Source organism: Eulemur rufifrons, chromosome 25 (genome assembly GCF_041146395.1).
Source record: "Eulemur rufifrons isolate Redbay chromosome 25, OSU_ERuf_1, whole genome shotgun sequence".
NCBI classification, from domain to species: domain Eukaryota; kingdom Metazoa; phylum Chordata; class Mammalia; order Primates; family Lemuridae; genus Eulemur; species Eulemur rufifrons.
In genome coordinates this window covers 11016350-11077297 of record NC_091007.1, presented here as the reverse complement: position 1 = coordinate 11077297, position 60948 = coordinate 11016350, and the positions used below count along the sequence as shown (strand labels likewise).

General features: G+C 40.6%; 2 protein-coding genes across 4 annotated transcripts; one reads left to right on the top strand and one right to left on the bottom strand.

Annotated features, from left to right (window-relative positions):
• Positions 1-608: 608 nt before the first annotated feature.
• Positions 609-7170, top strand: C1QL3 (complement C1q like 3). The gene is made up of 2 exons (XM_069458884.1): positions 609-1196; positions 6886-7170. Exons 1-2 carry the CDS (start codon positions 609-611, stop codon positions 7063-7065), a joined length of 768 nt encoding a protein of 255 aa, XP_069314985.1. The 3' UTR covers positions 7066-7170.
• A 2553-nt stretch (positions 7171-9723) lies between these two features.
• Positions 9724-59637, bottom strand: PTER (phosphotriesterase related). 3 transcript variants are annotated; one of them, XM_069458684.1, is made up of 6 exons: positions 59533-59637; positions 31861-31917; positions 30727-31200; positions 29361-29626; positions 15667-15807; positions 9724-10555 (listed from the first exon to the last, which is right to left on the bottom strand). In XM_069458684.1, the coding sequence occupies exons 3-6, from the start codon at positions 31156-31158 to the stop codon at positions 10345-10347; spliced, it is 1050 nt and encodes a 349-aa protein (XP_069314785.1). In that variant the 5' UTR covers positions 31159-31200; positions 31861-31917; positions 59533-59637; the 3' UTR covers positions 9724-10344. The 3 variants fall into 3 exon arrangements, with proteins under 3 accessions (XP_069314785.1, XP_069314786.1, XP_069314784.1); XM_069458685.1 differs by lacking the exon at positions 59533-59637 and adding an exon at positions 34143-34162; XM_069458683.1 differs by lacking the exon at positions 31861-31917.
• Positions 59638-60948: the final 1311 nt, after the last annotated feature.

Sequence of the window (60948 nt, the reverse complement as noted above, 5' to 3'; positions counted from 1 at the left end):
GGAAGGGAAACACACACACACACACACACACACACACATACACCCGCGCGCGCACACACACCACCACCGGCAGCGGACGGGCGAACTGAGCGAGCGAAAGAAGAGGAGGAGGCAGAAAAAGGCAACTTCAGACGGAAAGTTGGTGCGAACTGGCGCAGTCTGCAAAAACGGAAAAGTCGATCGCGGGCGGCGGCGGCATAAAAGTGTGAGCGGCCCCGGCGAGCGCGAGCGGCGGCGGCTGGCTCTGCCCTCCGGGTGGCCGCGCCCGCGGCAGCCACAGGTGCGAAGGGGCTTGCGGGAGGCGCCAGGGCGCCCTGCGCACCCTCCCCCGCCCCCACCCCCGGCTCGGGACTTCAGCTCAAGTCACTTGGCGCCCTCGCTCCCTCCCCAGCCGCAGCCGCAGCGGGGGGAGCCGAAGCGGGCAGGAGCGGCTGGTGCGCGCCCGCCCAGGGGAGTTGGGGTTCGCAGGGGGTTGTTTTCGGCTCTGAAGAGGTCCCCGCCCAACCTTCAAAATTTTGTCCAAAAGCAGACAAGAGGATCGCCCCGCGCTGAGCCGGCTCGTGGGCAGCAGGAGGCGCCTGATCGCCGCCGGGGCGCTGGGGGTGGTGATGGTGCTTCTGCTGGTCATCCTCATCCCGGTGCTGGTGAGCTCGGCCGGCACGTCGGCGCACTACGAGATGCTGGGCACCTGCCGCATGGTCTGCGACCCCTACGGGGGCACCAGGGCGCCCAGCACGGCCGCCACGCCGGACCGCGGCCTCATGCAGTCCCTGCCCACCTTCATCCAGGGCCCCAAAGGCGAGGCCGGCCGGCCGGGGAAGGCGGGCCCGCGCGGGCCCCCCGGTGAGCCCGGGCCGCCGGGTCCCGCGGGGCCCCCGGGCGAGAAGGGCGAGCCGGGCCGCCAAGGCCTGCCGGGCCCGCCCGGGGCGCCCGGCCTGAACGCCGCCGGGGCCATCAGCGCCGCCACCTACAGCACGGTGCCCAAGATCGCCTTCTACGCCGGCCTCAAGCGGCAGCACGAAGGCTACGAGGTGCTCAAGTTCGACGACGTGGTCACCAACCTCGGGAACCACTACGACCCGACCACCGGCAAGTTCACCTGCTCCATCCCGGGCATCTACTTCTTCACCTACCACGTCCTGATGCGGGGAGGGGACGGCACCAGTATGTGGGCTGATCTCTGCAAAAACAACCAGGTGAGCGCGGGCAGGCGGCGGGGAGGGCGGGGAGGGAGCGCGGGAAGGTGCGGGGGAGAGGGAGGAGACCCCGGAAATGGGGGTGGGAGCCTGCGGAGGAAGGGCGCGGCAGCCGGGTTCCCGGGAGCAACCACGGGCGAGGGGGGACGCCGTTCCACCCTGGAGAGGCGGGGATCGCACGCGGAGGAGGGTGCCCCGCGGCCTGGAGAGGGTGATTCCGAAGTTTGGGACCCTCTCCCGGTGCGCGCGCGTGTGAGCGCGACCCTCGAGGGCCGGGAAGCCGGGAGCTGGGTCCCCGGGACGGCTCGTGCACTGGAGGAGTCCTGCAGCAGGAAGCGACCCCTGGCCATGGGGTCCTCAGCATCGTAGGGTCGCTTACAGGCTTTCCCGGGAACGGAGAGGGCTGGGGGAGCCAGGAATGGGCGTGCCAGGGTGGCCAACTCGGGGGAGATAGACAAGGGCCCGAGGGAGAAAGAAGGGCCCCAAAGGACTGAGTCCAGGCGGGTCGCATCCAGGACGGAGGCGGGACCGAGGGGCCAGCGGTCACAGAGCCCTAGCGGCGTCCCAGGCTGTGAAACTCACATACAGTCAATTTCAAGCCGCAAACTCCGGTCGAGTTTTGAGCTGTGGAAGGGGAGAGGCAAGGAGTGCCGACAACAAAAGGAAAAGTTGAGATTCAGGGGTTTACGCAGCCAAATACAGAATCCAAACACTCCACTAGATTGCGGGGCAGGAGGACTCACAGGCAGGTGGCCCGGGGTGGGGGGGGTGACGACCAGTCGGAGCCCAGCCTGGGGGCTGGGGGCCTCCCCGCCAGCCGCTGGCCACCGGGACTTGCTCCCCTGAGCTGGGCGGCGCTGACACGAGGGCCACTGCGGTGTTCTGCCGGGGCCACTTTACCGTGGAGAAATTCGCGGTCATTGCGAAACCGATCTTAGAGGAGGAAAATAATATTCGTAACTACCTAAAAGTGTAGTCAGACCTTCTGTACCCGCTGAATCAGCAGCCACTGGGGCGAGGCCTTGCAGCGTCGCAGCCTGTGGCTGTTTCTGGGCTTTAACTTTGCTTCCTGAGTGGCACAAGGAGGGGAGCGCGACCCCTCGTTCGCCCTCCGCAGGCCTCCTCTCCCGCAGCAACTTTGACTTAACAAGGGCTATTGGGCTTCAGGTGACTCGCCCCCCGGGAAATTCAGACCCTCTCAGCTGTAACCCAGGTCTCTCTGTTAAGCACCATAAAAGTAGGATTTCCTCCAAAGACCTAATTGAGTGTCAGAATTCTTTCCAAGTGAGAGACTGTTGTCCTAAATGTGAGACAGAGAGAGAGAGAGACTGTCTCGATCCTTTCCTACAAACAGCTTAAAGGACCCTCAGGACACATAGAACAAAACGAGGAAAAATGGCCACCAGGAGGCACTGACAGAGTTGTTTATTATAGTTGTTATGCACGAAAATAATATTAAGATAAATAAAAATTATTCGCGGAGCAGTGGGCTAGTTTAGGCAAATGGCTAAAAAGGGCATGACTCATTGTACCAGAACAGAGCTGCCGTATCACCCTAACAAAATGAGGCACCTCTTTATTTACAAATTGGCTCTCTTCTGACTCAAAAGGTTAGATCTGGAAAATACCATCAGGCTCAAGAGATTATTTTTAGCAGCATCAACTAATATGAAATAAGATCCCAGTTTTCTCAGCAAATATATAAAAATGCTCACCTCTTTAAATATATGAAAATTGCAACTGCAGGAAAAACCAGGGATTAATACCTTTAAATTCGTTTAAATGTTGATGTCTAGACTGCTGAGTCTGTGTATTTAATACTGATTCCAAAAAAATCATTCCATAGAGGTGTTCTATGTGCATTTCGTTTTTTGAAATGATTTCATTGTTTGGGGTATAAAATGCTCCTTTGTGTCATCCTAGCCCACACATTTCATGAGGCTCAAGAAAAATAATAAGGTAAAACAGCTGACCTTATAACGTATAGTGCTTTCCATTGGCAATATTAAACTGCTACTTCTGCAAAAGTGTGCAACAGGTAATTCAGAAAAATAAATATATAGTGGTAAATAACGTATTTTTGAGTTCAGTGTGGACTCTTTTAAAAAATGGTTATTAACTGTTACTGTTAAGGAATTTTATCTCTAGAACTATTTTGTTAAGTCTGGTCTGCAGGCAGTTACAAATGAGAAACCTTGTCAAATCTTTTTATTAATTTTAAATAAATACTTTATCCTTGATTTTCAATTACACTCTTGTCTGATCACTTCTTAGCGTGGCAGTTTCCCCCTCTGAGCTGACCTAATTTGTTTTCATAAAACAGAAACTCAGAGATCCATGTCAGTGTAATGTTCTATGGATTAAGTGGATTTTGAGAAGCATAAAAATTAAACTAAAAGAAGCAGTTCATTTTAGGAGAGAGCAATGCCTCTGGACCGTAACCATATGAGAGCCATTTTATTTATGCTTTGTGTTGAATGTAGGATCACAGATGGAAACATCAAAGACCAGGAAATTAACGTGATATGCCACACTTAACCTTTTGTTTATGATTCCACAGAAGTACAATGAAAATGCAATTATGAGAACATCAGTAGCAATTAATTAAATTAGCAAATGTTACCATCAATATTGTCTCTAATGATAAACTCTCACTAATAAGATAATGCTAAAGCTACAACCTATTAGGTTCTCACAAACACACCACTAAAAGGACCACAGGTCTCATATTCCCCGTGAAACCATCAACCTAAATTTAATCGTACCATTTGTTGAGAGCCCATGACAGTGCATATTAAAGGTAAAAGTTGAGCTCGAATAGCTTTACATAAGATACAGGAAAATATTTTGAATGTTTGTATACTTTTAGCAGAAAACCTGCAAAAAATATTGCTATTTGGGTGCCAGCACTATAGTACCACCATAACAAAACACTCTAATAAAAACTAAAACTGGATCAGGATTAAAACTATAAAATGATTAAAGACCAAATTTTACTCTTCAGAATTTATTAGTTATGGCACCAATGAACATAAAATATACTAACAAGAATGGATAGTTTGTGGGCTGATATTCATTTATTAGAGAGATTAATGACATGTCAAATTAATTATCTTTTTAGGGGCAGTGAGGCATTCTGTTTTAGGATAAAACAGAATCTAAATAGTTAACTTATAAGAAGAAACGATATGAGAATAAATTTAGGTAGAAATGGGTATATTGGGCTGAGAAAAGGATGCATGATATTCCCAGACAAAATGCTGAAATCGGTGTACAATTAGGAACCTGAAAATAGCCCCCGGGGTGAACCCATTCCTTTCCTCAATAGTTTGATGGCTTGAAAGAAGCATTGTTGAAGTCACAGAGCTGGATACTAGAGCCTGACATTTCAAGTCCTAATATACTTTTAGAGTACGATCAGGTGAATAGGCAGACTAAAATCATGTAACGTGCACTGGAGCGTGGCAATTATTTAACTGAGAAAGCCTTATGCTACTGTATAGGTTAAAATCTTAGAGAATTACTTTCATTAAAAAGCAAGCACACTGACTGGCTTTATCCAACAGAGGTGGTGAAAACCGTAAGGGTAACCCTTCAGTCCGGGGAATCATTCTAATGCTTTCCCAGCCTTTGTGGTTAGTCCTGCTGAATAAAAATGGTAACTAACATTCACTTGGTTTTGTGGTTACACCCTAGAGAATAAAAACTGCATTCTATTTTTTAAAGACTATTATCTCTAAATCAAGTGATTTTATTGTGTCCTGGTTCCAAAATGCTTTCGTGTAGAAAACAATGTGAAAGCACAATACCCATAGAACATATACTAAATACCCAGAGCACTGACTCAAACGTGTCTGGTTATTAGTAATAGCAGAGAGGTATATTAAGGATTGATAATTAATATATAATCAATTAATACATTACTAATATAGCTAATCAAGATTTTATATTTTAATATTTTCACCCATTAAAAACCCACATATTAAAGAAAAAGTCATAATAGCGATATCCTCTTTGTATTAATAGATTCCCCCCCCCCGGGAATTAATGACTAGATGAAATTAATGAAACAAAGCATTCAACTCCTACAAACTGATGATTAATTCCTAGGAAATATTATGAAATTCAATTCTGTTATTATTTAATGGTCAAAATGAATCACTTCATTAAATTGGTGTATACATTGGAGTCAATGCTTCGAAGCATAATTACATGCTATATTGCTTTCATTCTGTTAGTGCCAGTTAGCACAGTGTTAAGCAATTCTAAATCCTTTAAGCCTTTTTCTTCTTTTGCAATATGATACCCAGAAAGAAAATTTTTAAAATACTACTCAAATGACTTTACAAGTTCAGCAGTGTCAAAAAGCCTTCTCCTTTTTTAACGTTTCAGCATTAATGTGAGACCATATCACATGAAAATTTAATTTAAAAACCTATCATTTAAAATTTGAAAGAAATGCATGGAAATTCTTGACTTATGTCTCATTTCTCTCATATTGCCAAGTGATAAAAATCCAGCATATTGTACCCCAAGTCATGCATTATTACATAGTGCAGGTTTACAAAACCACTAAATCACTTGCTGTGTTATTCAGGAAAATATCATTATAGTGGAATAGAAACCGGCCACAAAGTAGGAGATGTTTTACTGAAATAAATCAAATGCAAGACTGCCTATGGAAAGATTTTCCAAGGCAGAATCAAAATAGAGCTAAATGAATATGAAGCCTAATTTGAGCTGAGAATCTGACAGAATGTCCACGTAACATGATATGATCGGCAATTTGATTGTTTGCAAATGTCTGTCAACTCCCTAATGAGATCACAGCTCACCATGAGCAGATTATAAGCAACCTCCATCCTCAAAGCAAACCACACATTTAGCATTGTGTAAATATAAAAGGACATTCAATGAGATCATTCCAAATTCTTGAAATTTGAGAGGTCTCAAATCATGAAAATTTTGTTTCTTCTTTAACGTTTAGATATATTGAGATTACATTGTTGATCTTAAGTGCATGTATCATAATTAAGTGACCAAAAAGGCACAAATAGAAAAAAGAACTCTGAAAAGTTGGGTGATACAAACAAAGATGTTTAAACGAGTTAAACTTCTGAAAGTAGCCTGGTAAAAGGGGCTTTACTAGAATTAGATTTTTAAAACCCTAAGTCAAAAGGCTTTCTTCCTTTTTTTCTTTCTATGTTAGCAGAGTATTTGCTCTTTCCCTGGGTTTTTACCTACTATATAGATCTCAATTTTCTAATAATCGTGGTGACCAACTGAAGTTAGACTTGAACTTCTGCACTCATCCACTGCTGGTTAGAATATTGCTAGTTTACTTAAATTAAAATGCAAAACAAATTATGTAAATTTCAAAAAGTGATGAGCATAAGGATTCAAGCAATTAGAAAAATGAGTGATTTAGGAAGAGAATAGAGTGTATGCATTGTTTACAATGTATAGTTAGAAAAGACTGCTGGAATGTCTCCTTCGCTTTCCTCTTTCTCACTGACGTCATTGAAACTTACAGAGATGTCCTCCTAAAACTCAGAGGTCAAGGTGGACCTCCCATGCTCCATTTTGTGCTACGGCAGCAAGTTCAGCTTGGGATGCTGTGTGAAAGGCAAAAAACAGAAAACTTGAGAATTCTCTTTTGTGAATTCTAATTCTTGTCTGTTTCACGCAGGTGCGTGCTAGTGCGATTGCCCAAGATGCTGATCAGAATTACGACTACGCCAGCAACAGCGTGGTTCTTCATTTGGAGCCAGGAGACGAAGTCTATATCAAATTAGATGGCGGGAAAGCCCACGGAGGAAACAACAACAAATACAGCACGTTTTCTGGATTTATTATTTATGCAGACTGATAATGCCGAAATCAAGCTTGAGATTCTGAGTTTGAACGCTGGATTCGTGTGGCTAACGTCAGTGAATCAAGGATCCCAGGGGATGCCAGATGCAGGGCGCCTCAGTTGTGTATATGTGGGGAAATCAAATGCTACCTGACTCACATCTGTACCGCTCAGAAACATTATGTAAAAAAATATATATATATATAAAAACAAGATAAACAGATGTGTGATCCACTACCGCCAAAGCAAATACTCCTATTGTTAGTGTCCATGTGAATGAAGTCCTATATAGATCACAAATTTTTATAGAAAAATCTAAGACACTGAATTATTTCTTCAATATATATAATACTTTGGTGTACTGTGATCTTGCTGCTTTTATCCATATGTCAGCTTTGGTTCTTGTGAGTTTACCTGCTAATTAGGATACGTGGAGTCCGTTCATAGTGTGGGGAAGAATGAATTTACCCTGCAGGAGAAGGTCTGATTGAAATAATGCTGCTTGTCCCCAAAGAAATTGTTTGCCTTGTTACTTTCGTGACCTTTAGAGCTAGACCTGGGAAGGATTCAACTTCAAGCCTTAACCTGGAATTTTCTGGATTTGAGGGAATTCCCAAGCCTGTGGTCATTTTCACATTTCCTTTTTCTTAGGAGTTTTCCTTTTCTCTCTTTTCTAGTGGTAGTCTGTAAAAATAGAGATTGACCTTGTATCATAGGATTACCCTCTAAGTGTGAAAATGTGTAATCACGTGTGGTATTTAGGAAATCCCTTATGTGTCCGTTTTGTCGACCAAATACATTTAGATTTACTTGGAAAGTCAGAGAAATTGATTCTTTAGTGTTCAATCAAACTGAGGTCTCTCCCTTCTTTGGAACAAAAGATTATTCATCACCCAATGCACAAAGGTTTAATTTGAGCTACTGCACGTGTCACCAAAGGGACACTGGGTAAGGCCTTCGAATAGTTACTGCAAGTCTATGGCCTGAGGTTATTTCAAAATTAACAATTTCACATATAACCAATATAACAAAGTATTTATATTTTATACAAATACCTGCCACACACACACACATGTTAAATGAAATATTTTATATATATATGAAAATATATATATGGCTTTAGTTCCATAAGGCACAGTGGCTATATAGTCTCAAAATTTTAATTTAAAAAAGTATATGCATATATACAGTCACACACACACAAACATGCATAAATTATTTGACTTATTTTGGATCGAAATATATTCTCAATGACAAATATATATGGAATAGCAAAATAAGGAAAATGACTTCCCTTTAAGAATTATCCAGAAAATTAAATTTTATTAGAGTGACATGCTCTATACTTCACATGTCTGTAAGTTAAGGCTACGGTTGCTCTATCACCATATGCCAATCAATATTTTAACTGCATTCTGTGGCAGACTGTTAATATGAGGACTACGTAAACCAAGTGGCTTTCCTTCGCAACATTTATGAATTAGGTGCATTTGAGTAATCAGTTTTTTCTTTTTTCTCAGGTGGATTGAGGCTGACAGTACAGTAGACTTTGAGAGTAATGCAAATCCTTTCTCTCGGGTTAAAACACACTGCCAAAAGCCATCTCTTTAATCTAAGGAAAAGATTAAAAATGCATGTTGCTATCTCCTAACTATCACACAACTTCTACTATTACAATGAAAAATCTGTTCCCCTTTCAGTTGCCTCTGAAGACTCTTTTGACAAGTAGATTTCAAAAGGAGAGATTGAAAAATCTGCTTGTTTTAGTCATGAAGGAGATTTGCATTTTTTTCATTTAAAGGAATTAGTTTGTTCTCCTGGCTCGTTCCTCTTTGGTACTTTCTGTTCTAATACACAGAAACCTTGATCATCTATGATCAGCAGAAATATCTTTTATTTAGCAAAGCTCAACTTTCCAAGAGTTACGCAGGGCATTCCCATCTGAAGGTGTTCTTTGCTCTGTTTAAATGTTTTGGTCCCTGCAACTGTCATGATTTATATGATTAAAAACAGCCATTTAAAAAAAATAAAACCCAGCCATTCATCAAGAATAATGACTAATTCTATCTGGCCTTTCTAATATATAAGATAACTCATAAATGAATTGCAATGGATTTTATTTCTATTTAACAATATCTATGTATCAAAGAGGAATTGGTAGCAAGGGTTTAGAGAAGTTTTTTAGGTCCCAAATAACATGATGAGGATTCAACCAAAAGATTAATTTATAAACAGCAGTATACATCAACTAAGTGTTTTAACCAAGAGTTTTAAGAAAGGCTTTCTTTACACAAAATATCAGGGTTGGATATCTTTTAAAGAGTAGGCTCTAGAATCAGGCTGTCATTTCCAATAGATCTGACCTTTTCTTCAGATAAAGAAGCATTATTTTTCTCTGTTTAGGCCCAAGGAAAAACAAAAGGTAAAGTTAGATATAAAGGGAATATATATAAGGCAAACATTTCTCTTTTTTTGCATTATATCTTATCAATTAAATTGTGGCCTTTGTTATTATAAATGTAATGATTCATTAAACTATATTATGTAATATATTTTGACTTTTATGATTGAATTTTTATAATTCAGTACTGTTACATGTTCTTATACAAACTTTGCAAAACACAACAAAATTTATGGCAAAAATATGGATACAGAAAGCCAAAGGCATCAAAACTGATTTATTATAAGAATATAGAAATAGGTGGGCAGCAAAACATTAACCTTTCAAAATATTTTTATCATTGTGATTTGGTAATTGTATTACAGTATCCTTTGGGAGGAAAAAAAGGCTCAAAATTTAACTTCCCTTGCTGCAGAAGCTATTTTAAAGTGCCATATTATTCATCAAGCATTAATTAAAGAACAGCAGGATAATTAGTAGGATCATCAATATTACAAGAAGCATTAGATTGCTCGAGAAGGGAATAATTTAACTAGAAACATTTTAAATTTTCTGAAGTACTGCAGCTGATAGATAAAAAAAAAAAAAAACACCCAAACCAACGCCACTTAAGGGATATAGACTTTAAATCATTGCTTAGAAATAGGTACTTCTGTATTTATTTTGTTAAGGCAAAATAACAGGGCTCAGTTAGGCTCAGTAACTCCCTAGAGGTGCAGATGTATAGTAACAGTCAGCAGGTTTTGGAGAAGGCAAACTCTCTTATTCTCATAAGAAGGAAATGATCAGTTATTTGTCCTAGGTAACTGATTAATAGCCCACCGTGAGTTTAAAATCACTAAGTGTTCTCTGCAAGTTTTATACCCGGAGGTATGAACTCATAAGCCACCATCCTATTTGAAAGTTAGCCATTGCTTGGGGTTTTCTATAAGAATCTTATGAAGTGCGCTCTCAGTTATACCTCTAAGTAACATTTTAGGAACAATATTGGTGAATATATGGGAATAGCCGTGACCTCCGTATTTCATCAGCCGATGCTTCGTATGTATGTCATGGGCCATCAGGATTCGATCTTCGTAGCCCTCATCCACCAGGAGACGTACCCTGTGAAAAACGGTGACTCGTTAGGTGTCATTTGTCTCACTTTTTAGCTTTTCAGGGTGTTTTTCAACTTTTCACTCGGCAACCTATTATGCTTGTCATAAAGATTCTGTCTTCCACTGTGGCATGTGTACTGAGAGACCTTTAATAAACATTGTGTGGTGATGATAAAGATATTGCTGCATCCTAGTAGGAACATGATCCTTCCTCCGTGCACATGGAAATTTCTAGGCTGTGATATTTATGACAACGCTCGGTAATATTGCGTTAAAGATAGCTCCTGATAGGACGTGCCAGTTTGAATGAATGACCACTTTAGCGTTTCACTAAATAACATTTTCCTGGGTTTCTCTTTAGCATTTGTGTTCCCCTCCCTAAAATGCCTCTCTTAGTGGGCCCATTTTTCAGATCTCATCCCCGTTCCCTGCTTTTATCTAGGAAATAAAATTAATGGGTATCTGTGATTAAACAGGAATGCAAAAGGAATCTTTGTACAAGTAAAACATTCTATGAGTAAAATTAGCTGGTTTGCAAGTGATAGGCATGTGATAAGTTATGCACTCGGAAAAAAAATAATGTTGGCAAAGGTAGCTCAGTATTTTGAGCACTTGTCCCTTTGAAGTCTATGGGAATTTTGTCTCTGAGCATTGAGTTAAATTGATCAATAAAAATGTATTCTATCTTCCTTCCATGTCAACAACATTGCTAAAATAAGAAGCTGTTCCTTTAAATTTATAGTCAGTTGACTGAAGAACAGCTTCCTGACTATGGTCTAAAAATGCAACCCTCTTTGCTTTGTTAAACGCTCTAATCTGTAGTGTGAGTCACCTCCTGACAGCCACCATCTGTATGTGTCTGGACTCTGGGCAGTGTCTGCCATGACTTCCAGGGGTCTCTGATGGCAGAAGATGCAATTTGCAGACAATGGCTCTTTTCTGTGATTCTCGGTATAGTCTTGTGTGTGTCTGGATTCCAAAGTGGATCTCGGTGGATGGACGGCGCGCGCCTTCCTCCAGAGGCTGATTATTTGAAAGGTATCCTTTCTGTTTCCATAGCATTTCTTGGGCTTCTAGTGGATGAGTCATATTTAATACCTACTACAGTAAGCAAAATGTAGGGCACTATACAAAACAAAAAATCCCTCATGCACAAAGCCCTACCCTCTGAGAAGATACATTTTAAGATAAATTGTAACTGAAGATTAGACCTTGTATCTGCAGGTCAAAGGAATGCAAGTGCCACAGTGGAAGAGCCAACTTGGGTGTTTTGTCCAGAAATCAGTGTGCATGTCACATGTACTCTATGCCTGTCCTTAAGTGTATATAATGCCATCTGTGTCACTAAGTTTTTTTTTTTCCTTGTTGACATGTGTGTAATGTCCTAGAGTTCTGACAAGCAGTTACTGTTAGAACAAACCCTATTTAAGGGAATTATCTAAGACAGTTATATGATCACTCATTAAAAAGAGAGAAAGATTTGACAGAATGGATACACGATGCTGAACCTTATTGCAGTAAACCTTGCTCCAAAACTGCAAAAGGGCACCAGAGCACAAGACCTTTTAGGTGACACTTTCTCCCTGATATTTTCTGAGTATTTCCCACAGTTTTTCCATCTTTTTATTAACCGAGAAATATGCTATCTCATGCTACAAAGGCGTAGCCTATGGATAAACAAATTCATGTGAGATGTCATGTGTCGTCTCTTGAAACACAAAGTTATCGAATTGTAAAGTATTAATAGTAAAGAAAGAATGTAGTGGACGAGATAACCCTCATTTGAAAATGGGAACCCTTAGAACTCATTACAAATCTGGAGACTGGTTGTCTCATGGGAAAGATAATGTTATGGCTCTAGAAACATAATTATATTCTGATTATCAAGGAGACCTGCCTGGGCTTTAAGCTAAGAGATCGTCCCTCGTGTTGTGCCGCTGTATGGAAGAACAGGAGCCACAGAGATGCTGCTAGAAGGGAGGAACCGCTACAGATGAGAAGACAAAAAATCACAGTAATTATAGAAATACAAATGAGTTAGTGTTTTGCAAACAAATATTAGAGAGAGACTACAAAGTGTGAAAAGGCAGAGATATAATAAGATTCGAGAAATGGAGCAGAAGATTGAAAACAGGTGTTAGACGCAGAATTTCTGGTGCTGAAAACCAGAGGTAGGCAGAAGCGTGTTTCTGTGTTCTTGTTCGTCAGAGGTTTAAGATGGCTCAGAAAAGGACCGCAGATGAATGATGAAACCAAGTGCACAAGATGGTGGGGGACAGTGGGGCCCTGGAGGACACGCACACTCCAAAAGGTCATTCGGTACTTAACGTGAGCTGTCCTTGGGTCAAGTGACCTAATGCATGGTTTTAATTTAAGGAAGATTAAGCACACATACACACACATATAGGTATGTATAGAATAGTACATATATATCATGTATACACACACTCTTACACATATAATATACATTATACATATATAATTTTTAATGTATTTCATACATCCAGAATGTTCTACATTTGGCACAAAAGATAACCAAATAGTCAAAAGGAGCTGAGAAGGAATACTTGGGAGGCAGTGGTTACCCTTCCCTCCTATGTCCTCCATAGATTCCCCTATACAGATCTCCTCTCTCTTTTCTAGAAGGTCTGGGAGCCTCACGAAAGGCATAGGGGTGCAGAAGATACCCCTCACCGCCATGAAAAAGCTTAGGAAAAGAAAGCAGATCCAGAGTGCAAACTTCCCATTTCCAAGAGGAGTCATAAAATTTGTTGACATTGATCAATTCTAATCATGTTACCTCTTCTACTATATAAATATATATCTGCCCACTTCATCAAAGTCCCTCCTTTGTTTCCCCCGGCTATAAATCTCATCTTTCAGACAGAATCCCAACCCTCAATCTCTTAACTGATCTCATGTTCTGCATCTACCTTCTACAAAGGTTCTCTGGTTCTACCACCAAAACACGAAATATCGTTTTGGAAAATAATCACCCAATGACGTGCATTGAGGCCAATATGCAATCATGATTTCCAGCCTCATCTGGGACTTACGCACAACACGTCCTTGTCTGTGTCTCTCTCGTTCACCCAACAGCCATTCTTAGCCTCGCCCTCCTCTACATGGTCTTGCCCTAAATCCACTCCTTGTTTCTCCAGCGATGGCCACGTCAACCTCACAGGGACGCTAGAGGACACATGGCCGTGTGTGTCCTCAGTTTCCTGTTCCCCTCACTAAGACATTTATTCAAATTCACACGAATGCTTGCTTTGTGCTCTGTCATTTCCGTGGAGAAAGTATCTATTCAACCAACTTTCTATTTTTTCCCCGGATACCCTCTATTTATCTCCTTGTTGTATATTGCTGCATATTTCTTATCTATTCAGTTTTTTTTTAAAATCAACATCTATTGAACACTTCCATATTCTGCACCAGCCACTCTGATAAAAGACGTGGCATACTTTATTTCCTATAAATTCCATAGCAACCCTGTGGCATGGGCACTATTTCCTGGATTCATTCTCTCTGTGTCTGCCCTTGCTCTTAGCTACATAAACATTGCGGAACTTACCAGAAGCCTCCCTTGATCCTGGGTTGTATTCTAGCTTCAGCCCCACCTCTCTGCTTCCCTCCACTGCCACGATTCTTGAAAGAGTCACCTCCACATTCTCTCTCCTCTTCCTCACTGCCTGCTCATCCTTCCAGCCTTTTCTACTGAGACCGTGCTTACCGATTATAAGATGCAAGCGTCTTAATTGTGTGATCCAATGATGCTCTTCCGTCTTCATCTCCCTTGCTACCTGCCACCTATTACAGGTGTCCGAGGCCTTCTGCCATGAGCATTCCTCTCCACTGACTTCCGTAACAGCATATTTCCTTGATATTATCACTTTGAAAATTTCTTCCTGACCTGTCCTTGAGTGACAGTTCTGACTCCATCCCTTAACGTCTCTGTCCTCGTCCTCTCCTCTGAGTGATCTCATTTATTCCCATGGTTCAAACTATCACATGCAAACCAATGTGTAGATTTCTATCTCAGCCCAAATCCCTGCCCTGGGCTTCACATCCTTATCTTAGGGCCCCACTGGACAGCAACACATAGATACTCTCGAACTAAAGTCTTCCTTGTCAATCCCAAATCTATTTCTCCTCCCAGATTTTCTTTCTTTTCTTTTTAAGAGACAGGGTCTCACTTTGTCATCCAGGCTGGAGTGCGGTGGTGTGATCATAGCTCACAGGAATCTCAAATTCCTGGGCTCAAGCGATTCCCCTGCCTCAGCCTCCTGAGTAGCTGGGACTACAGGTGTGCATCACCACGCCAGGCTGACTTTTTATTTTTGTAGAGACAGGGTCTTGCTATGTTGCCCAGGCTGGTCTCAAACTTCTGGCCTCAAGGGAACCTCCTGCCTCAGCCTCCCAAAGTGCTGGGATTATGGGTGTGAACCACCCGACCCACCCTCATCCCAGATTTTCTAACTTGGTCCATTCAATCTTCATACACCATGTGACCAAGACCAAACCCAAACCAGGTAACTATGCTTTCCACTCCTCATATTCTCCACTTGATTGCAAAGAATGACTCTACAATGGTTAGCTTTCATCACACATTGGACAATTTGAGGAGGTTGCATGTTATATGATGTTTGATCTTCAGACATAATACTTTTAGCATTTAAATTGCAATCACCCCTTCAATGAATACTTTTAATAAAGCATTTCAAATATTAATTGTAGAAAGTTATGACTTTAGCGTGGTCAACCTGGGAAAGAAACAGCTTATTTTACTAGGGGCAAAAGAAGGAAAACGTCTTTTGTTCTCTGATTGCCATGGCAGGGGTTGGATATTATCTGTGTTTCTGTGTTTCCTGTTAGCTGCCCATCTGCACCGAACTTCTAAGGCTCTGCTAAGCTTTAGCCTACTTAGGATGACTCATTTTTCTCCTTGAAATAATATATAGAGATTTTCTCCCCGAAACAGCACAGATATATTTTTCTCTGCGAGTCTGTGGTTTAGCCTGCTTACTGTTTTCTGAATCTTTGCTAATACTCACCCACATATGACAATCAAAAAGGGCTAGTAAAAGGAAATGCTCTGAGAGATTTCATCATATTTACCTTCTGATTCTTTCGTTATCATTTGGCATGTCGATGTCCGGGTTGAACGGGTAATGAAGGAGTTCGGTACCAAAGAGATCATATTCCAAGTAACAGCCAAGTTGAGCAAATTCCAGTAGCTCCTTCTTATTAATTAGGGTCCTGGAGACAATGAAACAGACATATTGTTATTTTTAAGAGCATATTTCCCCCGCGTACACATTAAAAGTAGTAAGCACGCCATGTGCTAGAACACAGATTGAGTTGGGTAATGGGACTTTTGAGTTGGCTCTTATGATGTGACTATAAAATAGTTCAATTCGTTACCAGAAATAAGAGAGCTTACCCATCCAATAGGGTGTTTTCCTTTCTAAAGTACTTGGGGAACTATAGACTTATTTTAATTTTGCTGTCATTTCTCCCAAACAAGCTTGAATTCTCCTTCGGTCTGGCGAATTAGGTGAGTCATACCTACCTGGGTAAAACATGAAGCTTTGCTGTCAGGTAGCAGGGTGATTCTTTTGTGAAGATCAGAAAGTGGTGCTAAAACTGATTTCAAAGCCTATGTGAATATAATTCCAGCTTTTCTGTAAAGGGCCAATGCTCACAGAGATATTTATGTTCTGGAGTGCACGTTTTTTAAATGAAATGCATTATTTTACGATACATTTTGTGGCTGTCTTCTCACTGCAATAGATATCCTATTAAGAATATTATTTTAGGATGCAAGACTATGTAAATGGATGGGAAAGGAGAGAAAGGTAAGGTGAGGACAGGCTAGAGACAGGGGAGCAGAGTACGAAGCACAAGTAGATTATCTCAAGGAATTCAGATTAAAACAAGTAAAAAGGGAGGCATTAAGGGAACCCAAAGTACTGTTGTAGAGATTCAATCACATAGAGAACTAACAAAGAATAAAAACATCCTACCAGGAAACAATATGGAAAGAATGTGAGGAGGCCGGGCGCAGTGGCTCATGCCTGTAATCCTAGCACTCTGGGAGGTCGAGGCAGGAGGATCGCTCGAGGTCAGGAGTTCGAGACCAGCCTGAGCAAGAGCGAGACCCCCAATCTCTACTAAAAAATAGAAAGAAATGATCTGGACAACTAAAAATGTATAGAAAAAATTAGCCAGGCATGGTGGCACATGCCTGTAGTCCCAGCTACTCGGGAGGCTGAGGCAGGAGGATTGCTTAAGCCCAGGAGTTTGAGGTTGCTGTGAGCTAGGCTGACGCCACAGCACTCTAGCCCGGGCAACAGAGCGAGACTCTTTGTCTCCAAAAAAAAAAAAAAAGAATGTGAGGGGAAAATGCACCCCATACACATCACATGCAGGGAATTAAGGACCTACAAGAAGCAAATGATTGGGACCCAGAATTGGCCTGAGGAACAGCTGAGAACGTCAGATGATCATTGTCATGTTAAGCTTCTTATCCACGCTAATATTCTATTACTTTGGCAACTCCAGGATGCAAGAATTAAAGCACTATTATATGTCTATAAACCTGCTTCTAAGAGGCCAGACACAGTTTCAGAGCCTTTCTTCCAAACCATAAGAAGACCAATTAAGCCTCCTTGTGTCACGGGTGCAGGAGGTTTCTGCCTTCCTGGGAGTTGACTATCGACTTTCATTCTGAGCTATCATATTGTGGCTGGCTCCTTTTAATTCTATTCACCAATTTAGCATAACTTATAGTTCCCGATGTTGTTTTAGGCAGGGAGGCTAAAAAATCTTCCCTTTATACGATAAAATATACATTAGTTCTGTTCTATTTTCTATTAATACTACTCCTTTTCCATCTTCATACCATGGAGACCATCTTTTGCTTCCAAAATTACTAGGCGAAAAGAATATGTGTTTTTCTACAGTAAACATATTCTGTTTTCCCCGAAAGAACCATGCTTAAAAACAAAATATACGCGATCAAAATAACATAAGAGGGAAGAGAGAAGTTTGGTATTTTTTTCCTTTTGAGTCAACTCAATTCAATTTGTTAATTGCCCAATATGGGCAAAAGTACTGGGTGGCGGGAAGTCAAGAGGGGAATCGGGTCACCACAGACAGGTTGGATCAGACTCTTATTTCTGCTGCTAATATCTTTTTTCCTTCTTTTGGCCTAATGCCTCGAGATTAAGTTTTCTAAATTTTAAGTAATATATTGAAGTATATGCTTAGTGAAAAGTTAATAGTCAAAGTAAAGCCGTTGAAAAATCTTCAGTTTTGGTTACAATTGAAAATGAAAAGTAGGCTGGGCACGGTGGCTCATGCCTGTAATCCTAGCACTCTGGGAGGCCGAGGCAGGAGGATGGCTTGAGGTCAGGAGGTCAAGACCACCCTGAGCAAGAGTGAGAAATAAAAATAGAAAAAAATAGAAAAAATTAGCCAGGTGTGGTGGCGTGCACCTGTAGTCCCAGTTATTCAGGAGGCTGGGGCAGGAGGATCGCTTGAGCCCAGGTGTTAGAGGTTGCAGTGAGCTATGATCATGCCACTGCACTCCAGCCTGGGCGACAGAGCGAGGCCTTGTCTCAAAGAAAAAAGAAAAGAAAAGAAAAAGTAAAGTTACTCATCATCATCATCTGTTTCTGGCATTGGGCTTTACCTTAATTTTCTCATTTAATATTCTCCATAATCCCAACCAGGTCTCAATTTTACAGATGAAGAAACTGGGGCTTGACAGATTAGACTGTCACGCAAGGCGACGCACTAGAATTCCAATTCATTTCAAAGCTAGAACCTACTCCCTTGACCATTGCATTATATGGCTTCTCCTACTGCTAAATATATATGTATATTTTTTACTCAGAGGACATTTTCCAGAATTACATTGACTGAATGTGCACAGAGTATATTTTAATTTTTAGCTTTGAAATCTGATTTCCTCCCCATAGAACCCTCAAACGACATTTGAAAGACGGGGAATTGACCATCAATAGGTAGTGTGGGGGTCAGGAAGTAAAAAGCCCAGAAAAGTAAGAAAGGACTAGCTTGTGGAGATCTTTAAATGCTAAGTCAGAGGGTAACTGCATAGAATAAGCAGGATGAGACCCGACAGTTATTTTGGAAAATTTGAATGACATGGTTGAGGAGAAGAAACTGTACTAATTAGGACAATCACTTACTCTCTTACTACGAGCCTTACATTGCTCTAAGCTCCTTTCAAATATTCAGGGAGACAGAGACAGCACCCACCACCAGATCAGAACTCTCTCCTGAAGCCAGACTTGCCCATCCCAATGCCTGCTTACCACCCCCACTTGGATGCCTAACAGATGGTTCATGCTGAACATGCCCCCAAATAACCCCTCATTGGCCACCCAAATTGGCTGCTCCAAGACTCCTCCCTATCTCAACTGATGGCGCCTCCATTCTAGCTGCTCAGACCAAAACCGACATAGTCATCCTTGACTGCTTTCTTCTTCTCGTGGTCCATATTTAATCCATCAGAATAGCCTTTTGGCTTGACCTTCAAAATGTGACCAGAATCCAGACATATCATCCTGTCCTCTGCTACCTTTCTGATCCGAATCACTCTACTGTCTTGCAGGATCCCTGCAGTGGATTGCCAACCATTCTCCCAGCTTCTCCCTTTGCTCTCTTACAGATTATTCTAAATATAGCAACAAAAGTGCTGCCTCCACGCCTGAGTCACACCAGGTCTCTCTGCTCCAAACCCAGCAATGGTTTCCCACGAGGCCCCCGACGTGGTCTCTTTCGATGTGGTCTTACCTATGCCTCATCTAAAAGAGGAACGGGGACTTTCGGGAGCCAGTTCTCCAAGTAGCAATGACACCCAAGCATTACCTATGGTACAAATGTTATCTGAAGAATGTCACCATGGGCAGAGATGTCTTTCCAGAGGAAGGCTAGCACTGTGCCATAACATTCATCCACACATGTAACTTTAACAAGGAACTCCTGGGAATTCTTACCTTGTAGAAAAGCATATAGAAAGAAGTGTGACTTTGAGGGAACTGGTTCCTCCGTAAAATGCCGTTAAAAATGTCACAGTCACATGTAGAGGAGATTTCTTCAGAAGGGAAGCCATTAGGCTCCCATTTTAGACATTAGTAAAATGTAGTTTAAAAAGAGGAGCAGACAAATTTGCTGTTGTTAAGATACACACACACACACGTATATATATGTAGCTATTATTTTTTTTAACTGACCTTTAGTGATATGATGCCCTCTGGATAACTAAGCACGGGTGTGAAGGCAATTAAGAAATGAATTCATTTCCATCCTCCTTATTGAAGAAGGAAACAGAGTGCAAAATCCATGGGGAGATAATAGTGTCAGTGATCACACCTATTTTTCAAAGGAAAGTCCTGGAAGAAAGCAGAATGCTGTAGTAGATGTTAATGAAGGGCAGGACAGGAGATGCCGGGGGCACCAGGAAATCAGCACCTCACAATCATCAGGTATTTAACACAGCCCTCGCTCACTTAATCCTTACAAAAACTGTATCAGGAAAGTAGGTCATCCCCATTGTACAGATGAGGAAACTAAGTCCCAGAGAAGGGAAGTAACTCAAGCTTCCAACTTGAGGAGCTGTGAAGACACCCAGACTGCCTTTGTGTTTAGACTAGGCAACCTCTTCATGGGGAGAGTACCCACCCACCATGGCACGTCACTCTACGGAGAAACTCGCGCCCTCACAGTGATGTCTAGGAGCAAGCACCCTGCGCCATGAATGTCTCACAAGGGGACTTACCCACATGAAACTGACATTCAGTTGGATGGCTTCCAGGGACCACCGCATTCATGCAAGTGACTTTCTTTTTCACTTGGAGAAACGATTGACCCCAAATGTCAACATGGCGCCATGGGAAAATGGGCTCTGCTTGGCGTACTCCAGATGAGGATGAAACAAAGGTCCCGCCTTCTCTGTCATCAATGATCTCCTAGCACGTCTTGGAAGAGTAGAGGTGTATACCCCAGCCTCTTTTCCTCATTCCATGGTCTATATCCATGACTAATTCTATTCTTATTCCAATCCTCCCCAGCTTTTAAGATAAGTATTTTTCACTTCTTGCCCTAAACAATGAGGCGATGGCAACTTGAAGAAGAGCTACTGCATTTCACCCTAAAGAAAGTCTCTTCTTCAAGGAGGATGAACTTATTGCCGTGTCATTTATGAAATACCCTGGGATTTCCCAGGAAGAAGATGAGATTTTTGTATCAAGTAGCGGTTCATATCATGCATATGGTATCATTTCTTCTGCTGCATACTTTATATTTTTGTTCCTCAACTGATAAATAAATTCTCTGTAAATAAGGAACAGGCAAAAAACATATTGCCATCAGCTAAAAAAAAAAAAAAAATGGTGTCTGGAGTGCTTTGGCTATCTTCATTTTCAGAATACACTTATCATTTACCCAGTGTTTTAAGGCTCATACTAAAACGCAAAACAGTGGATTCCGTTTTTTCAACCCGCTTTATATTCGAGATCTTATCCCTGTGCTGAGGGGTTTAGTTTAATGTCAAAATGTACTCTGAGTGGGAGAAAAGAAATCTGCGTGAAGTGATAATTTAGACAAAGGTCTGTGTGCTCCCTAGGTAGAAAGAACTAAGAGAAAAAGATATGATTCATGGATATGGTCAAGATGACAACAATACCTACCATTTGTCTTGGGCTTTACCGTTTGAAATAACTCTCAAATACATTATTTCATTTCATACACTCCAACATACCTTCATGAATTAATTCAGTAAACATCTCCTATCACCTATCTTGTGCTACCCTCTGTGTTGGTTGTATAGTTACGAATAAGAAATTTAAGCTGCTGCCTCTAGGATCTTAAACTCTGCAGATGAAATGGACATTTAAGCTAACAATTCTTATTAAATGTGTGAAAAAGCTTTTATAGTACAAATAAAAAGTATTCTGAAAGAAAATGAGGTGATTCATTTGATTTTTTTGGATTCTTTTTTTTTTTTATTTGATTCACTTTGATTCATTTGAGTTGAATCATAAAGTATATTGTTTAGATAAATGTTGGTGGGGTTCAGTGTCAGGTAAGGGATGAACATTACAGAGAAACATCTGATGAGAGGCAAAAAAAGAAAAAAAATTGAAGCTTGTTGTTCCTCAATATGGGGCTGTAGTTTGTCAGAGCTAAAGTGCATGAGGGAAGATCCACCCACCCATCCACCCATCCATCCATCCATCCATCCATTTCATAAGAAATTGTTGATCACCTACTATGGGGCATGAGCTAGGTAAACAAAGACAAATAACACATAGTTCCATCCTTCAGGAAGTTATCAGGTGTTTACTAGGGAAACAGGGAAACAAATAATTGCTGACAGAATTTACCAAGTGTCATAGTAAGAGTGCTAGCTATTAGGAGCTGGGTTGGCAAAGAGAAAGAGATATCAAACGCTGCTCAGTTGGTTCTAGAAAAGCTTCATGGAGATGAAACCTTCTGGTGAATTGCATTTTGAAGAAAGACTGTGGCAAATGGATAGCAGAGTGGTGAGCACATGTGAGCAGCCTGTAAGAATGATCAGCCCAGAGCCCTAAAGACAGGGTCAATGTGGCTGCAGCCCAGGTCCTGAGTGTCCAGTGGGAATGATGGGAGGTGAGGTGTGGGGTGGGGGTGGGGGTGGGACGAGAAGACCAAAACTTTAGATTTTGTGCCGAAGGCAAAGGGGACCCATTGAAGGGTTTTAAGTCAGGGTGCAGGAATATAACCAGATTGGCATTTGGGAAGCTCCATCTGGTGGATTGTGGAGGGCAGGTTTAGAAGCAAGGCTGAGAGAGGAAGCCTGAGTTCAGGTAACAGCAGAGGAGTGGGTAGGAGGGGCTGTGTTTGGAGACCTTAGTGAGGCAGACAGAGGAGGCAAGAACTTAGGCTAAGCGCAGGGTGAACAGTGCTGTCCTTGGCCAGAATAGGGACAGCAACAGGAAGAGCAAAGAATGGGATACTGTCCCCACAGGGGCAGCAACGGAGGAGGGGATTCACAGGTGTCCTGGGCAATTGATTCAATGTTGGTGCCATTAAATAACAAGCACATGGAAGGAGGAGGTTTTGAAACTCACGATACATTGGTGAAATAATTATTCCACATATTGTCATTGCATAAATAAAGAAACTAAAGCATGAGTCTTTGAAGTGATGAACAACTCAGGTATTCTAACTCCTAGTCTAGTGCTCCTCCCATATGCTGTGCCGTGACTTGGTTCTAAGTCATCAGCTGTTCCCCTCTGCCAATTCCTGGGCCCAGAGCGGGGCACATGTGGGCCCACTCCGAGTAGCTCTAGGAGCTAGCTCAAAACCTCCCAGAGCACATTCCCTGCTAAAACTTACAGACTCGAGTGCTTTTTAAAAACTGGTGTACGATTACAATAACAAGGGGGTACTTCCATATACAACTGACTTATTAAAAATGTTGCTAAATTTCAGTGACTGATCATGATAAAAATCGTTTGCCAAAAAAGTAATTTCAGAAAAACCTCTTTGTTCTCCTCCCCCGCTGAGTTTCTCAATTTAAAACCAATGGATATTTGTACAGATAGAGTTATGTGGGATTCTTTATTATTTTATGAAAGTTTTTTTTTAAAAAAGGTCTTAAAAGAATTACGAAAGCCAACTAGAATTATTCATCTAATAACCTAAAATGAATTTTAAAATACTTATAATGCAATATTTAAAAGAAATTAATATGTCACTATAATCTAATGATTATAATCTAATGTACTATAATCTAATAAATTCAATATTAACATTATTTTAAAACACTATTCATGTGTATTCCTACACTACTCATGGCGGCTCCACCTCAATTATGAGACCTAAAAAATCCTCAGTTGATGATTTTTATTAAAAGTAAATTTAAATGTTAAAAATAGAAACTACATAGGAGTGGCTTAAGTCTTTAATGTGTGGCCTAAACATTGCCTATGATTAAAAATATATAATTTGTTGCTTCGATTAAATATTTACCAAGAATGTTGGTTGGACCCAAACTCAAGCCATCAATTAGAATGGTACATTTGCATTAATATGCTAGTTTATGCCCACATATGGAGGTATTGTAAAGATTCATTGATCTCTTTTTAATAGGATTCTTTTTGCATGAAGGCATGACTTTTATTAAACAGGATTTTTGATTTGTAGAGTATCTGGGAATGAAAAATAATAGAAAAATACTACAGATTGCCATTATTTATATTTTAACAAGCATCTCCCCTGACAGTATTCGGTTCTTTGACTTCTTGGGACGCTACAGTGATGTTTAATGACATCATAGGGAGGGATGACGTCACCTTTTCAATATTATGACTTAAGTGTAGGCTTAAGCAAAAGGAACAGATGGCTGCAAGAGAGAAAAACCCTTGTTTAAATTAGACTAAAACCAGAAGTTGGCTGTGAATTACAAAGTGTAATTAAAACTTTATTTTAAAATGCATTTCACAGTTTATACATCCTGGGAAGAGCTTTTTACCATATGAACTTCGCAGTTGCCACACAGCACAAAAGAGGTTGTGTGTTTCATGTAAGGTGATACACGGTTCAAGGAATGATGGTACTGAGGAGAGTGAAGATAAATCTCATAGACATGGCAATCCTATTTGTTAAACTGTCACATTTCATGGAAATGGTGTCAGAGTCATGAGAAATTGCTTTAGAAAAAAAATTACTAGTGGAAGGTTTTGGATGGGTAGAATTGCACCGTGTAGAATACATGGCCAGTGCCTTCTCTTGCCCTGGGGCTAGGCAGATTGCCCAAAAGTCTCTGTTAAAAAGTACAATTGGGGATACTCAAGAATTATAATAACTTTATTGCATTTTATTCAGCACTATTTATGTATATAAAGAATTTTAGTGCATTTCAGCTTGTCAAAAGTTTGCCTGGACTCCCTCTCTCTCTGTCTCCCCGCTTCCTTCCTTGTTTCCTTCCTGCCTTCTCTCCCTCCCTCCTTCTTCCCTCTTTCTCTCTCTCTTCCTCCCTCCTTTTTTTTTCCTCTCTTTTTCTTTCTTCTTTCTCTCTCCTTCCTTCCTTCCTTCTTCTCTCTCTCTTTCTTCTTTCTTTTTCTTTTTAAAAAGAGGTCCCATACATTGAGAAGAAATCCACAGCAAGCATTAATGGAAGGAGGGATTTGCAAAACACTTCAGGGTTTAAGATATATTTTCTTAACCCCTTTTGACATACGAGTAAACAAACCCGGAGGCCTGAGTAACTCGCTGAAGGTCACACACAAGTACATGCTGGTGTCAGAGCCCAGAATCAGGCGACCTGGCCCCAGGATCCCCTATTTCTCCATTGTCCCCCATGGGCATAGAACCTACATCGCATTAATGAAAGAATAGCTGCTGCCACTGTCATCAAACAATTACAACATAAATGTATTCAAGGGTTTTGTGTCTATGTCAGTGAGCACTCTTTACAAAACAACGTAGATTAGCATGTAAAATTTACTCACAGTTGTACCCAAGTATATACATATGAGTGGCCATGATGATGTGTTAAGAGCACTTAGCTTTTCTTATAATTTTCCATCTCCTGTCGTAGTGAAAACAGAGGAAATGTCCACGGATATTAGTAACTGGAAAAAGGGAAGTGGTGTTAGCAAATATTTTCCATCAAAAATTCTCACCTGCTTATCAGGCCTGTCCTTTGTTGTCCGAACTAATTTTTTAAATTTCTTACTCTGTGGTTGGTGAACCAAAAGGACTAAAATAAGGTGATTTCACTAGCCACTATTTACACACTGCAAATGCTATTACTGCACACTCATTCTTCTCAATGTATTCCATGCGTTATGCACCTAATGATGCTTATACACAATCCTGATAATAAACCGTTGAGCAATACAGCATCACACTCACAGGATTCTAGATGTTGTAAATAATTCCATGTGCATAACATTCCAATTTTTCTTTTAAAAAATGCTACTGCACTGTTTAACTATATAAAGATGTTTTGCCCAATTCCAGCCTCCCAAACTTTTGCTTGGAGTTTTTTTTTTTTTTTTTGAAAGACTTCACATTAATTCACTAGTATTCTTAGGGATTAAATGTGTACAGTTCCAAGGATACCACATAATTATTTTTTGTGGCTTTTCAAAGAAAACCGTAAGGTTAAAAGTCACCATAATTATAATTGAATAATCATTTTGAAGGCAGAGAGAGGGTTGTTCTCCAGGCTGTAGCCATGTGTCTGGTATATGATAATTAGGCTCTCAAATATTTGTGGAATGAATGAATGAAGTGGTATTCTAATTAAGAGCATAAAAAATTATATATTTCCAAGAGTTGGGCCACTTTGGCATGACAGATCAGAGCAAAGAGAATAAAATGTGCTGTTGGCCCATCCCTTAGGTTTTTCCCTGTTGTCTTGCAGAAACCCTTGGGTCAAATTCCTCTACCTTCCATGGCAAAAAATTTTCAGAGAGAGTGATCTGCCATATTCCTACCCTTCATTATCATCGTGCTCTTAATTAAACTCTAGGCCCTGGGTTTTCATGAAAGCCCTTTGGCTTGTGGAATAGATAACCAAGCTGAAAAAAAGATTCAGGCACAGCTCCTGTCTGTCACCATCCAGGGGGCTCGACAATTTAATCAGTAAATAGTTAGTACCCAAATACCTGCCAGCCAGGTCGCCTTGCCCGGCTTTCATTGGTGATGAAAGAATTTTGCTGTCATAAAAATATCTACAGCTACTCCAATAATACGCTAAGAATAAAACCTCCTTGAAGATGAATAGCAAAACAGGTATCTGTGGGGTGTTTTCTTCAATCACATAGACCCTGTATTAGACCAGGGGGCGAACGTGCCACCTAGAAATGTGGGTAGAGTTTTAACAGGTAGTAAAATTACAACAAATGCTTGAAAGGCAGAAAGCCTTTGTGGATTAAAAGAGCAAGGAGGAACACTTAAGTGCTGGTGCTATTTTCCCGTAAATGTTGACTTTGGGTGGCTTTCACTGTCAAGGGCAGCCCCCTACAATGTTCCCTGGGGTTAAATCCACACCAGCCAACAGGCCTGGTGTTTCTTAAAGGGAACAGATGGTCAGGGGAGGGCCTAGACACAGAAGCAGATTTATCTTGTCAAGCTGTTATCTCCAGGTAAATGACCTTAAGTGGGTCACAAATAGTCACATGACAACCATGTGGTTCGGAGGCCTCCAAAGGTGATGGCTAGTCATTAACTCTTCCCTCTCAGGGTCCCCGCTGCCCCATGTGGATAGCCATGTAGCAATTTGCTGTTGTAGTGTGTTGTCCTGCGAATGCAGGAATCCTAATGAAGATTTTATTAATATATACCCTCAAAAATATCAAACTGCTTCTAGGTGCTTGGGGACATACTGGAATATTTTATTATTGTATTCTTGAATGATAGAAATACCAGTTTGAAGGGGAAAAATGAACTGATTTTATGGGCCATTGAGGCTGAGGGTCAGCCCTGTTGGAGAGCCCCAGCGTTCTAGAAGGAGCTGTGACTCCCTTAACTTGTTACCTCGCAGCCACAGCAGCCTGTGGCTTCTGCACCGTCTCCCTTATTTCTGAAAAGGCACGGTGGGAGAAATGAAATGATTTTCTGTTTTGTTTTGGGTTTTTTGTTTTTTGTTTTTTTTTTGGAGGCCTTGTTTTGGGTTCGGGAATGCTCTTTTTTGTGTGTGTGTCCTCTGTGCATTTTGTTGCATGAAATACATGCCCTTTTGTGATTTGTCCCCATTACAGAAAGCTGAAGTCCTTGCCCTTTCAGTGCGGATCAGACTGTGCACACAGCCCAGCGGACCTCAGAGCGTCTGTGAAAGGCTGACCTAGTCAAACCTCAGCCCGGCAACTGTCTTGCTGTGAACAGTCGCTTCAGAGAGCTAACGTTGCCTGCATCTGCCTCCCTGGATTATTTTTTTCTGTTATTTTATTCAGTTGTGTTTTTTGAAATGCACCGCTTTTTCTAAAGCCATTTTCCCTCCCTCCCTAGTGAAATACTCTTCCTTCCATATATTCCTTTTTCAGGCACGGGAGCCCTGCCCTGAAAAATCTGTAACATAGGTACAGAATGGGTGGCTGTTGTAGCAATGGTCTCAGAGTGTTCTAGGCTGCTCTGAGCTTGTCTGATGTCAGGCCAACCTTTCCATTCAATTCTGAGCCATTCTAGAGGGAAACATTGAAATTGCAGCCAAATGGAAATCATGTAATGTTCTTCATTGTGTAAGAGAAAAAATACATATGTGTGTTTACATATATAAGTGCACACATATGTGTGTGTATAGGTATAGTGTATACATATATGCATTTCACCAGTAAATAAAGAAAACATTTGCAATTTATATATTGTTTGATTTTATGAGCAAGGAAACACTATGGTGGTAGGACTGAGGGTTTACTTTACATTTTCCAATGAAAGCTTGTTTTCTCTTTACGCCAGGCATAATTTTCTAACTTATATACATGCCTCACTATACATAGATAGGGACAGAAAGACTCTTCTTTCCTTAAGAACCATCTTGAGCCAGTTTCCAGCAGTATGGCAGACTAAATGTTCACAGAAAACCTTTCCAGCAGAGTGCATGTGAAATACTGAATAAAATTGAAAAGGAAAAAAAAAAAATCCATATTTTTAAATGCTTGATTGAGATGGTGGGAAAGTAAGACTTGCTCAGGGGGCAGAAACAAGAGAGCTGAGAAAATGAGGAATAAGGGGAGACCCGGAGCTAACATTTGCCTGGAAGATTTTAATGGGCCAAGTGAAACAGAGTTTGGGCCTGAACGGGGTGGGAGATCAAAGTAGAGACATACAAGAGGAGTAGCCCCCTCACCCAAAGACAATACCCTTGTGGACGAACTAGGTAAAAACTTGGCCCACAGAGAGTTTTTGGAGATGACAGACAGTCCCTAGCTTATTTATGATGATTCGACTTAATGATTTTTTGATGTTACAATGATGTGAAAGCGAAGGGAAGAAACAGAGAGGAGAAGGCGAAGTGAAGACAGAGGCAGAAATTGTAGCTACGGACCCACAAGCCAACGAATGCCTGAATCTACCAGAAAACCAAAGAAACATTCCATCTCTACCCTGCAGCCTTTGCAGGAAGCAAGGCCCTGCCAATGCCTTGATTTCAAACTTCTGGCCTCCAGACTGGGAGAGAATAAATTTCTCTTGTCTTAGGTTGCCCAGTTTGTTATAATTTGTTACAGCAGCTATAGGACACTAATACATAATACCACCAAACAAACACTATACTTATTGCTATTACTTTTTATAATGGCATTTTCCAAAATTCAGATGATTCAAGCCACAACGGCTGACACAAATGTGAACATTTATATTTGTGGTTTTCTTCTCAGGGTGAAATAAGTGACTTTCCCTCCCTTTATATTTGCAGATAAATTTATCACTGCAACTACTGGCAAATATCGAGGAAGCGGAATTGGCAGCTACTGTGATATCACAACATGAGACGAAGAAGTCAAGTAGACAGTAACACCTATTATCAAAGGTCATGAAGGACTAAGCAAATTAAAGGAAGCGACTTATGCAAGTGACCCGGGATGTCACCTGACACAGGGTAGGGACACAAAAATGGCAGCACTGAGTTTCATTAATGTCAGCTGTAAAACTTGATAAATACTGTCTTCCATGAAGTTAGTGGTTTTCTCTAGGTCATTAGTATGGCTTTGATCTGATTACTGCTGATTTTTTATTTGATCATCCATTCATCAGATGGTGGTTTGCACCCATCTGTAAGGCAGCCTGCTTACCTATCAAGGTGTGACATAACTGTTTTGGAGATGTCTGCACCTGCTTCTTGCAATACTCGGATAATCTGAAACGGTGCACCTGGGTTCCGTCCAGGGTGGATGATAACAGGGCAACCAAGCTGGGTCTGGGCATGAGCTGTTGCCTGAAGAACCTTTCTTTCACTCTCAGTCAAAGGCCAGGAGCAACCGATTTCTCCAATAACACCACACTTGATATCGGTTCCATCAGCTCCATGGAGAACTTCACGAACAAGGACATCGGTAAGCTAAGGAAGAGTGAGAATGAACACACTTTACAGGTTGTGGTATTATCCAAATAGATCTACCACAGTATGTGAATGAATGATTTATGTAGTCATTCATTCTTTTGAAAATGTATTCAACATTCACTCTATTAATGCTGGCCAACGAGAAAGACATTTTGCTGGCTAAATCACAAATTCAACAAATCATTCTAAATTTAAGAGTCAGTAATACCTTATTGTGATTATTTAACAAGAAATTTACAGCTTTGGGAAGCTAGAGGGGGAGGGAAAGTAACTTGAGGGTACAGTGAGATTGAGAAAAAAAAATCTGTAATTTAACCTTCAAATAACATATATATATTAAAATATAAAGACCTGATAGGAAAATGATGCAGGTAAAATTTTGAAATGCAAAGTATTTTAAGGAGTAATTGATCCTTTGCAAAGACTGCAGCTGACATTCTATGCCCATCAGACAGGCAATGGAAGATATATCAGAATAAATACATATATGCATCAACACATATAAACAGATACACCTGTTTAGAAAGAGAGCACATACATGTACAAAAAGGCTTTGCAGCTTATTCCTTCTTTCTGTCTCTAAATGATTTACTTCATTCTGCCCATTCTTAAGATCATATCATTTCAGAATCAGGAGAGTGAAATTTCTTCTACCTTCCCTGTTTTGTAAAAGGAGAAGGAAACGTATTCACAAATATGCCAAGTCTCTGCCTGCCAAGTTTTGCCCTGCAGTGAATCTTTATTGAGGGTTATTATAAAATCCAGGAGAAAAAAAATCAAGGTTGCATAACTGAAGCTTCTAATGGAAAAGTGAGGTTTACAAACAGACTGTAGCACTACTGCTGGGCACAGATACAATACACAGAAATCTAAGTATTAAAATGTTTTTTTTTCAATGACTAGTACATTAAGATCTCCTTCCTTGCCACTTTTTCTTTATAAAATAAAATGTTCCTGAGTCCCAATTGGCAGATGTCTTTGCCAGCTAGTAAATTCCTTTAGGATGGCCCAGCTACCTCTGAGCCAATGGCATTTATAAGATTATGGCTATTCTGAATTTATAAACAGATACTGTTAAAGAACTTAGGGCTTTCTACCTGCTCCACTGACATGGCTCTGGTCTCGGAAGAGTGAGTTGCATCCACGTAAAACCCAGCTCCAGATATGATGTGGACACCGGTCTCTTCCGCAAGCCACTTCAACGTCCGCACATCTCGGCTAATTCCGGTGGTCGTGTTCTCCACCAAAGCCCCTCCGCCTTGAGCTTTAAAATACAACAATTCTTCCTTTACGGCTTCTAGTTCCTCATTCAAATGAAGGTTCTCTTTATGGCAATAAGGGTTTTTCTGAATCCAAAATAGATTTTTCATCACGATAGGTTCCTTGGAGATAGCTTCATGGCTGGGCGGAGGTGGACAGTAAGAACAGTCAAAGGTCATGGTCAAATGTTCATGGGTCAGGGTGCGGCCCAGTTTGCTGGGCTCCACCAGGCCCAGAACAGTTTGGACTTTCCCACTTAAAGAAGACATTTCTGATGGTTCCACCGGGAGATGCTCTAAAAAGAAGGTTTTCTGGAAAAAAGAGAAAAACATAATCAGAAAATTGAACACACATATAAATTCCATCCATAAGGGGTAAGAGGCTGTGAATGTATACATACCCATGTAAGAAAGAGAATCAATGAAACTAAAGATACAATGCCAGTTACCATCCTGCCAAGGTCAGAGTCTGTCCCCACTAGACCTAAGGGACACGCATGGTTTTAAATGACCCTCACCACTTCCACTGATCCTCCTCTGCCTGACTTAGACCCAACTACAACTGCTGGAAATATTTCTCATTTTTCAGGTCACACTTCTCTTTCACTTAATTTTCTCTCTTAGTCATAGCTCTGCTTTCTTGGCTAATTCAACACGGATCTTCATTTAAAAAAATAAAAACTCTTCATAACCAATAACTTACATCAAAACCAGCCACATATTAGTACTGTGTCATGAGTCACTTTTTAGCCGACTTAACTAGAAGGAGGCAGCTGATCATGCCACTGTTCATTTGCTGGCCAAGGGAACAGAATTCTTTCGAAGGTCTACTATGTGCCAGAAATTGGAGCTATAAAGAAGCAAAAGACAAGATCTTTGACCTGTCTGATTTCACAAAATGTGCCCCAAACCGTGACAACAACTGAGGGAGCACACTTAGGTTTAATAATGGAAAAACTGAAACGAACCCACCTCTCTCCACTTGAGATGTTTGGCTGTCAAAGGGCACAGTCAGAAGCACCAAAACTACTGAAAAGCAAAAATTTTCTTAGAATGAAAGCAGCTGTGATTTATTGCAACCCAAATCTGCTATTTCTAAAAAGAGCAAACTGTCCTTGTTTTACTTTCATTTGTAACACAAATTAAGTATTCACCAATTTCTATCAGTGACAACAAGAACTCTAATTCCAGTGCTTTTCGTTTACCGGTACGCTACCTAAATAAAAGGATGTGACTTATAAAGAAAAAGCACTGCTGAAAGTGGTGAAGACCAACACCTCCATGGCCAAGAGCAAAACCACTGGCAGAACCAGTTCCACTGAGAGCACCAACTGGACACGTTCAGAGGATGGTGGGAAAAATCAACTAGAAAACCAACTCGAAGCCTTCAAATTGTTCCTTCAAAAGACATTCTGAAATCACTCTTTTCCCCCCACATCCCTTTGAAGGCCTTCTCTGATTTTTCTGAGCATCAGTTTTCTCATCTATAAATTAGAATAACAAAGCACATTTCATAGGTTGTCATAAGAATAAAGTTAAATTAGAAACCACAGGTAAAAATACCTGTACAAATGTTCCGTGCAGAGCCACTGTTCAACAAATATGAGCTTTGTTATGCTAATTCGAGGAACTATTATGTATTTCCTAGGTTATTTCTTTGCGGAAGGAGTGGTTGATTAGAGGGGAGGTGATTTTGGGGAACAATGGGGAAATTTACAAAGGGTATAGTACGTAGATAAGACAAGGTGAAAACAATGTCAGAGGTCAGAGGGTTACAGAATAATAGGCTGATTTGCAACCAGCCACTGCAATTAACTTGAACTCAAGTGTTCGAGATATAGTGGCCTGCAAGGCATAAATGATTTATTTAGACTGTTTGACAGAGAACTTGTGGCTAACATGGCCATTGATTTTTGTTTGATGAGGTTCTTCTGCAAGCCAGACTTCCAACAGCTAGGCAATTCACAAGGTGGCTGTAATAAAAGCAGGTAGTTATCTGTTCAGAGAATTACTGTATAGCTGCCAGTCACTGCACAGGGCAGTATTTTCCACTGATGATGTCTAGGAACTCACTGTTCAGCGTCTTATCCCTTGTTACTGAGAGCAAGGAATATGTATAGTTCATTCCTTCGGTTGATGAAATCACAGCACCATTAATGATAGATTCAATCTTCCATATGGGTTAATTTTTTCTTTTTTTTTTTTTTTTTCTTCATTTTTTGGTTCTGAAAGACCTTTACTGGATGTTCCTTCCAAAGTGGGGGATACACGCCCACGAGCAGTGGTCAGCTCCCTGACACCTCGGTTTAATGGACCCTGGCAAGGACATTAACTGCCCACGTCCAGCACAGCAGGTGCGGTGGAGGGTGGGGGAGGCTCTAGCGCAGTCACGTCTCCAGGGGGCGCAGTTGAGCAGCTTCTCAATGGGGTCCACGTGCGGCAGCAGCACGAGGCGGTGGGAGCAGCAGCCCTTCAGGCTCGGGGCGTCCAGGGCGGCGTCCTCGGTGTACTCGGGCTGCAGGAGTCCCAGGTAGGCCTCTTACTTGTTGCTGATGATCTTGCTGCAGGTGAAGCGCCGTCAATAACAGGTTCCGTCTTCCATATGGGTTAATTTTCTGTTTTTTCCTTCTGGCTACCGATCTTACAGGTGTGTTGTAGAGAGTCACAGAGGGGTAGAAAGGGAGATAAATTGGTAAAACGCTATCACTTTTACTAGCAAAGTCCCAAACTGCATATTTAATGGATGTATATTTGAAAGAGCAATGTTGGTACGTTTCAAGCTCACAAGCTGTGAGTCTTTGTGGGGAAAAAAAAAAAAAAAATCACTTAAGAAATGTTATCCCGTCTGGGAAATTCCTCTAATGCTCTCGGGCAGAACTAGTTGGCGCGTCCTGCGATCCCACACAATGTAACCCACACTCAAAGGATAAGGAACGATTAAAGAACAAACCGGAGCCAACACCGCTCTAAGCTGGAATATGTCTTTGAAAGGGGTAAAGTGTGTATCTAGAATTCACGGTTTTCCCGTACAGCCAGGGAGCCCTTTTCAGCCGGAAAGTTGCTTTCTTTTCAACGTTCATGCAAGGGGCTATTCACGGGCTTCCACCAGATGAGAGTTCACAGACCAAGAAAGGGGAGTAATGAACAGTGAAAACAGATGTACACAACTATGCAGACAAGAGTGACTACCAGCAAAAAAGCAGGCTTCGGGTATTTTCCAGAGCATGCACGAAAGGCTTCAGCATTGCACATACCTGCACAGAAGCTAGTGGAAAAGGGATTAGCTAGAGCTACAAACATGTCGGTGGAAAGATTTGCTATACTTCAAATGTGAAGTTTGAGCAATCGGGGGGTATTCTACAACTGCTATCACAGCCTGGCCAGAGAAAACACGTCTTCTAGTTCTGATGGGTCTGGAATCAAAAAGAATGTGGGATTCTTAAAGACAAAAAAAAAAAAAAAAAAAAATAGGGATAAGAGAAGAGAATTAGAAAACAGTCCTACAGCACAGCTGGAAGACAGGGACACTAGGTAGGATTTGTCTATTTTTAAAATATATGGTGCATGGAGCTTCTTCTCTAAATAGACTCAAATCTGTAAATACAGAATACAATTGTTTTTGTACTATAGACTCATGATTCTTGCTACTATTTTTATGTCTTCTTACTGTAGCTTTGCCAAATGAATATTGAGATATCAATTCCTATGCTAGCTTAATAAAATTGAATACTATGCTATAAAATAAAATATATGCATGAAGTAACTTTGATCAAATATTTAGAAAATTTGCCTAATAGTGAAGGATTTGGTGTGGAGGAGTGTGGTTTGGGGGCAATTTTAGTTTTATCTCACTGAGCTGTTCCCACAGCTATTTCACCCTGGCCTGCCTGCTTAAGATAATTCTGTCTGCTTCGGCGGAATACACGTTTCAGTTGCATTTCACGTTTCAGAGAGTAGGATTTCCAGAACTCTTACTCTTTTACCTGTGAAGGAGGGGAATTTGTGTTAAATGCAGTACATTATCCTTATTTCACAGACATATGCTCTTCTCCTGCCCTTGCCTCTGCTGTACTTGGCTGTAGACCTGGTTGAAGGTACTAGTCTGACGATTTTAAATGCAACGGTCAAATTGGCACATTGATTTTCAGTGAATCGATTTTCAGTTCTCTTCCCCAACTTCTCTCACGACGATGAAAGGTCTAAGCCCTGTCATAAATCCCTTGTTCCATTTCATTCATAGCTGTTTGGTTTCCCTGAACCAAACCCTAACTAATAAAAAAAAAAAAAAAAAAAAAAGGAAGGTATTTCAGGGTTTTATGCAGAAGATAGGAAGTAAATAGCCTGACAGCTGGGTAGAGATTCAATGGAAGGAAGGCCAAGTGTGCTCGCAAAGAGACCAGTGAGGCATTGCTATGATACAGAAGAAAATCGGGTGATGGGTTGGTGTGAGAGGACACAGTGGAGATGGCATAAGCAGTTAAGAGATAGAGCAGATGGAACCTTCTAACTGCACTTGGACTTGCTGGTACTCTAAAAGCATCCTCCAAATAAACGGGTGTCTAAGAAAAAAAAAAAAGTATTGTCTGATCCAAATATATCAGCACTTCTATTTTTTCATGTGTAACAACACACAGTGCGGCTGTACTCTATAAACATCGCACTTAACGCTGACATTTGATTTGTGACAAAAATATTTTTTAAGCTGCATAATGTTTTTTTAAAGTTTGCTTGAATACTTCCATCGCGAGTGCAAGTTCAAAGCTGTGACACGTCATCTTTCAAGCAGCCTGGGTCTGCTTGCCGAACAACGGTGACACCAGGAGTCGCTCCTTGCGCGGAGTCTCTGCATTTCCACTTTCTCCGGTATTTATGGGGAAATGGTTCTCCTGCATGTAGATTTATAACTTTTAATATTAAACACTGTCAAAAAATCAAGAACGATGCCTGAAGAGAGAGAAATCCGACCACTTGAGTATACAGAGTAATAATGGGACCCAGCAAAGTTCTTCACACTGTAACATAAATAAAACAAAACTGCTCAGAGATACAAATAAGCAGCTTCTATTCAGAGGAAAATGAAAACGGTGGGTTTCATTCCCGCTTCACGCTTTTTTTCATTCGTTCGATTTCACTGAGAAAGTTATTCTTGAATTTGTTATCTGTTTAATCAACCCACTGAAAACAGGTTCTTGTTAACAAAAGAAAAAGAAAAAGAGGGAAGGAGGAAGGCAAAGGTGGAGGAGAGGAAGGGAAGGGAGGAAAAAGACAGTATTTCTGCTATTTCTACTCAGGTCAAAACGCAACATTACTCACTCCTTACTATAGGAACACACTAGAGTTGGGACAAGGGCGATATTGTCAAGGCGCTGTATGAATAACTGACCTTTACATTTTACTTAATTTGAAAAACTGCGATCTCATCTCTGCCCTTTTCATTCCCAGAAGAAGGTTGCCCACTCAATGCCTCGAGAATGTTTGATGTAAAATTTTTTATTTCGCTGCTAACATATAATCCTGAGAGTGAAACATATACCAAGTTGCTGGAATCCAACCGTTGGAACTTCCGTTTTCTTCATACAGAGCTCTCCACGTGGAAGTCAGTTTTCAGCTTTTGTTAGAGGGGATTTTCTGTTCCATAGATCCCTAGCAGTAGGTTGCTCCTAGCAACAGCAAGCCTTTGAGCAAATTTTACAACTGGTCCTTATTAACTATATTTGGTCGCCAAAGAGCTTATAATTTGTTACTTTTCATTCTTGGCAAGCCACAAGTTAAAGTTTTACACAGGTAAAACATCTATATTCTTCTCATAATTTCATCTGGAAGGCTATTCTTGAGGTGGCGTGGTCTAGTTGGAAGAACAGGGGGTTCAGAGTCAGGAATCTCTGGCTGTTTCATTAAATAGCTGTGTGACTTTGGGCAAGGAAGTTAACCTCTCTGAGCCTGTTTTCCCATCTTTGAAATGAAGAGGTTGGACCAGATGACTTCCAGATGACAGCTATGCATTTGTGATGTCCTTTAACTTGAAATGAATATTATTGATCTTCTATAGATCATTAACTATCTATGAAGGCTATACTTTAAGAATGGGTTTTTAAATGTATATTTTATAATATATGCATGTACAGACACGCATACAAATACATGTAATGAGAGGGAGAGAAAGAGAAAATGAATTTCAGTTTCAGGTCCTTTAAAGTTTAAAAGAGAATTCTAAGACGAATGGGCAGTTTGCAAGAACCCAGAACTTGGAGTCTTGGCTCCATTGTGTCCTAGCTGTGTGAATGCAGAACATTTAAAAGCTCCTGGTGACTTAGTTTCCTCTCTTGAAAAGTGGAATTACATCTGCCCGATCTATCACATAAGATTTGACATGCAAAGCAAGTAAAATGATACCTAAAAGCACTCCTTAAATTACAAAGCACCAAACAAGTGTTCAGGATTATTATTATACATTAAACTTCAAATTATTTTCCAAATATTTGCCAAGTATCCTTTAGGCAAATGACCTTAAACTTGGTCCCTAACAAAACTAACACACACAAAAACAACACAAAACTAAAAAACTAATAATAGGAGGTTGAAGTTGATGAATCAAACGAAGGCTCTAATTTGCTTATAAATGAATTTCTTCACTTGAGACCTGTGATTGTTAAGAGCAGATTGACAGTTGCAATTGACATCACCACTCATTAGGTTTTCAGAAATGACCCAGCAAAGTGATTACAGCTACAGGAGGTCCTCATTATCCATGGTTAACTGGTACCAGAAATGCCTTTTTAAATGAATGTGCTTAATACCGTGGGTTGGTGTCCATAGATGGCCTTCAGTGAACGTGCTTTCCAATGTCAAAGTCCTTGTGCGGCCCCTTCCACACTGCATCTGAGCTGTTCTGACTCGCCTTAACCAAGAGAATGTGGTGAAAGCAATGGCGTGCCAGTTTGGGACCCCATAGCCTTGGAAGTAGCTTCTGCTTTTGTGCTTTGGAGGACCTTAAGTTGCAATGCAATAAATCTGGCAAAAATAAATAAAATCTGGCTAAACGAATCTGAAGAAGGAAAGGCCCTGAGACTACATGGAGAGAGAGAGAGGGGCCCCAGCCATCCCAGGGTCCCCACTGAGCTCAGCCTTGCAGCTGTCCCTATGAAGGTACCAGACGACCCAGCGCAGCCTGACCAAACCACAGAATTATGCCCTCGTTAGACACCAAATCTGAAATTCCAATAAGACTTTTGCACTTTTTTTGTTGTTGAAGTTTGCAAGTGGATTGAGCATGTAATATGCATGTCCCGAACAATGCTCCAAATCCCGCTGGATTAAAATATCCTACACATAATTATTTTTTTTCTTTTATATCCAGACAAATGTGAAGACTGGTTTAAATTTTGCTTTCTTAGTGATAAATGAAGAGAGCAGAAACTGTATACATAAAATGCTCATGCTTATGGACTAAATCTGAAGCATGATGTATTTTATTTTTATAATTTCCAGCGGATGCAACATCATGGAGAACTGTCCAAATTTCAAATAACTGTCCAAACGTCCAAATACCAATTAACTAAGGTATTTATTTGGGATTACCGTTGCCAGATAAGCCCCCAAAATATGGTGGGGGAGAGGGATGTATGATTTCAGTTTTGTGAATACAATGCTAAATAATAAAGATTTAATATATATAATATTTAAGGAACTTATTAGCAATGCATGAAACACCAAAAAACCATTTGAAATTTTTCATGAATAGACATCTAGCTTCATACGTCAAGAAAAAAATCTTTCCATTTAAAATGATATTAATAACTTAGTCCTTAAAAGTTAGCAGAAGTAGTCACATAGCAGGGATCCAATAGAAAGCATCACTTGGGAGACAGTTACAACACACCCGGCCAGTTCTCTGACTAGTTTGTGAAAATGAGCAAGATCGCAGTGAGTGTGGTGATTGGGGTGATATGACAACCCTCCTATTTACGTTAGTAAAAGTGCAAGTTTGCCCAACTCTTCTGAAAAGCAGTTTAGCAACATGTATCCAGAGTCTTAAATATGTTACTTTGCTGCTGGGAATCTGACTTAACGAAATATTTAGATGTGCGTAAAAAATATTTATGCACCAATATTTCATTATGGCATTATATAGAATGGCAACAAAATGTCTTATAGGAATGTTTATATATATGCTGGAACATTATATAACCATTCAAATTATATTTGTAAAGAATATTTAGTGATATAGAAAATGCTACTATTATATGAAAAAGCAAAATTCAAGACTATTTTAAGTATGATAAATTTATGCAGTGTATACATCTTCATATATATAGGGCTTAACAACTAGAGATACTAAAATACTACACTTTGTGTGGCAGAAGGAGCAAAGATACACGATTGTTTTTTCATTGCAATCTAATGTATTTTTCCAGTTTTTAATGTTTACCTATTATATTTATAATCAGTAAAAGACAGTAAAATGGGAAAAAAATCCATGTTACTAGTACAAACCCATCAGATGACTATACTAATGTCACAGGCAAAATGATAGAATATAGACTTTGAGTCCTCCAGCTAAAAGACACAGGCAGGCAAAGATTTATGAACTTAAAATGTATTTCAAATTCTTCTTTATTAGCACAAAGTTGCTAACTGCCAGTCTTGCCTGAGATTTGATATTGTTCATGTGCAAATATCTCAGATCAAATGACAGGACTTTTTAGTGGCTGTGGTTCACTTTGATTAAATTCAAGCTATTTGAGTCAGTCTTTTGTCAACTGATTTTGACTTTGGTGGAAGTCTTGGAGCTTCCACCAAAACAGGCTCAGTGGCCTGAATAATTCTTACCACAGTCACTCCAGACAAGGACCAATATCCCACCTAAACACACTCCTATGTGGGGTCAGGAGCAGAGATGGGGCATTGTCAAGAGGACATTTTATAAGACAGTGTCAGAAATTATAAAGCATGGGGCATTATTTATTTCTAAGTAAAAAAGAAGCATCAAGGGCAATAAATTTTAAGCATAGATAAACCATATAAGACTGAAACCATAAAAAGAATCCTTTTTAAAGGAGGGTGAACAACAGCCTTTGGCAGATTAGCAAAAAAACAAGAAGATGAAATAGAACGTTATTATAGATTTGGTAAATATTTATTTAGCATCTATTAAGTGAAGTGTAAGATGCTGTGCTGGGCAGGTCCACGGGAGATACAAAAACAAATAAGAAAACAAGAGTGAATCCCCCTCCCAACCCCCTGCCCGTCACTTGGTGGCTGGGAACCAACAATGATGCCTTTTGTTCATATACTAAGCTCCTACTATGTGCTTCATTAACATTCATGTGCTCGCTTGTTTTAATCCAGCCCCATCCACGAAGGATTTGAGGCAACGGGCACAAAAGAGGCAAATAATGAAGGAAGAACACAAATATTAAAGCAGGAGCAAGGAAATTATACATAGAAGTGGAATACGCACTGGAGAAGATCAACCTAAATGTATAGTCTATGGAGGTTAAAAGTTTGTTAGAATAGGGCTAAACATTTCCCTGGAATACTTATTTAATATATTTCTGATAATAGATAATTCTGAGATCATAGCACACCCCTTCCACCGAATATCACATTATTTCCCTAAATCAGAAGAGCTAAAAATTATTAAAAAGCATTAATGTTTTCCCAAAAAGTCTTTGGGCTGTGGATTTGGAAGCCATGTTTGATTTTTCACCTTGTATCTTCACACTCCAAGCTCTCAGAAGACAGCAAATGTCCCATTTTAGCTTTTTATTCTGTGCTCAACTACATAGGAATACCTATGCTTTTTTTTTTGTAAACTTTCTCTTAATAAATACAATATTCCCCCTTCATCCATAGGGGATATATTCCAAGAGCCCCAGTGGATGCCAAAAACCGTGGAACTCTATACTGTGTTTTTTCCTATCCACACATACTTGTGATAAAGTTTACTTTATAATTTAGGCACAGTAAGAGATTAACAACAATAACTAATAATAAAATAGAACAATTATAACAATAGCCCATAATAAAAGTTAAGTGAACGTGGTTTCTCTTTTCTGTCTCTCTCGCTCTCAAAATATCTTAATATTTTTGGACTGTGGTTGACCACGGGGAATTGAGACCACAGAAAGTGAAACTGTGGACATGAGGGGACACTGTAAGAGCAGGAATCTTGAGCACATAAATGTCTGTTCAACCAATGAAGAGTATTCTATGTACCCTTCAATTCCACAGTGACGGAAGGTAACTTCAGCCACAAGCAAACCTATATTTTCATTAGCATTGTGATTTCTTTATAGGATTGTAATCAACTATTGTTACGCTTCTTGAAATATTAAGAAAAACTGCTTTGATTTGCAGATCTGAGGGCATAGCTTGGGCCTTATGTTCTCAGAGGACAGGAAAGCAACACAAAGAAGCCTTCTTCCCAGGCACCCACAAATTACACCTGCGTAAATTTCAATTCAAATGTTTGCTGAAGATCTGCCATGTCCAAAGAAGGATATGAAGGGAAACAAAGATAAAGAAAGAAACAATCTTTCCCTAGGAGGCTGAAGAGCCCCCAGTACAGAGCTTGGCAACTCGCAAACATTCAATGAGAGGTCGATTATTTTTATATATTAATGAGGCACTTGTGACATCAGGCAGAGTGCCGTCAGTGCTAGGAAAGAGGTACAAAGCAGGTGCCCTGTAGGATGGGTCTGGACAACTTTCACTGATGCTGGAGAGGGAAAGAAGGCTTGCTGGGGGAGGTGGCATGTCACAGAGACGTTCTGATGGCATGAGCAATGAAGAGCATGTTTTAGGGCTGTTAAGAAGCCTGTAGAGGCTCGTACGCAGGTTGCATATTTGGTACCCAGCGAGGATGAGACCTACATTAGGGTGATCATTACGTGGGCAGTGTGGCGTGTGGCCTGAATGGAGAAGCAGGAGACAAGTTAGGAAGCTCAAGCAATTTTCCTGGTTCCTCAGAGATCTCAAGAGCAGGACTGAATTTCAGGGGAAAGCCAGGCATGCATGAGCACTCCTTTTTCCCCCCTCTAACTTATAAGAGTGTTGTAATAATCATAGTTTGAAAACAAAAAAGGAAAACCTTCAACATTGACTAAAACCAGCACGACTTGAATACTTGACTGACCTCTCAAATGTGTTATTCATTGATGGGAAAACAAATCACTCAAGATAGGCGGAACAATTAGAAAGTTCGCAGTAAATGAATTCTGAACTCTCAAACCCACAATGCTGACCATTAATTAATAAAACATTGTATGAATGTGTCTTCATAAAACTTGAACCGTCTCAGAGCTTCAGCTTTCTATATTGCTGGTTTCATTACCTTCAGGAGATTATGGAATATCAAAAGCGTAATCTACAATAATAATGCTGTGTGTTTCTCTGAAGAGCTTAGATACTCTGTACACTTTAATTAAATCTCCTAATGTCCTGGTGAAGTAGGCAAGGGATCAGCAGAAGGTGAGTCATCAAAAACAGTGGAAGACTGGACCATAGCATGTGCTTTTAGGTGAAATCCGTTTTTATTGTTATCGTTCCCATTTCACCAATGAAGAAATGGGGTTATTGTTCACACAAAGATAGTGAGCTATTTTCCACTTTCACTAAAGTTCAGAATTGCACTGCTATAGACTCTGTAAGCATCCCCTGGGAGACCTTTAAAAAATAATATAATAACCATGACCTCTGAGATTTCTCCTTGAGAGTCAACCAACACTTATTAATGAACTTGTAAAATGTATCCCAAAGAAAATCCACATTGCCTTTTTCTTAGAAAAGAATACAGAACAAGAATCCCAAGTTATCATGATACATCATCTCTTAGCTTTGATTAACTGATTCATTGCCCCTGCTTCCTTCCCTATATCCCTAAGCTTCCGTCAGCTCCAGAGAGACGAGTGGACACCAGTCTTAAGGAGTTAATGTTAGGAGTAGGGTTGATTATGTTGAAGACACAGTACAAATGGCAGGGCTAGAAAAATTGGAATGACTAGAAAACACATGGGAGGCTGAGGCAGAAGGATTGCTTGAGCCCAGGAGTTTGAGGTTGCTGTGAGCTAGGCTGACGCCACGGCACTTCCAACCTGGGCAACAGAGTGAGACTCTGTCTCAAAAAAAAAAAAAAAAAGAATGAAAGAAAAGAAAACACAGAACAAGCCCTTACTCTTGGTTCTACCCTTAGGATACTGGGAAAGACCCTAAAGTCAGATTTCTGAAAAACAAACATACATGCAGCTATTGTATATGACCTAGTTTATAAACCAACTCCACTTATAAAGGAGATTAAAGGGCCCCAACCATTTTGTCATCTAGGACATGGTTCTCTCAATCCCAACCACTTCCTGACATCCTAGGAAATACAGCTCCTAGGGAAATAGAAACCCCCCCAGTTTAGGAAAAAAAAATCATAAAAAAAGATAAATGCTGTTGTTTTAGATAATAATTGGGTATCACTAAAGTCTTAAAAAGTGGAGATGCAAATCATGAAATCTTATGGGAATATTTGGTTATAAAATGGATATAGTCTTCCAGAATATGCTTAAAATTAGATTATCATGAAAATGAAAACACAAAATTAAAAATTTGTTGAGACTTTGTAGATCCTCAAGTTTGAGAAAAATTGCTTTAGAGGCAGGCATGAAGGAATGGTCTGGGAAGGAAGTCAAGGTGACAAATTTTGCCTAGTCCTAAGAGAGGGTGACACGTGACATGGAGACTCCTTTTGGGGGACGACTGGTATTTGATTTACTAAAAGCAAAGTAACCAACAACTTATTTCTACTCCCAAAAGCTGATTTACTACAATGGGGTCAAGGGTGAATCTCTAATGACTACATGTGTCATAGAGCAATAATCACTCTTTCCCAGTCTTTGAGATGGCTGAAAAAATGCTCTAATAGAACTCGAAGTTGTCTAGAGAAAAAGCCTCACAAAATTAAAAAAATTTCCTACCATAAAATAACAAATTTTAATTAACTAATTAATACGTCTATGCATTTAAGTATAAAGGGAATTTAATCGCTCATATATATTTTCCCCATAAAGGTTAAGGTGCACTACAAGATTTAGACATGGTTTTCTTGGACCATATTTAATTTGGTACCTTGATCATTGCTATCACCTGCTTTCTAAGAACTCATAGAATATGATCTATTTAAAATGTTATTTGACACAGTGATTTACATACTTATATAATTATGCCAGCAGCAATCTCCTTTCATTGTAGTTTTAACTGTATTTTAACAATATTGCAGCTGGGTGTGGTGGCTGACACCTGTAATCCTAGCACTTTGGGAGACTGAAGCGAGAGGGTAGCTTTTGAGCCTAGGAGTTCAAGACCAGCCTGGGCAACATAGTGAGACCCTCTCTCTATAAAAAATAAGAAAATTATCCAGGCATGGTGGCACACACCTGTAGTCCCCACTACTCGGGAGGCTGAGATAGGAGGATCGCTTGAGCCCAAGAGTTTGAGGTTGTAGTGAACTATCATGATGCCACTGCACTCTAGCCTGGGTGACAGAGTAATATTCTATCTCAAATTAAAAAAAAAAAAAAAAGACATTTTAAGTCAAATTACAAATCTGCTAAAATATGTCAAATTATTATATGCCATCCAAGTAAGGTATGGTTTTGAATTTAGATAGTTTTAAAGTAGGTAAAATATTATTTTATCAAATATTAAAATGTATGATGCTTATAATGAAAATGTTAGTTTCAATTAATGTTAAATACTAATTGATCTTAGAATCTTTTAGCTGGGCGAGACCATGGAGATCATTTAATTTGATGACTTCACTTCTAGATGCTAAAACTGAATCTTTGATCTTTTGAAGGTCAGATAGCTGAAACTAGAACCAGTCTTTGAGCTTGTGAGTCCAGTGTTATTTTCATGAAGCTATGTAGGTATTTATTATGAACATCAGAAATACTTATTCTTGTTTCCATTAATAGGAAGAGCTATTCCAAGGTAACACCACACATTTGCTTAGAAAAGACACTATAGTATTTCAGGGCCAGAAAATCTCATCCCAATTCCACTGTTCATGAGGTGACATGAAGCAAGCCATTTAATTGCACTGTGCTTTCCTTTTCCTAATTATAACAATAAGGACTCTAGCAATTTAGACTTACCTACTTAATTTGGTTTTTGCAAGAAGTGGTAATAAAAACATCTCTAAAGCATACAGCGTATCTAAGTGCAAACTGAATACTTAATAACAAAAACTCATCTTAACTATATTTAAACCAAGGAGCAATAACCACTTGAGTCATAATTGGGAGGGAGAACATATAAGCTACTGTGTGTCCTTATAACATCTGAACAAGCAACTCTTCGCCTTCTCAAAGGCACCATTGATTCCTAAACAGCGAAATGTTAAGTACCCATAGTACTGTTAATAGAATCTGAAGAATTTACTGTAGATCTACCCTCTAACTGATATATGCAGAGCATAAGCCCTTCCAAATATTAGTCCCTAGTAGTAAAATGTAGTTTCCCAAGTGACATGTAAAATTGTCCAGCTTAAGCTGACCTTTAAAACACAAACAAAACTTATCAACTGGCTTCTCCTGGATAAGAAATAGCTCTTGCAACTAGAAAGGATGGGAAGAATCAATAAGTAGGTTTAAAAAGTATTGTAGAATGCAAATTTTTAAAGCAAAAAATGTGTACACTATGCATAGAAAATAATCTAAAAGAAAATCCCCGGAGATGCTAATATAGGTCATCTCCAGGGGGTAGGATTTTTTCAGGCTTTTTTTTTTTTTTTTCTAATCTTCTTTTTCTCCTTTGTGCTTATCTGTTTTGTCTGATTTTGAACATGGATTAATTTTGTTACATATAAAAAAAGGTTACCTTTTGCAGAAAAAGAAATTTGCTTTCTTCTCTTGTTTCGAGGGAGGTAAGGTACTATTATGCCCACTTCAAAAATGAAACGAGAAAGCTGAAAATGTTAGCGGTTATGAGAGGAATGTGAATTGGATCCAGGCATCTCGTATGTTGGTACTGTTTTTGGTTACTTTGGAGGACCAGCAGAGAGGGAGACAGTCTGCAGAAACCACTTGCATGAGAGCTTTCACACCTAGTAAATACTAACGGGCAGAGTTGCAAATGGTTTCTAGCCATTTCTAAGCTTCCACTCGGCATGCATTCTTCACCCACAACTTTCATTTCTGGATGGCAACGTCGCCGTCTCCGATTTAAACAAGCCTTGCTTTCAGTGTTTAATTACAACTTAATGGAAATACCACTTGCATTCCAATTAGCTTTTCGTTTTCACATCACGAATGGGCATCCACGTTATTGTGTCATTATAATCTCATGTTATAATGGCTTCATAATGCAAGTCCCTGCAGGGTTGAATTAGTAGTTTCCTCTGGTAATCGCCCATCACTATAATATCATAATCACATAGGCATAGCTCCTGCATGCTGCCACTGCAATCACGGTGACATTGTAAGAGCATTTTAATAGTATTAGCATAGATTCTCCAGAGAAATCATCTCATTGTCACTGCATTACCATATAAGATTAATTGTGACTAAGCCCAGTTGTTGTGATATGAGAGCTTAAAAACACAAAAACTAACGCTCAGCGGTGAAGTTCTAAGGTCTCCCTACAAGCCTTAATTGAATATTTGTCCTTGCACAAGATGTTAAGTTTTTGTTTTGCTTTTTCTTTTTGTTTGTTTGCTTAGGACTCACACGACAGTAATAAATTGGGTTAGTCCCTCTCTGTGATGTACCAAAAAAAAAAAAAAAGCAGACATAGTCCCTGTCTTCAAGGAGTTTACAGTTTAATCAGGTTGACAATGAATTATGTACAGTATATAGGTAAACACAATGAACACTCTTATGCTAAGCAAAGTACTCTGAAGTATCTGGCATTACATAGTGATAAGAGTAACCAAGCAACGCTTCCTTAAAGAGGAAATGTTTAATAATCAACTAAAGGGTTAAATGTATTCAACATAAGGACTTCGAAGCAGAAATGGAGAGCACCAGGATTCATTGAGTCTGGCTGGCATCTTTTATTCAGCAACTGTGGGAAGAAGACAGACCACCAAAGACACTAGCAGTGGACACAGCCATATCCCCACCCAAAAAAAAAAAAAGAGGAGCAAGAAAAACAAAGCTCTCCCTGCAGGTGCTTCTGCTGCTCTGAGTGGAGAGAGTGGAAGCTGGACCTGGTTCTTTATTGCTTAGAGAAGGGTGAGCAGAGATGTTCTCCTGAATCATCAGCTAAAAGGCCAGAATAAAAGAAACTCCTGGCCAGGCGCGGTGGCTCACGCCTGTAATCCTAGCACTCTGGGAGGCCGAGGTGGGCGGATCGTTTGAGCTCAGGAGTTCGAGACCAGCCTGAGCAAGAGCGAGACCCCATCTCTACTAAAAATAGAAAGAAATTATATGGACAGCTAAAAATATATATAGAAAAAAAAATTAGCCGGGCATGGTGGTGCATGCCTGTAGTCCCAGCTACTCGGGAGGCTGAGACAGGAGGATCGCTTGAGCTCAGGAGTTTGAGGTTGCTGTGAGCTAGGCTAACGCCATGGCACTCACTCTAGCCTGGGCAACAGAGTGAGACTCTGTCTCAAAAAAAAAAAGAAACTCCTGTGCAGCAAAGCACTGTGCAGCCCCCCAAAAATCTCCTTGATTTGCTTTCTGTAGTTGAAACCCTGGTATCCAATGACTATCAGGTACCAGTGACAAATGGCACACGCTGCAGAGACTGGCAGGGTATTGTGTTCATTTGAGGGGCCTCTAATCTTCTGGCATTCTCTGGGGACACCACAGGAGAACTGCAAACGGATTATCGGAACTCTCAAGGAACCCTGTGTGCTCGGTGTGTAAGTGAGAACAACATCACAGCCAGCATTTAGCACGATCTTGCCCATAGCACGATTCCATAAACGTTTATGGACGGGGGAATAAATTAACCCGACTGGAAAGAATGCACAGGCTTCAGAGCTGCTTTGGGTCTAAAAACACCGGTGAATGAATCTGTCATATGTGTTCTCCGGCAGCATTAACAGCAGAAGGATTAACAACTGGCGACGTCTCTTATACTATTAGAGACTTGCGTGCCTTCTTGGTTATGGCAGATCGCTGCATTCTGAGGGATCATAGTCGCTAATTTTCCCTTTCTCAACTTGTGGGAGACCTCAGAACTACTCTGGGCTCAGTTTCCAAAATAGAAGTAATAACACTTTTTTTAATTGGAACACAGTGAGGATAAAGACATGCTCTCTGAGTGCTCAAAGCTACTGTTACTAACAAGCTGCACAGCAATATAGTATAAACCTGTTACATAAACAAAACTAGCTGTCCTTCCTTTCAACTTATTTTTAACTTCACAGGTAAATCTCTATGGCATGAGCTATCCTATTCCTTGAGTTCTTGTTTAGGCATCACCTGAAATTAAACTCTCTTTTCTTAGCTGCTTCTTTATAGTAACTTATTTCATACATTTTTCATTAAATGTTAATATCAAAAGGTACTTTTATTACATTTGATTATCAGTTTTTATTTTATAATATAGCATTCATCATTTTATCAAATTCAGTATTTATTATTTATTATTATTAGACAAAATTATGGATTAAAAATCAAGAACTTGGAATGTTTAAACCCACATATATGTGCCATAGGAATATAATATGTATATGTTATACATATTAATGTATATACATTAATTATAATATATGATATATGTGTATATTATATAATAAAATATACATATATGCACATATATGTAAATATTATCATTTTTTTCTATATTTTTAATTTTTTATTTTAGGATATTACCAGGGTACAAACATTTTTGTTACATTTTGACTTTGCCTCACCCAAGCGAGGATTAGAGGCATGCCCTTCCCCTCTACAATGCTCACCACATCCATTAGTTGTGAGTTTACCCCCTCAACCCCCTAATCCCTGGAGAATATTACTACCGTGTGAGCACCATAGTGTTGATCAGTTAGTGCCAATTTGATGGCGAGTATATGTGGTGCCTATTCTTCTGATCTTGTGATACCTCACTTTGGAGGTTGGACTCAAGCTCTAGCCAGGAAAGTATAAGAGGTGCTAGATCACTGTCGTTTCTTATAATTGAGTAATATTCCACTGTATACATATACCAAATTTTAATAATCCACTCATGAAGTGACGCGCATTTGGGTTGTTTCCGCATCCCTGCAATAGTGAATTGTGCTGCCATAAACATTCGGGTGCAGGTGTCTTTATTATAGAATGACTTTTGCTCTTTTGGGTAGATGCCTAATAGTGCTGTTGCTGGATTGAATGGTATTTCTATTTTTAGGTCTTCGAGGTATCTCCAAATTCTTTTCCACAGAGGTTGCACTAATTTGCAGTTCCACCAGCAGTGTAAGAGTGTTCCTGTCTCTCCACATCCTTGCCAGCATTTGTTGTTTGGGGATTTTTTTGATAGGGGCCAATCTCACTGGGGTTAGGTGATATCTCATTGTAGTTTTGATTTGCATTTCTCTAACAATTAGAGATGTTGAGCATTTTACTTATATTATATGTTTGCTGGCCATGATTCTGTCTTCTTTTGAAAAGTTTCTGTTCATGTCCTTTTCCCATTTATTGATGGAGTTCTTTGATTTTTTCTTGTTGATTTTTTTGGGTTCTATATAGATTCTTGTTATCAGCCCTTTATCGGATGTGTAGAGAGCAAATATTTTATAATTATGTATAATATTATTATCTTTGACACTGCTTATAAAAATAGTTTTTCTCCCTCTCTCATTTAAATGTATTAAAGGCAACAGAAATAATTCCTGATTCAATAGGTTAATCCCTAATTCAATAGGTTAATCTTTTACTGTTACAAACAATAGTCACAGTAGCTATAGAGTATCTTGAGGGCTACCAAAAATTAATGTCAACTTGCTGATTTCAAAAAATGGAAGAAGGGACACAGATGGGACAACTTAATGCTCTTCTGAACATACCACTCTTTTCCTAAGAGGAAGAAAAGCCAGAAATTTATCAACTGCACAAATGTTACAAACCAAGTTGATATGTGTCTTTGGGCAAATCACTTAAGTCTTGGACCTTGGTTTCCTCATAAATAAAAGAAAGGAGTAGAACAAAGTGATCTGTAGAGTTCCTTCCAGATACAAGTTCCCTGATTCTATGTGGAGAGGTGTTAAATGGCCCGTAAATGTCCCCTGCAGTGGTTTCTCCATTAGTTCAATTTGTTTAAATATTAAATAAATGAGGATATATGTGTAGCAGAAAATCAGACAGAACATTTCTTTACAAGGAGCATGAACCCTATTGACATCTTTCCCGATATGGATCCTTTTTCTGATGTCCCATTAGGCAAACCATACTCAAACAAACCGTACGACAACATTTACTTTGCTGTAAACGTACTGTACACAACAGACTATTACTAACACATGAATGAAACAAAAATACCTCACAGCCCAGAAGTTCCAGGTTGTTAATTATTTATTAGCATTTGTTATACTGCTTGGGAATGAGGATAAAATGGAAGCACAAGTATAACGGTGACTTTATTAGCCCTCAAAGAAATGATGCTGTCTGCCTGAGCCGCTGAACACTCTTGGCTCTTTTCCAAATAACAGCTTATGGGATCCATTATCTGTCTGTGTACGTATGTATATGTGTATATATAAATACATACTCACATACATACAGAGTTTTTCCATTTTCTAGTCATCCCAGTACAACTACAGAAACTGTTCTAAAAATTTTGTGCCAACTTAACCAAGAATAATTTTGTTCTTCAGTGGATGGTGAAATAAGTTTAAAAACACAGTAATCTGCTAAATTTTTGCCACTGTTTTCAAAAAGTGACATATATGTATATATATATATATATATATATATATATTTTTTTTTTTTTTCCCGCCACTGGTGGTTTGAACTGATTTTAGGTGGCATATGGGCATTTTTAAATGCTTTAAACAATTATTTCCTTATTTTAATGTGTTTTAGAAAAGAAAGTAATAAACACTATAAGCCTGTGATTTCATAGATATTATTGCTTAGGAGATGGGGCTAAAGCAAAAAAGTGGATTGGTTTAAAAAAATATATCAAGTAATTAGTGGTAACGGTAATACTTAATACATAGGCATAGCAAACACTCTTGAAGATGTTAGGAGAATAAATCAAGTTTCACAGGAACTAATGAAAATTATACTGAGTCTATGAAAATTAAAGGGCATATCAACATCTCCACGTTTTGTCACACTGCGGTCCCCAACCCCCTGGCTGAGGACTGGTACTTGTCCCTGGTCTATTAGGAACTGGGCTGCACAGCAGGAGGTGAGCAAGCAGCGGGTGGGCCAGCAAGCAGTGAAGCTTCATCTGTATTTACAGCTGCTTCCCATCACTCACATCGCCATATAAGCTCCGCCTCCTGTCAGATGGTGGGGGGAGCATTAAATTCTCATAGCAGCATGAATCCTACTGTAAACTGCGCATACGAGGGATCTAGGTTGGGCACTCCTTATGAAAATCTAACGCCCGATGGTCTGAGTTGGAGCTGAGACAGTGATGTTAGCGTTAGGGAGCAGCTGCAAATACAGATTATTGTCAGCAGAGAGGTTTGACTGCAAATAAATGTAATGCTCTTGAATCATCCCAAAACCATCCCCCCCCTTTCCCCGAAGTCGGTGAAAAAATTGTCTTCCATGAAACCAGTCCCTGGTGCCAAAAAAGGTTGGGGATTGCTGTTGTAACACATTCATTTGCTTTGGCCTAGTAAAGAACTAACTCCTTTTTTGGCTTGTAGCATCCCTCTCACCTCATCAGAAATATAATCTAGACTCCTCATTAGGCAGAAAAAGCTATTATCGAATTTTATCTCTCAGATCATTTATTGATCCTATCATTGTTGACATTATTTTATTAATAAATGATGTTGGCTTAAAATATAAATATGATATATTATATAAATAAAGATTAAGACATTGTGGTCAGACATAGTACAGCTACTAAGCTTTCCAATATTTGTAGACTAAAACTCTAAAGTTTAATACATCATTGACTAGAAACATAGAAACTACATGTAAGGCAGAAACAATATTTTAAACCTTCATTAAAACTAATGTGAAATTATTACATTATATAGGAATCATTATTGGAAACTTATTTTGGCCAAGGTATCACTAACACAAAAATCAAAATAAAGTGGAAACAGGTAAACAAAAAACTACAGTGTCGCTACATAATACATGATGAAAATTCCACATAAAAAGTCTTTTACCACCTTCCTTTGTCCTATCCAAAAAACAAAAAAAAGAAAGAAAAATGAATTTAAAAATTAATTTTTTTGACCTCACTATAGCAAGAATAAATAGTAGCAAAGGTCCATGAAGTATCCCTAATGCTAAGAAACTGCATATGATCTTTTATACATTATAAATCTAACAAAGAAATCTGATGGACTAATAGCACTGTAAGAATCTTCATGGAGATCATTTTAAACTTGGAACTCTTAGCTTGATATATCTTGATCTCTCTACCCAGATACACTGATGGGCAAAAAGAGAAAAGATAATGCCTGGAAGAGATGATGAACATCAAAAAGGAGCATCACAACCATATTGCAAGAGCCTTCCCCTTCCCTGTACATCCATAAGATCAAATATGCCCGCAAAGTCAAAGGCTCAGTAATGTCCGTATTTGAAACAGCAGATTCTTTCCTATTTGTGCCCTGAGTGAGCTGCTCCAAAATACTTAGTACACTGGAAAGAGAGAAACACCCTTGAAGATGCACCTTAGTGAATGATAATGGGGCAAGCTCCAAGCAGCAAAGAAGCAAAAGAGAATCTATGTCAGGCCTGAGACTTCAGCAGCAATGTGAGTGGGACTCCCAGGTGAGACCCAGGACAATTTCTAATCCTAGATGTGAGGGCTGGGAGAACTTGGATCGGCCTTGGGCAGGACAGCAGCAGACAGGGCTTCGGAGTATCACTCCTCCGAACAGTCAGGGGAGAGCTCTACTGCCTAATGTCAGCCTGTGAGATCCCTCCTGCAACAGCACAGGACATTGCTAGAGACGGTGTCAGACAGAAGGCACTAGCATTGGAGGCAAGTGGCCTCTTCTTAAATTCCTGTGTTCAGTGGATTTCTGCAGCGGCTAATGGATGGGCTCTGAAGTCAAAGACTGAAGTTGCAGAAACTGCAGCCTGGGAACCTCCCTAACTAGGAGACAGGCACTGACTCATGTCATATGCCAGAGAATGACAAATAAAAACACATGTCAAATAATCTAGGCCAAAACTAGGAAAGATGCTCTTATCGCCATTCTTGGATGAGGGTTTCAACAAGACTTTTGTATGTTGCAATTGGTAGTTAAAACCACACTCTACCCACACATGTATTGTCTCATATATGCAAAGTATACCTTATTTAATCCGTCCCTGAACAGCTATCAAATTTGGCATCACAGGAGGCTATATATTTCATTCATTTCTTATCTTTTTAAATTTTTATTTAAACTTTCAAATACAGACATTTTCAAAAACTCACAAATGTAGGGAGAATAGTATAGCGAACTCTTATGTATCCATCATTCACCTTCAATAATAAATTCCAATTTCAAACAGATTTTAAAGGGAAAATTGTTTCACAGCCCATTCAAAACTCCAAATATTACTTACATACTCTCATATACCACATAACAATCCTCTAAGGATTTCTGGCTATCTATTTACAATAAGAGATTTTTTAGAGATTAAAAAAGAAACCCCATTATTCTGTTCTGAAGGAACATTGTAGAGCTTGCTAGAATCACCGATAGTGTGCATTGCAGATATAGACACATGATATCAAACTGAGGGATTCTGTGCCTTCACATTTTCCAATATTTCTTTGACTATAAGAGCTTTTCTAGCTTCTTAGATGCACAACTCTCTTTAGAGACTTTTTTCTTTTCTTAGACATCTTCAGTTGATAATATGGGGACAACAATATCCATTTAAGCAACACGAGCACAAGATGCCACCTTACAGGGAGAAGAGCGGAGATAGGACCACTGTATATGCTATATCCTTTTACCCTTTTTGATGGTACAAGAAAGTATGCAAACTAATCCTAGCAAGTTTTTTATTCAGAGAGGAAATTGTGGGTAAAAGTATCTGTAGGTTGTTATAGCAAATATATGGATGGTTATAGTTCACATTGCAATAATAATGTAATAATGTGGCTTCAACTTCTATCTAATTGTGCCAGTGTTTCAAGTCTCAAGCGCTAAGCACTCCTCCAAGTAATGTTAAGAAGTTCCTCGGCCGGGCTCGGTGGCTCACGCCTGTAATCCTAGCACTCTGGGAGGCCGAGGTGGGCGGATCGTTTGAGCTCAGGAGTTCGAGACCAGCCTGAGCAAGAGCGAGACCCCATCTCTACTAAAAATAGAAAGAAATTATATGGAAAGCTAAAAATATATATAGAAAAAATTAGGCGGGCATGGTGGCGCATGCCTGTAGTCCCAGCTACTCGGGAGGCTGAGACAGGAGGATCCCTTGAGCTCAGGAGTTTGAGGTTGCTGTGAGCTAGGCTGACGCCAGGGCACTCACTCTAGCCTGGGCAACAGAGTGAGACTCTGTCTCAAAAAAAAAAAAAAAAACAAAAAAACGAAGTTCCTCAACTGAGCAGATCCTCCAATGACTTGAAGTCATCACTTGGTGGCTCAAGATATTGAGAATCAAAGAAACTAACTCCCAAAATGGTAGTTTCCAAAGAGACCCTAACTATTGTAGGGTAGCATGATGGGCTAACTTGTGTCCCCCCAAAATTCATGTGTTGAAGCCCTAACCCTCAGTGCCTCAAAATATGACTGTGTTTGTATTAATAAATAAGGTCTCTAGAGAGGTAGTTAAGTGAAATGGGGTCAGTAGAGTGGGCCCTAATCCAATAGGACTGGTGTCCTCGGAAGAGTTAGAAGGTTAAGCCGCCCAGTTTGCGGGATTTTGAGATGGCAGCCCCAACAGACAATACAGTCAGTAATGGAAGTTGTCCAGTTGAAGCTACAGAAATGGCTCTTAATTACATCTGGGGGTTCTGACTCTAGGAATTGAGGAGAAAATCTATCAAAAGGCCTAGCCAGGCAGGTGCGATTCAACCTAACGCTTTATTAACAAATTTTGATGACAATCAGATCCGAATAAATACTTATGTCAATGATGTGTCAGGGAATAATAGCAAAGCCTATTGAAACTTGAAGCAGATACCACTAAACATATGTAGAAGCTTTATGACGTGAAATGTCCCTGGAATGGAGGTCAGTCATTATCTTTTCTCCAGACTTTCAGAGAGCAAGACTGATAACATTTAACTTTTCAGATACGTACGGAATGTAATAGATGAGGCAGGTAGGAATGTGAAGGTATAAACATGAGATAACTTCGAGAGTTGATGAAAATACTTAAAACATTTTAAAAATCAATACATATATAATTTTTTAAATAGTAAGCAACGTCAAGAAATCTTCGTTGCTACACAATAATATTGAGGATTTTGGTCACAATGGGCTTTCGATTACACAAAAGAGCATTCAATTAACCACGATATTTACCAATATTCTCTCAAAGTGCTTTTCAACCACCAAATAATTACCCAATTAAGCCACTGCAAGATAAGCTGTTATTACTCTCGATTTAGTGAAAGGGACTAATAATTACTATTTTAACAGTTTCTGTGAAGACAGACTCAATGTTTACTGTATACATGGGTACATCCCACCCTTTTAATGAGTAAGGAACACAAAAAAACAAAAGGCTGATTATCTAAGTGCATTCAGTGGAAGACCGAGATGTCTAAGAAAGAACTAAGAGCCATGACCTGTGAAAACAGAGAATTTAATATGCAAAGCAGAGGCCATAATCGGCAGAAGGCTATGTATGAATCCTGCCAATACTCGGTATTGCAGACTGACAATAGAGAATCTTCGGTCGTGCCCTGAACAACATAATTCATCACACTAGTGCTTGGGGCAGTCATGTCCAAGCAATTTATCATCATCATATCACTCGTCTGAGTATGAGAGGGGGAGAACTTTGATTGTTAACCTCTAGGGAGACTGGATTTATAGCCAGCGTCCCTAAGAATGCAGCACGTCTCTGCCCAAAGCAAAATGCTCCTTGCTTCACTTCTGTTTAAGTCAGAGTAAAAGCATGAACACACTGCCCCTAGGTCACTGAGAGCAAAACCTAGGTCTGATACTCTTGGATCCAAAATAGAATAGCCAGGAAACCTTTTAAAAATACTCCTTGAAGCTATATGAAAAAAAGAAATTAGTCAATGGTAAGTCTGGATGATTCATTTCAAATGTCCTTTGGTGACAAAATAATTTCTGAAATGCAGCCACTGATAAACTGCATTTGGGAAGAATCATCTCTTCACAACTCATCCACGAACATTCCTCTATACTGGACAACTTGGAAGTGCATTGAAAATTCTAAAAAAATACGTAAATTGTGTTTTTCGAAGTAAAAATGACAGCCTTGATTTCTATCCCTTCCAGGCACAGAGACTTTATATATTTTACATTTTAACACCCGCCGCCCTTATGGAAGGTAATTAAACATCTAAATGCCATTCTTGCCACCTTTGATTAAAATTATGAAGCTCACTGGAGCATTATGGGAACCAGGGCACCTGCCATCTCCCCACAGTGGGAGGGGCATGAGTCACAAGGCATGTGTCGTACAGCACCTTCCCAGAGGCTCCCAATGTCACCCGGGTGTACATGTAGCACGCATGTCACTCACACCTTACCCGAGTGTATGAACAAGGCGGGCCAGGCCAGGCTGTGCTGCAGTAACACACAAATCCCCAAATCTCGGGGTCTAAACACAACAAAAGTTAGTTTCTGGCTCATCGTATATGCCTAACACAGGCAATACGGGGCAATGAGGGGCTCTACTCATTGCTGTCACCCCGTGACTCAGGGTAACAGGGCCACCACTGGGTGGTCATTGCGGCAGAGCGGAAGAGGTTGCAAAAAATCACTGGCTCTTAAAACTGTCACCTGGAAGTGACACGTGTCACTCCACTTACATTTCATTGGCCAAACAAGTCACATGGCCATGCTGGCCAGGAAGGGGACAGAGAAACAGTCAACGCTGATTACTCTCCCACGCTGAGCAGGCAGAGGTATGTGTACTCAGGCGGATACAGCTTTCACGGAACAGGTGGTCAGAAACACAGAGCCAGCTTATGCCAGATGGGACCAGGTGTCTTATTTTTCTTATTCTTTTCTTTTTTAAGTGAGGGAGGATGTCTACGAACGAGAAGACTTTTGTTATAAAAGTCTTATTAGAAAAACCTGGGCCACCCAACATATGCTAGAAATAACAGTTACAGAAAAACAGAATGAGGCCACAATTGGTGTATGAAAAAAAAATAGTCAACAACTATCTCAGCCAAGTTCCTAGGGCAGCTGAGCAGGATAGAGCTTGATCAGGAAGTCTCAATACTGTTACTGGATGGTTTACTGGGTTATTTCAGACATTGGAGGAGAAGGACTCCTCATGTATGAACACGTTAAACCAGATGGAAGCATGGTGGCCATTTCCCAAGCTCCTCTCGTGCTATACAGTTCATCATTTTGTCTTCCAGCTTCATTCCAGAAGCAATCTATAAAATGCCTGCTTAGGGATTCTTGACTTCCCGTAACCACAAAGATCCTGTCTATGGCCAAGACCCAGACCAGGAAGGCACGAAGTACACAGGCTCATACCTCTCCAGACTCTCAGTGTCCTACCTGTTATATATGTGTGTGCTCTTGTTCTCTGCTCCTGTCCAGCTCAAAATTTAATGACTCCCACTTCAAATTTGCCATTTTTCTTGATCGCAGATCCCTGCTTACAATTCGTAGCTGTTGGTTAACTTACCTATTTGTTGGCTCCTTCTTTGTTTCCTCTGGCCCCTCTACCCCCAACCAGAATATAAATTCCAAGAGGCTGGCATCATCATTTGTCCTGTTCTTAGTGGATAACAAATACATATTTATTGATTGAATGAACAGACCCTTTCTGATGACCTTGTAATTTCAACTTTATCATTAAGTGGTACAATCAGGGTCTTATTTTCAAATATCCATAGATTAGACTGAGTAGAGACCTAGAGATCAATTACCTTTTAAATCTGCCTAGAAAAGATATACAGCCTAGCTGGGTGCAGTGGCTCATGTCTATAATCTTAGCACTCTAGGAGCCCAAGGCAGGAGGATCGCTTAAGGCCAGGAGTTCGAGACCAGCCTGAGCAAGAGCGAGACCCTGTCTCTACAAAAAATAGAAAAATTAGCTGGGCCTAGTGGCGCACACCCATAGTCCCAGCTACTCGGGAGGCTGAGGCAGGAGGATCGCTGGAGCCCAGGACTTTGAGGTTGCCGTGAGCTATGATGAGGCCATTGCACTCCAGCCTGGGTAACACAGCAAGACTCTGTCTCAAAAAGAGAGAGAAAAAAAGATAAATGAAATGGAAATATATTTTGCTATTGTATTCCAAAAATCTATATTACATATATTTCAATAACTTGTATAATGCTAAAGCAACATCCAGACTCCACAAATGAAAACATAATTTCATAGGGTTCACTATGTGAATTTGGTGTTCACAGTATCCTTTTAAAAATTACATTGCTATCTTTCTATCGACAGCACATTGTCTGATCTGTTTTTCTTTGCAGGGTGCACTGAGATTTCTTTTTGAAGGGGGTCTAGTTATTTCTGGCATTACATCAGACCTTTAAGCTAACTGCTGTACACTCCTACTGTCTACGTAAAATAAAATGCAACTGGCCAAGTAGGTGTCATAAGTCCCAGAGCTCTTTTGCTTACATATATATATATATATATATTTTTTTTTTTTTTTTTTTTGAGATAGAGTCACGCTCTGTCACCCTGGGTAAAGTGCAGTGGCGTGATCATAGTTCACTGCAACCTCAGACTCCTGGGCTCATGAACCTCCTGCCTTGGCTTCCTAGAGTGCTGGGATTACAGGCGTGAGCCAGGGCACCCAGCCTTTTTCTGACAGATATTTATTCCCTGTGACACTGAATGCGACAATCCTTTAGGACAGGAATAAAATCTTGTCAGTTTCCTCCACTGTCGAGGTGATTTGAGGACGCATGGACTCAAGTTTCTACACAACGCAAAAGTTTAGCAATGTCCCCATCGTGGGTGTCACTGCGCCCGAGGCGTCTTTACAAATATCCCCCCATAGCAGGGCTGTGAGGACCCTTGCTCGCATCCCTAGGGAGGCGCACCTAAGTGTGTTTGTTATATCTTTGTGATAGAAACACTAGACAGTAAACTAAACGGCGGGGCTGAGGCCTGAGGCTTGGAGGTCCGATAACATAAGTTAGGAAAAGAGAACGAGCAGGGCCCCCAATGACACCCCCCAGGGCGTTCCCATCCAGCCACCCCGGGCTGACTCTGGCGTTTAAAGGCACAGGTCGCAGGACTTCGAGCAACACGCCCCTTCCGAGCCCGGGCCAGCCGCCCAGGCCGGGTCTCTCAGTAGGCTCGCGTGCTGCAGCGTCCCCAGGGCAGGCCTCCGCGGGGCTCCCGCTGGGGATCGCGCTCGGAGCCCTGCAGCAGTGAGTCCCCGGCGTCTGGTCCCCACCCTTCCTACCGGGCCCACAGCTCCTGCGCCCGCTTCGACTCCCAGGTGCCTTCCCGCCGCTCGCCGCGCGCCGCCTGCTCCCCCGGAGCCCGCAGCACTACCACGGTCCCAGGCCTTTTCCGTGTCCCCGCTGCCCTCCCTCTTCGCCCTCCCTTCGGGTCTTCTCCCCGCCCCGGCCAGGGCGCGCCCGGCCACGCCCCCACCCCCGCCCCCACCCCGCCTGGGCCACGCCGCCCTCGCCCTAGGCCATGCCCTGCGCCGGCCCAGGTCACTCCCCAACCCCAGTCTAGACCACGCCCTTCAGGCCCTTGCCACGCCTCTCCCTGGTCCCAGGCCACGCCCAGCAGGTCCCTGCCCCGCCCCACCCACCCCCAGGTCCGGTCTGGGCTCCAGGCAGCTGGCGGGCCTACTTCCCTGCCAGTCTTACTACCCTGTAGCTGCAGAATCGCTCAGAGGCTGGGAGGGAGCCCACTTCCTGTGCACCCGTCAGGGTTGGGGAACCTGCGGCCTTCTGATCTCAAGACTGTTCTTTTTTGAGCACCAAAGAAAGCAAGAAAGCGTCATCTTTCTCTGCTGCACCCCTTTTAATAAAAAGATTTGTTCTGTAAAATTTGGATTCAATCAAAAGGCCGCACTTAAGGACATAGCAGGTCACGTGTGGCCTTAGGGCCACAGGTTCCTGGATCCCTGAGGGCAAAAGAAGTAGCTACATTTTCCCCAGAATGGAGCCTTTTGGAGCTCCTTTAGTTTTCTCCAAAGATATCAAATCAGAGGTGGCGGGGCTGGCAATTTTGTGTCACAATAGGCTCTGGGTCCCCGTCCTGAATAGGCAGAACATTGATTTGTATTCCCAATTCTTCTTTTGTTTCATGCCCCTGGGTCTGAGTTTCCTCCTCTTTAAAATTAGAGTTCTGTGCTAGAGCACTCGGACTGGCCCAGGACTTTAAGTGACTGAAATAAGTTCCATGAATGTGTGTGAGTCTGTTGGCACAACGTGGTATTAGGAGAGGGGGCCACACACAAGGAGAAATACCGGTAATTGTGGAAGGGGCCAAGGGCAGGATTTCGCTCCACCCTCTGAAGGTTCCTGAAAATCAGCTGTCAGAGGCAGACCACAGGAGGAAAGGCATACACGTTTACTGGATCATAGTTTTATGAGACACAGGAAACTTCAGAATGGAGACCCAAAGATGCAGGGAGGAGTGTCCATTTTTATGTTTGGGTTCAATAAAGTATGCACGGCTGTGTAGGATTGGGGAAAAAAGGGTATGATCTAATGCTAATAGGCTGAGAAAACCCAGGAAGGCGTGTCTAGATTCTCTGTGGCCTCTCTGAGCAGCATCCTTCCTTCTGGGTGTGGGGCAGGGCCCTTTCTGGAATGGGGGGGTCTGATGACCCTCAATCAAACAAGATAGGTCAAATCAT

Coding starts and splice junctions, on each gene's coding strand:
- C1QL3 (XM_069458884.1), top strand. CDS start 609: ATGGTGCTTCTGCTGGTCATCCTCATCCCGGTGCTGGTGAGCTCGGCC. Junction 1,197..6,885: donor ATCTCTGCAAAAACAACCAG/GTGAGCGCGGGC, acceptor TGTTTCACGCAG/GTGCGTGCTAGTGCGATTGC.
- PTER (XM_069458684.1), bottom strand. CDS start 31,158: ATGTCTTCTTTAAGTGGGAAAGTCCAAACTGTTCTGGGCCTGGTGGAG. Junction 29,627..30,726: donor GAGCCATGTCAGTGGAGCAG/GTAGAAAGCCCT, acceptor ACTCTTCCTTAG/CTTACCGATGTCCTTGTTCG. Junction 15,808..29,360: donor GTTATGTCACACCTTGATAG/GTAAGCAGGCTG, acceptor CATTGTCTCCAG/GACCCTAATTAATAAGAAGG.